We start from the raw sequence: 60,948 nt of genomic DNA on the forward strand, positions 1-60,948 counted from the left end.
TGTGTTCCATAACGAAGGAGCTCGATACGAGAAAGCCCTGCTGCCGGCAGCTTTCTTAACTCTGGGGACAGACAGGAGCTCTGCAGTCGTAGACCGTAGTGCCCGTGATGGGGCATATCGCGCAACTAGGTCAGACAAATATGAAGGTGCAAGCCCATTTAATGCCTTATAGGTCAATAGCAGCACCTTAAAGTCGGATCTGACATGAACCGGAAGCCAGTGGAGCGACGCAAGAACGGGGGTGATGTGGTCGTATTTTCTAGTTCTGGTCAAAAGCCTCGCCGCAGCATTTTGTACCTTTTGTAAGCTTCGAGTACTTGCCCTGGGCAACCCAGACAGTAGTACGTTACAATAGTCAAGCCGAGAAGATACGAAGGCGTGTATTAATATTTCCGCATCAGCCATGGACAGACTGGATCGTATTTTTGATATATTCCGTAAGTGAAAAAATGCAGTTTTGGTAATCTCTTTGACGTGTTGATCAAAGGACAGGTTGGAGTCGAACTTAACACCAAGATTTCTTGCTGTTAAGCTTTGAGAGATAACGCAATTGTCGGAATTAATTGTCAGTTGCTCAAGCTGATTTCTAACGTGTGCGGGACCGATTAATAACAATTCAGTTTTTTCTGAATTTAAGAGCAGAAAGTTTTGCGACATCCAGCTTTTAACAGCGTATAAGCAGGCCTCTAAATTAGCGATTTGAGTAACATCATTAACTTTGACCGGGACATAGAGCTGAGTATCATCCGCATAGCAGTGAAAATTGACCCCGAAGCTATGAATAATTTGACCAATCGGAGAAATATACAAAGAGAAAAGCAGAGGTCCAAGAACAGATCCTTGAGGTACTCCGTATTTCACGTCAGTGAATATGGATGTACTGTTGTTGTAGGAGACACACTGAGTTCTACCGGATAGGTATGATTTCAGCCAATCGTAGGCCGGCCCTGTAAAGCCAAACAGGTTTTCCAGCCGATCCAGGAGTATGTCATGGTCGATGGTGTCAAACGCTGCACTGAGGTCCAACAATAGAAGCACCGAGGCCGTATTGGAGTCCATCATCAACAGAGCATCATTAACTACTTTAGTGAGCGTGGTTTCAGTTGAGTGACGTGCCCTAAAGGCAGACTGAAACGGTTCAAAAAGTTGATTACTAGTCAAGTGATCAGAGAGCTGTTGCGCCACTACACGTTCTAGTATTTTGGATAAAAAAGGCAAATTTGACACTGGGCGATAATTCCTCAGATCATCAGGATCCAAATTGGGTTTCTTGAGAAGGGGTTTCACCACAGCAGCCTTAAAGGAAGTGGGAACAATACCAGTCATTAATGAAAGGTTGACAACATCATGTATTGTAGGACCCAGGGTTTGCCAGAGTTCTTTGAACAATTTGGCAGGCAAGGGATCAAGAAGGCAGGTTGTTGGTTTTGAGATTTTGACTATTTGAGTCAGTTCTTCATACGGAACAGGCTCAAAGTTATTAAGTAAACCGATATTACGCTTACACGCAGCTATCGTGCAATTCGTTGTACCAAACGAACTGATTTGGTTTCTAATATTGGTAATTTTACTATCAAAATAGTCAATAAAATTTTGCGCAGTGTGGATTGAGCGATTTGATGATTGCGGTTTTTTTGTAAGTTTGGCAACAGTGTCAAATAAATTTTTTGGATTACTCTTATTCCTATTAATAAGAGAAGAGTAATAGGCCTTTTTTGCTACATTTAGAGCACGCTTGTAGATTGAGACGCTATCTCTCCAAGGCCGGTAGGTGGACTCTTGTTTTGATTTTCTCCATCTTTGTTCGAATCTCCTGCAGTCCTTTTTCAGAGCTCGAGTGTGGTCAGTAAACCAGGGAGAAGCCCTCATCGTTCGTCTGGTTTTTGTAGAGAGAGGTGCCACAGAATCCAGGAGGGTAGAGAGGGTTGAGTTCAGCGCAGCTGTCAGGCTATCGACAGATTCGGTCACCGGTGCTAAGGAGGCCAGGACCGTGGGAAGTTGATCCAGTAAGGTTGTTACAGTTGACGTACCGATACGGCGAGTGGTTACCACTGCTCCATCGTCCTCGCTCGGGCAATCCAGGGCAACCTCGAAGGAAATAAGAAAATGGTCAGATACTACAGAAGTGACAGGAGAAACACTTAGGGCAGTCACAGAAATAATAGCTCATTACATTTCATCAACACTTAGTAGAAATGTGTTTATCTAGATTTCAGCATAAGTGAAGGCCTTTGGGAATAACAGGTGAGGTGATGATGAGAAAGGTGCCGTTTGTGGTGAAAAATTCACCATTTAGGCTGAACGAAAGCACAGAGAAGACAGTACTTAAGATGTTTTACAAGAAAATCTAAAAGTAGTGTGTGTAGACCTGGTGTGTCTAAATGTCAGCACCTTGTTGCTACACTGATGTCTCAAGGATCTAACTGAAAACTAAAGGACGCCCAGCTAATACGAATGAAGATATTTATGTCCATTCACTGTCCCTGTACTCCAATAGTCATCACTTCTTGCTTCATTTCTGATTAAGAGTCATTGGGTTTCTTAACCGTGATCCTCATCTGCTCCCTTCGTTGTCCTTTGTTATGTGTGGTAACTACGTTTTCTCAGTCAGTGGTATGTGAATGTGTGCTTTGTCTTCTTTCTTCCATCTTCGGTCGATCATTTTCATAGGAGTTGTTATTGACAGTTCACTATAGGCCCCAGCACTGTTGCTTCCTCTCTTGACTCCAAGGCCATTTTACCCCCAAGGTCTTGTCTTAGAATCACCTTCATTTTTACTTAGTCTTGTCTTATCTTGGGACAAAGAGAACTTGGATTTTATTTCACGACCTTGTGGACTTTTCAGATCAATTTGAAGAGTGCCTTTGATGCTTGTTCCACATTTTATCGTAAGTATGTATCATGCAGTTTGGGAGTAGTGTTGTTTTTGGCGGCCTGTTTTAAGTTTAGTTTTAGTCTAGTCTTTGTGTCAAACTGTCATTTTAGTTTGTATTAGTCTTAGGGTGTATTCACACATGCCGTGTTTAGTTCAGTTGAAACAAACTCAGATGCACTTCCGCCTTCGGTGCGCATCTTTCAGACAGGTGTGAATACAGCAATCGCACTCAGGGGCGGACCAAACAAACGCTCCGAGACCCAGCTGAAGAGGTGGTCTCGATGCGCTTCAAAACTTTTCTTTTTTAATAAATCGCTGTCAGCTTCACATTATAGGAAAGTGTTGTTGTCGCAATTGTTAGGAAGATTAGTTGTGGTTTGACCGGGAGCCACATTTGATTAGACAGGACGCGTAAACATGCTGATGTGTTCAGCGACCAGATGAAGGAGAGGGGAGCGTCTCCCGCACAGTGACAACAGGTTCACGCTGCGCTTTGTATGAATTGCGTGTTTTTATTTTGCATCCCATGTTACGGGACCGTCAATACTATCCCTGTGTCAGTTTGGAGCTGAGCCGCGCCAAACTCACACTCAGCTGACACACGGCTAAATAAGCTGTGTGTCAGCTTGAGCCTATTCCTCGCGAGCCGCGCGTCCAGCAGCAAAAATACAGTAAATATTATGTTTCACATCGTAGGCTACAAGCCACACATTGACACAGGCCTACATATTATAACCATATGAAACAACAATAATTTTATGTTTATTTTATTTTATTTATAGGCTAGATGTAGGCCTATTTATTTATTTATTATTTTTAACCCCATATCGTATCAGTTATATATTTCGCAGTTTTTACTTCGTTCTTCCTGCTTCTCTCCACCCCAGAATGTCTGTCCAATGAATGAATGACCTCAGATCACGTGTGGTTTTGCTTCGTAATGCTGGTTCACTTGCAAAAGGGGCAATATGAAAGTGGACCACACCAAACAAAATAAATCTAAACTCTATTTGGTCTGGACCAAAGCAAGTGAACTAGCGGACTTTCCCAGTGTGAATACACCCTAAGTCACGTTTAAACTCTTTTTAGTCTAGTCAAGTTTCAGTTGACTAAAAGTCTTGAACATTTTAGTCTTCTCTTAGTCAGAATTAGCTGGGACTATTTTTGTCTAGTCTTAGTCAACAAAAACTGATGACATTTAAGTCTAGTTTTAGTCAATGACTTTTGTATTTTAGTCTTTTTAGTAATGCAATTATATTTAACCCCGTTAATATAGTACAAGTACCTAGTATAGTACAGACAAAATCAAAATGTTCTTTAAGTCCCCCATTTCACAAGTCAAACAAGGTTATCTTATCTTATTATATTATTTTTACCTTGACTCAAGAATACATGCAATTCCAGACATGGAAGACGCATTGATTGAATTTACATCATATTTATTTGAGCTAAGCATGTAAGAATGCCGGATTCCACAACCTGAACAGCAGTCTGGTGGAACTCGGACAGCTTCTCTTTGTGTTTCAAAATCTCCTGTCTAATGACATACATTTATATAAAATAAATAGGCCTAAATAAAATAGCTTCAAATGACAATGCCAGAAAAAATTGACATTACATTCAAGTTTAATTAAGAGAAACAAGGTGCTTGAATGCTAGAGCTACAATAACATAATAACAAAGTGCAAATAGAATGTTTGTGTATGACTTGTATTACTTATAAACTGAAGTCAGATTTTGTATTAAAAGATATAACACAAATGGTTTGAACCATGTGATTGGAAGCACAGACTGCATACAGTGGAATTCGTTGACAAAACATAACAAACAGATAGGCTACTGATTTATGCCAACTACTGAACCAAATGCCAAGCAACAACTGTAAACTTCTAGATGTGTTATTTTAAGACTGGTTTCTTTATACAGTGCTGTGTGAAAGTTTGTGAACCCCTTGAACCTTTTGGAATTTTATTTATTTTTACCATTATTAATTCATTTTTATCAATACCAGTATTTTTTATATGAAATAACAGATGTTTGTTTATCAATTCAAATTTTTCTTTTCCATAAATCAATTGTTATAGACATGAAACAAATTATTTGCCAACTGTTGTATGTGCAAAAGTGTGTGAACCCTGAGCTGCATTGTTTAAATCGAGCAGGTTAACACAATCAGGTGGGCCAAATTGATTGATGAAATAGACCAACGTAATGAGAGATCTTTAGGGAAGAAATTGGGTGGCACTAGATAAAACAGAGATAAAACCAGGCCAGTTTAGGCTCACCAAAGTGAACCCATACAGGTCAGACATGCTATAAGGGAAAAACAATCTCAGAGGATCTCAGGAATAGAGTTTTGATGTTGCACATTTGTCTGGGGACAGCTATAAATTCATATAAAAACATTTGAGCTCCATTGGTCCACCGTGAGGCAAATCATCTACAAATGGAGAGCTTTAAGAGTGACTGAACATCTGCCTAGAAGTGGACTTCCTTCAAAAATATCCTCAAGCGCCACAAGAAAAGTATTTTTTCGGGTAAAAGCCAACCCAAACATTACATCTGGAGATTTATAAAAAAGTAAAAAAAATTCAATGTATATTTTGGGGATTTTTTTTTTTAATCAGCCGATTTAATCGTAATCGTAATTTTTCTCTGAAAATAATCGGCATCGGCTCTCCAAAATCAATATCGGTCGGGCCCTAATCTCAACCCCTCATAGTCTTTATAGTGATAACAGTGGCAGATTTACCACTCAGTAAATTTCAAAATGTTTGTTCTTCGATTTCTCACAGGATTTTCATTTTGAGCTAATGACCTGCTACTTTGCCATTGCCTGTAACTGTAGCTAGCTAGTTTCATAACGCTGAAAACTGACCTTTTAGCTGACTTGTTTTAAAATAACTACGCTGTTAAAATGTCTTATATATTTATATTTGATGGCTTCAAGTATAGGTTACAATGTGCTAAAAGATTGATGCTAAAGGTCAGGGGCCGGTTTCCCGAAGACTTCTTATAGCCTTCTTAATGCTACGTGATTCGTAGCACTTAGAGTTCCTACTTAACATTTTGCGTGCTTCCAGAAACGTTCTTTGCTACGTATCTCTCGTATGTCATACGTTGGTAAGGTTGCTCTGGAGCGCCCTCAGAGCCTTCTTAGCTCTACCGTAGTGATGTTTCAGCTCTCACTCGGATCAGTCGGATAGTTTTTATTAGTTTGATATTAAATACAGTCATCGCTGTGTCCCTTCGAAATGAAATACAGTCAGATTTATTAGTTTAATCATGACACAAGTGAGAGTCCCTGCGATCGCTGTGGCATCGCCAGAGATACAGACCCCCACTTATCCTTCCGTCAAACAGACACGAGTGACATCCCTGTTGCGCATGGAACTGCCACATTGCCAGTGTTGTGTTTCACCAATGGTTTAAAGTCATTCATGAAGAAAATAATTGCTGGAAACAATCTTAATATTAATCTCCTCCGCTGTTTCTATATTTTCTATATCTTTTTTTAAATCAGTAGCCTATAGGCTATGGTAGTATGTTCGACCATGGTTAACACTAGAACCTCCGCACTATGTTCCACACCGCGGCTCGTCCGGCTCAGCTGACAGCAGCCGGGCAGAGTGCGTCGGATCCTCCGCCTCAAAACATGTAAACGTGTGAAAAAATTTATGAATAATCAATTAGAGCTTACCTTTAAAATAAGTGTGCCATTTTACTGTTTATTGTATTAAGGATTTTAGCTCATTTGAACGCTGATTTTATTGATATAGGCTATTGGCGATATTATATCTACTTTTAGTTTCATTACTGACCCACCACAAAACGTGATTAGTGTTCTTAAAGCTCCCATATTGTGCAAATGCACTTTTCCGATGTTTTTGAACATAATTATGGGTCTACGGTGTGCCTACAAACTGCCAAAGTATCAAAAGAAAGAAAGCTCTCTCCTTTTCTCACTCTCCCCTTTTCTGAAACCCTCCACCTCTCCACCCAATATACTCCAGTCAGAATTCTCCCCGTTTCTGACGTCAAAAACTGGAAAGCCAGAAGCTTCCACTGTGCAGTCCACCCCCCCATTTCTTATTGGTCCACGGACCCGAGATCCTCTCGAAAAATATTCCTTCATCCCCTTGTTGTTTGCTTGTTGCTAAGCGACAAGATGCCTGTAGTACGGCAAAACATGATGAATGTTGCATAATCCACTAATTTATCTTAACCACAGCAGCCTCGTTTTTAATAACACAACGGATAGGAAGCTACTTGTGCTTTTTTCAAACAGTGAAACTGAAATAAATGTTTTTATTGGTATTTTTGCCTGACTGGTGTATAGCTATTAGCTTTGGGACAAGCATTCAGCTTTTGCTCATAAAAACATATTTCTATTCCCCACACCAGTCTGGAAATGCCTCGTTTTTAATAGGACAAAGGATTGGAAGGTATACTGAAGAAGTCTGACTTTGAAGATAATTTTTTCACTGATTTTAGTGGTATTGTTAGCAGCTAGCTCCCGAGCTAGCTTCGCAGTAGCCACCATCTTTTGCAGCATTTTTATTGTGAACATGCCGTTTCCATTAGCGTGTGGCTGTCAGTGCATCTGTATGAACATAGTCTTTCATGTAGACAAGGATAGGTCATGTCAAACTGTTCAAAGTGCGTTACTAGCACTAGACTTGGTTCTTCTCATGGGTAGGCTAAACCTAACTGTGCTAACAGGCTATACGTCATCATTGTTTACAAACAGACAGAGGGCGAGGCGTATCTGGCTTCGCTTCCGGACAGGGGGCGGGGGGAGCTCAAAGATTGTATATTTACGAGGGGAGCTGCAGCTCTTTTTAAAAAATAGGCCATTGTGAGATTAGCTGAACATCAGCATAGTACAATAAATTATCTGAAAGTTTTTTTCAGCAAACAATTGAAGAAAAACGTATTAGGGACCACTAAGACCATATAATATGGTGTATAATAGAACCGAAAAGTGTATAATATGGGAGCTTTAAAGATACTTAGATTATAAAACAAGAGGTCCAAAACACAGATGATGATTAAACAAACTAATGTATGACTTTATATTACACTAGAAATGCATGGGTAGATTTGATTATGCAGCATGCAGTATAAAGAGAACGCTGGCACTTCTAGTGTTAAATAAATGTTTCGGCCTAGAAGGATTTCTAGCAATCTTTTATTCGCAAAGAATGCAATACGTTTTATAATATAGTGTTGTCATGCAGCTGCGCATGAAATGAGCAGCAAATGGAAAATCGAACTCTGAGCAATCGATTTCAGCAGTGTACGAACGACGTAAGCAGTGTTTCTCCTAAAACACCGTTCGGGAACCACGACTACAGAGGTAAACAACTTTGGTAAGTCATAACGTAGGCGTCTTCGTAGCTCGCTAAGAGAGGACGTTATCGGGAAACCGGGCCCAGATCACTTGTAATTATCCATGTAGCGGAGATTTAAACAAACAGCTACAGTTTTATTCCATGACAGAGCTAGTTAGTCAGTATCGTATTGTTTCATTCCAAAACAACCCTGTTTTTGTGGAAGTTGCCGGTCTGTTTGTTTGAATCCAGTGATTATTTTAACGTTAATGCCGTATCATCTGAATATCCTGATCAAATATATGTTGTACCTTTTTAATCCAATCGAAGTTTGAATGCCACTCTGAAATATATTTGACTCTCTTTTTGTAAAAGCAGCTGTTGTCACATAGGAAAGTGTCAACCCTTGGCTTGGATCATCCCATCAGGCTCAGCTTGACCCAGCCCACCCCCTGGGGTCACTGCGGACTGCCCTCATTAGTAACAGGGGGTCTCCACCTTCACCCAGTCTATTTGTGTCTTCCCTTAATAGAGCCACAACGACCACACATGAGCCAAGGTTCCTACCACGGAGCGTAACCTATAACCTCGGGAACTTCACTTCGTTCTTCGCCTCCATTCAAACTCCATTCACTGGAATCTGCAATCCGTTTAGTCTGTGAAAAGGAGAAAGACACACATGCACTGAAGAGATCATTTCCTTGTCCTGACTTGGGCTCAAACCCAGGACGCCCACACATTCACACACACACATCCTTGTACTTCTATCATTGTGAGGACATTCATTGACACAATGCATTCCCTAGTGCCTTACCCTAACCTTAACCGTCACAACTAAATGCCAAACCTAAACCCCTCAGACTAATAAAACCAAGTCTTAACTATCAAACAGGCCTTTGAAGAAAAGAGGACTTTCCTCAAAAAGATTCCTGTACACACACACGCACACGCACACACACACACACACACACACACACTCACATCCTCATCCTCACATCCTCCAGTGTTCATGCAGTGTGTTTCCGGGCGAGACCACAAAACAGAGGGAGCTAGTGAGAGAGACAGAGCATGCAGGGACTTGGGATTAATGGGGAAGAGGAAGGGAGGAGGACTAACCTTCCAACCCCCCCACCCACACACCTCCCCTCACAGCTTTTCAACAGACGTGTGAACAAAAGCTTGGTCAAACTGTCGGGCCCGCAGCCCAGGGTGTTTACTGCTCTTGTATCTATAACCAACAAATCAAAGATCACCCCCCTCTTCGACACCACCACCTCCACAGCTTGGACTCCCCCTGCTGCCCCGTTTTCCCTTGAGCGGCTTGGCTTTATTGGGAACAGCAAATTAAGGAACTATCCATCTGGGTGTGATCACCAATTACGGAGGGAAGCTGTCAGCATGCATTAGGCCCTGCAGAGGAAGGCGGGCGTGTTAGGGCGGCTTTTATGAAGAGGGAGTTAAGAGAACTGAGTTAAGCATCGAGAAAGATATCTGATATGATTAAAAAATCTCTTGAAAATTACATGCACCATTTCTTTTTTTTGCAGTGTCACTGTTAACAGCCATAACTTCTTCTGGCCATCCTTCGATAACCTCATGTGTCCTGTGTTTTGTTTGTCTCAGCAAAACAAAGTCCGCTCATTATTTGCCGCTTCGCCCCTCCAAACAAATTTACATTGTTAGCAGAAGTGCGGATGAGTGAGTGCCATTTTTCCAGTGACCATGTAAGCGATATAAATATGGTAAAAAACTCAATGCAACAGCATATGGCCGGCCCCCTTTTGTCACTGCTCACTGGCACAGGCTGTGATTCCCTGTAACACTTCTCCTCCGGCCAGCTTTCTCACAACACAATAGGGCCGTCATTAACTTTTTGCTCCATCGGAATGCTGAAAGACCCCGTCGACCAAACGCACCCCTCTCCCCCTTCCCCTCCCCTCCCTATGCTCCACCATGCATCCCTGCTTTTCTCTCCGCTCGCTGCTTTTCCAGGGCCCTCATTTGCGACGACCAGGTGTGCGCGGACCCACAGTAAAGGGGGGAGGATGGGTGAAGGAAGGGGTGATTGTGGTGGGGAGAACCGGTGGAAGGCGAACAAAAGGGGGGTCCTTTTGCATCATTGCAAAAGTATTATCAGACATTTAGTTGTTTAAATGTGTTTCCTTGTGTTATTATTTTCAAGCTAAAACTATTCAATACCTTCACTCTTAAAGGTGAAGTAGGGGAGAACGGGGTAAGTAGGCACACTTTTTACTCTAGTGGGAATTGCTTATCACCTAAACATCTTTCAATAGTCATTCCTACATTAAATTGAAGCTTAAGGTGTTGGCTTGAAATGTGTACCCCTCACTTTTTCTATCTTATTGTATTAAAGAAGAAATTAATCATCAAAGACACCCTTACACATTGTGACAACCAACCCCATCAAGGGTTCAGTTGTCAAACACTATGGGGTTGTTTGTCACAATGTTAACTTAATGGGAATAATCTTAAAAAGAAGGCAAGAAAGTAGAACTAAATTTGAAAGTTTAATTGCATTGTCAAGTTGACAAATAGGCCTACATAACTTACTGTAGCCTTGGCAGCTGGTCTAGTTTGGGATGCACTGGGTTGTTTTGATTTTGTTGTCCTTTTTTCTTTTGCATGCTAGCTGCCTTTTCCTGCTCTATTCTTTCCTTCTCTGGGGTGTCAGTGAGGATACAGCTTGACAATTTATTTCGTTATTGGGTTCCTTTTCTGGCTGCAGCCTTGAGATAACATGTGACAACCAACCCCCCAAAAAATGTGACGACCAACCCCAACTTGAATTTCTTGCAAGCATCAAGGCCAACAACCATCTGACAACTAATTAGCTTTCTAACCACAATCTAAACTATAGTTTACCCTTCACACTTTGTATGGGTTACAAGTGTTTTGTTATAAACCCATTGTGTAAAAGCCTAGAAGAAAAATACAGAGGAGCTAAATATTTTCAATTTGACATGAAAAACACAAACAGTCGTCTCACCTCAAATTCAGCAGTCTAACTCCAAGGAAGACTATGTAGGTGACCTCTGATCCCAATTCTGGATATTTACATACCAAAATATCACAGACGGCACCTTCTGGTTCCGAGATATAACGATTGTGACAACCAACCCGTGTGACAAATTACCCCGTTCTCCCCTAAGCGGTTTATTTATGTTAATATAAGTGTAAAATCGCTCTTTATTCATACAGTGATCACTTACATAATGTGCGCGTTTCATAAAGCCGATCTCTCAGTCAGCTGCTTTGCATGTAATCGGCAAATAAACGTATTTGAGTATCCCAAAATGTTTATTCAATCAGAAGAGGGAACGCTACAAACCGTCACGTGTCTCACTCATAAATAGTATATACACTCCATGGTCTCACTGCCGGTGCACGCCAGAGCAACAGATGGGTGAATGTGTATGCGCCTACAATGGCGGAGCAGGTAAAAATCCTTCCCAATGTCTGTTTTGATGGTTTTTATCATGTTTTATCACACTTATGGATCTGAGATGATGCTAGATAACTTGCTGCTTGAAGACCGCAGTGCATTAATGTGGTGAAGTAGGGACAAGCGAGGGGACTGCTAACTGCAGTAACTGACAGGAAGTTAGCTAAAAGAACCATTCCGCTTACAGCACCTTTAAGTGCAGTGCAGTCAGGGCTGGACTGGCCATCGGGCGTACCGGGCAATGCCCGGTGGGCCGACAGGCATTTTGGGCCGGGCCCATAAAAAAAATATTTATTTTTATTTTTATTTTTTTCTAATGGACCCTCGGCTGTGTGACTCGGCCCGGCCAAGTCACACAGCGGAGGGCCGAGGTCCCTTCCCTCTCGGGAGTGCCGTGGACATATAAATGTGCTTGCAGGCTGTCAACTTCACCTGAAAGTTAAATAAAACTTTGTCCCAGGCCATTACTCATTATGATCGGTTCTAGGCTGGGCCTGGCCCAATCACACACACAGCAGAGGGCCGCCCATTCAGAGGCTGCATTGAATTGTATTATCACGCATTCAACTTCTACTCAGTAATTATGAGCATCTGACGATGGTCAGTTACGTTCAGGGCCGTCGGACTGCGGACAGGCTTGGGAGGGCCCCAGGCAGAGGGGGGCTGCACCCAAAAAAATAACGTATTTTTTTTTTTTTTTTTTTTACTGGGTCAATATAGGCCCCTGATCTTTGAAGGCCCAGAAAAATGTTATTTAGGGGAAAAAACAGATCAGGGGCCTTTCATTCGTCAGTACATTTGTTATTTTTTAAATAACATTGTTCGGGGCTACGAAGATCAGGGGCCTATATTGGGCCATTAAAAAATACAAACAAAGGGAAAAAATTCCCGAAGCTGACTGGATTTTTTAAAGATGTACATTTCTTCTTTCTGCTTTTTGGTCATTCGGTGTCTATAAATTATTCCAGAAAATAGTACTAAATAGCTTACATAGGAAACAGTTGATTTAGCCTTAGTTTTCTCCTCAAAGTGCACCTGATTGATGAATTTTACTTTAACATTTAAAAAAAATCTTCCGGGGGATTGCTCCCCCGGACACCCCTAGAAGGTCCAGGGTCCACGACACAGTCTCCCAAATACCTGTGCATGTGTGCATGGTTGTTAAGAGTCATTAGACCAGGGGTTGTGTTCAAGTACGCGTAATGTTTTGGTCATTCATCAATAGAAGCATTGTGTTGTTATCTGGCTCAGAGAGGGACCAGTCACTCATACATTTTGGACTATAGACAAACATATCTTTTACATGTTTGTATTATAAGACCGCCTCTCAGAGGGCCCATCAGGACTTCCTGTATAGGGGCCCAGAATGTGGTGCAATGCCCCTGCCTCCGCATATCGTATACATAATCATGGTGGGCTGCCATGGTCAAAAATGCCAGGGCCGATTTTTTGTCCCAGTCCAGCCCTGAGTGCAGTTATTTGTCGAACTTAGAGGACGTCTCTTTTCGGAATAAAATTTGGTTTTCGTCCATCATCTGCCTTACGACTATAGCAAAGATGCATCGATTGTGTTTTAATGTTTTGCTTATGAGTTATTGATCACGAGTTGGCATCTGTCAACATCCAACATTCCAACTTTACAGCAGTCTTCAACTCTCGATTTTATTCTCAACATTTGGACTTTATTCACAAAATTGTATTTCATATTTAGTCTTCATATTTTGACGTGCATAATCACTTTGAATATCTGGCTCTCAAGTTGCTTAACACTCCGCTACAGTGTGTAGCCTGGCACCACCCGGCTACATACTTCCGCTCAATTTTCATTTCCCTTCAGTAGTCAGTCTGGGTCCGCGGTATATTCTCCGGACATATTTTTGGCTGTCCAATCAACGAATATAGGGAGTGGCTCAGAAGCCGTTGCATGACATACGTCATGTCCAAACATTGTGCGATTGGTTGGCAGATCCAGAGTGGCACTGGGCAGATCCAATAGTTTTAAACTTCAACAGACACCCGCCTTTAAGTGAGTTAACGTTTGTTAATTGAGCAATTCCAGACCTTCTGTACAAATGAAATGAAGTACGATGGTCTGGTAGGACCAGGCTATAAGGTATGTTCACTAGCTAGTAGTTTCTAACTTTGTCCATCTGCTGCTCTCTCCTCAAAATAGCTTCCTTCAATGGCCAGAAACGATGCAAACGCAGTTAAGTTATGGGCCAGAACACCAAACAATGAGGTGAGAGATGCTAAAACGCTCCGTAGAGTTTAATTTAGTTTGTTTGTCTACTTAGTTCTGTTCAGATTGTGCATCGCTTTCATGTACATCCATCTGTGTTGCTCCAGAATTGGATCAGTGTGAGTTAATGTGCCGAAAACTGTGCTTTCTATGTGATGTGTCACTTTGAATATGTGCTCTGCCGGTGACTATGAGTATGAATGTGTGTGTGTGTGTGTGTGTGTGTGTGTGTGTGTGTGTGTGTGTGTGTGTGTGTGTGTGTGTGTGTGTGTGTGTGTGTGTGTGTGTGTGTGTGTGTGTGTGTGTGTGTGTGTGTGTGTGTGTGTGTGTGTGTGTGTGTGTGTGTGTGTGTGTGTGTGTGTGTGTGTGTGTGTGTGTGTGTGTGTGTGTGTGTGTGTTTGGGGGATGAAGAAGCGGGGGCCTTGCTAGCTACAAGTGGCTCAGAAGTTGCTGCCAGGTTTCTCGGGCCGCTTCACTTTTTTTTTTTTTTTTTTGAGCGCCCCAGCGGGTGGGTGAGGGAGGGCGGGCGAGGTGGGGAGGACCAGGACTAATTGCCACTAATTGAATTGGATGTGCTGATGAGATGGGAGGCTGTGGAAGTAATCTGAGTTGTCACAGCAGATAACGCTGGGCCGTCCCAGAGTGTCCGCCTCATGTGAAAGCCTGTAACATAGCCTGCGAGAGGGCACCGGCCCCCTTTGTCAACGCCACAAAAGGGGAGAGAAGTAAAGTTGCCGGTTACAGTGAGAAGCGGCAACAGAGAGAGAGAGAGATAAAAGGAGATCAGTATTTACCAATGAATGTCAGTTATGTTCAATACATCGCCAAATGTTGACAAAGATGTTCTACAACCTGGCAGAAAGTATAAAATACAATGTGCGATCAGAAATGCTTAACTCACGTAGATGCATGGACAGCTTTCTGGCAGGCTTTGCAAAATGTACACATTATATGTTAATATCGTGATAACATTTTCGATATATCGTTCAGCCCTAGAAGATACCGTGGAGGGAAATGTGTTTTCAATGTGGAAATCTGTCGAGTCTGCAGTTTTCATTCACAAACAGAGGGAGTTTGCTCTATATTAAATCCCCAGCGACGTCCTATTGAAAAGCACTTGAGATCATTATGGTTGTTAATTATCCGTCTATGAGATAAAATGACTGAATACAAACAGTGAAAGGCTGCATTTTTAGTGGTGGATGTCAGGATTCAGAGATTCACATGCAGAGAACAGTACAGTGACAATTTAACCTCCACTTTCTGTCGCTTTATTATTAGTAATATATTGAGATGATATCCACACCGAAAGCAACCTTACAGTAGTACTTAAAAACAGTTGTTAATAATGATTATCTATATACTGTATTATGGATGGATGGACGGACACAGAAAATATACATATAATTTAATAAATAAGAGTGACAATAAATAACTGAGCATGTGTGTAGCTAAATATAAACGCCTGTTTGCCGATGTTGTTAATGATAGATAATGATCAGTCATTTCACTCTGAGCCTTTTGCTTGTCTGTTTGTTTATTACATTTGAGTGGATTTCCAAAGAACACGGAGGCTCTTAACCGCACACTGCACTGTACAACCACATAATACAACTAGCACAGGCGTACGACGGAGAGGGAGAGAGTGTCTGCCGGTCTTTCCCGAGCCTGCAGCAGTCCAATTAAGCCGGGTTTCTCCCACTCTTCGTCTGACCCCCCCACCACCACACACACACACAGAAGCTGTGTAGTCAGTGGGTGCTTTTTTGAGGGAGGGATGAAGTCTTGTCAGCACGATGAAAACCGGCCACAGTTGTGTGTCTGTGAATTTGAGCGTACATGCATCTGCAAAAATTGTGTCACTATGACTAAATACCTTTTTAGGTGCGTGTGTGTGTGTGTGTGTAGGCCGAGTTATGCATGCAGTGGGCATCCCGGGGCACGCAGATGTGCGAGTGTGCTGGACTAAGCCCTGGCGAGGCCTGCTGCGAGGGGCCGCGACCTTTACAGAATCAGTGCCTCTGCATGTCACGACTAATGGAAGGGCCTCACCAGCTGCACACAGGAGGAGGAGGGAGAGGTAGGATGAAAGATGAATAGTGTGTGTGTGTGTGTGTGTGTGTGTGGGAAGGAGGTGGACGATGAAAGTATTTGTGATGAAAATGTCTTAAAGGTGGAGGCAGCGATTCTGGAGAACACTTGTCACAATCACTTTTTGTCACCCGCTACCTGTGTGCGCTGGAAAAGAAAAAGTTGGGATTAGTACACAGCCTAGGTTCTGTATTCGGGTATGTTAACAAAGGGTATGTACACAAATGGGGCCCAATGTAGCTAGCAACATTTCTGTTTACAGACCTAGGCTTTGTATTAAACCATATTTCTTTTATGCAAACACAGTACAAAGATAGTGAATCGTGAGATGATTTTTGACAAAAAAGGATTTGGACTACGAGCATCCTCCAGAATCACTGACTCCACATTTTTAAATGGGGAAGAATTTAGGATTTTAAAAACCGGAAACAGAGTCATATTGGACTAAAAAGGATGGGGAGAGGGAGAATGAGCCAAATAAGGTAAGGATGAAAAGGGCCATCAGATCAGGCAAGCTTCGACTTGGAGAATACAATTTTGAGACACGGGCATCTTAGAGGAGATATGGGAGGCGTGATGGTATGATGGGGAGAAATGGCTGTGTCCAAGGTGTGAGTCCTCCATCTGTTGTGTATGTTTTGGTCTTATTGCAGGGATTTTCGTTATATCGTCATAGCTTCAAGAATTATCTGAGTTGGATTGGGTGGCATGGAAAAAGAGCTTCTATTAAATGCAGGTTACCAGCTACTAACTAGTGCTTTATCATAATCAAATAATGTAACATTTCGATACAATACAATATCGTGACAGAGACAATTCTGCTAAATGAGTTATTTTAATAGTTTTTCTAAAGCCTACAGAAATACTACAGATAATACGGTATGTGAATAACTACATTTTAGTGCAATATTTTGTTTTTGAATTCGATTAAATTTTGTCTCCTGAACATTCTTCTTCTGCGTATTCTGTAATGGGCTCTGCTGAGGGTGTAGACTTGTTAAGACACACAGACACACACACACACAAACAAATGTGACCGGTTTCATCTCAGCAGAGAAAAACAAACAATTACTCGTGTTTTGATCGTCTATTTGTCCAACAAACCCCAGTTAAGGCTCTTATTTTCAGCCTGCGTATAGTATGTGCACGTTAATGTTATGTGGACAGCCTGGTCTTGCCCCTTTGAGGGTCTGCAGCTATACGTCTTAATTATAATCTGCTTACTGGTTGAACTCAAGTAAAACCTGTTTAATAATATCGCTGGGTGTGTTGATGTAAGACTAAAGTGTCTTGTGGCTTGTGTCTGTAACACTAGGATACACAATTTTACTTTAAATGAAATATGTTTATAAATAATATATTATCAAAAAACCAAGATGTAACAGAGTACTGGGCTAATAAATAGGTTTGACTCTTGGAGCTGGTGGAGAATTAATGACACGACACAGAATGTTGGTAACCGGTTTTGTATTTCACTTAAACAAATAATAATCACTTGAATCAATCAAGGAAATATAAATAAACATATAAATAGAAATTAGGCCTTCAATTCAATTATCTTAGATATTCACACTCAGTATGGGCACCTTTTACTCCATACATTTAAATCAACAGTTCCCAGTTCTATTCACACATTGTTCCAACTACATAAAACGATGCATCCCACACAAATCATTCACTGCAGGTTAGATGTGTTTGTGGGTGCAGAATGTTCAATGAGGTCAGTGTTTGTTTGGGTAGGGGAAATCCTACCACACTCCAGGCAGCCAGGCTTGAGGCCTGCCTTTTGAGGGAATTGGATTTGAGTTTGTTCTTCTCCTTTAGCTCGCCATCATCTTGCTCCGGCAATAGGGCCTGACCTGTTTAGGCAAACAGGTAAGAATTACAAGTCTGCTCAATTTGGGAGCAGCATTTTAATTAAGCTTTCCATTTTGGAGCTCTCACCAGTGTTCAGTGTTGAAAGAGTCCTCCTCATCAGCAGATCAGCTCCTCCATGTTTGCAGTCACAGTCCAGGTAAGTACATTTTGTTTCCAGAGTTGGTAAGTTTAGTTTTGTGTCTCTCCTGTGTTCCTTTGTTGTGTTTCTCCTCCAAAAGTTCTCATGGACTGGGGTTTTAACTGTGTCCTGCTGCCTGAATGCTTAATTGACTGATTCGGTTCACCTGGGGAATGGGGGTAGGTTCCATTGGCTCAGGGGATTTGATTGGCTCAGGGGATGTGATTGACAGTTTGCCAATTTCAGCAGTGTTACATGTCCATTTGTGAATAATCTGAGATGTTGTTATTCATGCAGGAATGGTAATTGTGTGATTGCCTTTAAAGCTGTTGCGTTTCCAGCAATCAGGTGAATTGATGAGAACAAACTGGCTCTGACGTTGACTGAGGAGAAAATGAGGCGACCATGATTTTAGAGTGATAGGTAACAAAAGATCTTATACTAATTCATGCTGTTAATTCCTATCCAGACGGAGGCCTCTATCAGTGTCAGTCTGACAGCTGCTGTACCAGCCAGGCCTGTGTGTGTGTGTGTGTGTGTGTGTGTGTGAGAGAGAATGTATCTATGTGTTCAGTGTTGAGCTGCAGACAGTGCCAGTGTGTGTGTGTGCCCACCATGAGCAGACACCGTGCTTCCTCTCCCGTTATGACCCTCGGAGACGGCCGATGGTCTGTGCCACTTTGCGCCAGGTTCAGCAGACGGCTTCCCCCTCTGACATCATCACTGTGAGACGTGATGTAGCTGCAGTTACGGGAGACGGAGGCAAAAGCCAATGATGCAAGACACTGACGGTGTGTCTGGTATTTTGTTACGGCATACAGTGGCTTATCCTTAGAGACTTAAGGGTTAAGTCCAGCAGAAGACCATTTTAATATCACAGAAAAACATCAAGAAAACATCATTCACGCTGCAGTTTTAAGCTTCAGAATAACATATAAATAATACATTAATTTAGTGGGAGCAAAGAATGCTATTTTGCCAAAAGAAGATAAAGACTCAAGTTCATACCCTAATGACTTTCACAAACTTACTTTATTTAGCTCAAACTGCTTTTCAAACTAACATTTTTACATATTTTTGTAGAAGTTTCTATTAACATTCCTCAGTTGATATGTCCTCCTCTTTTCAGTTGGAAGATTTTCAGCTCAGCACATAAGCATGGACCTGTGGAATAATTGTGGCAGAGCAACAGGTGGCAGATGGCAGAGTTAGAGCGACACCTACAGTACAAAAACAGGGTGAAAAAGAACAGACAAGCTCCACTTGGGCAATGTGTGAGGTTGCATGGATACATTGGCTTAAACAGTAACCTGTGTATAGGTTTGTTTGTACATTTCCTGTTGTAGGAAATTGCAGCAACTGAGTGTTCAATTTGGATCAATGATTTCTAATTTTTGTTCAGTAATCTATTTTAAATGAAATCCAACAGGGCTGAGTAACGTGGAAATTTTCATTACCAGGGTTGCAATAAAAATACTCAGACCAAATTTATTTCAATACCGCTCTTAAAGACTATGAACATGTTTTTCTACAAAACCTGTTTGCTTTTTAAGAAAACAAGAGAACATCCTTAAATAAATGTTGTCTTAACACAAGGCAGCCGTACAAGAATGTTGCCTAGGTAAAATTGATTCAAAAATTATTTAACTAATTTGCATTCACAAAAAACATGGCCTTTAACGGGATGCAATGAGTTAAAAAACTGGTTCAGATTGCAATAAATGTATAATTAAACTACATTTTTTCCCAAAGAAATGCCCATGATAACATATATTTCCTCTCTTCAGGACCTGACTTAGACTTATCATAACAGTTATTGAATAGTTATTTTCTTAAGTGAGAAATTCCAATTGTATACCCTTTTATAGTCTGCAGATCAACAGCATATATACAGTATAGCAGAATATATCTCTTTCTATTTTCCCTCAGTTCAGCGGATCAGTGTGTGGATTTGCCAGTTGAATGTGCGCTGGAACTAATCACTGGAGAATATTGTGATTTGCTCTCGCTCCAATAGACTGGGTCATCATGGAGATAACTCCCCCATAGGGAACTGACTCACGCGCCACTTCCCTCTGCTACATACAACTGGACTCAATTCATTTACACCTGCAGACATTTACGCATATAGTGGCAAAAGCATAAATTACAGTAACAAAACTTCCCTTTAATGATTTTGAATACATGTGTGTGTGTTATGTCAAGTGGTAAACAAGGCCTTTACATATTAAATATCCCTTCAAGCATTTATATAAGAAAAATAAAATCCTGCTGGCTCCTGCCACCAGATGGTTTCAAGTATAGTTTGGGGGTTACGGATAATGATATCCTTCTGTTTCAAAGGCAAACAGACTCACAGAAAAAGTGTATGTTTAGATAAGACGTGAATTGCCCCGGACATGTTCTTTTATGCTTGAGAGGGGAGGAAGTGTGAGAGTGTATGGAGACGTTTGCTTTGCGTTTGCAGCCATGAGGCCAGCAGTGTCTGCGAGGCTCTGCTGTCAAAACGTATCCGATCTCCCTTCTCCAAACACACTTCTTCATCCATCTCTTCTCTCCAGGTTCTCAGTATATTCTTGTCTGGATTCCCAGAAACACGGACGCTGTCTGCCACCATGCTAGGAAAAGAAAGAACACCTTCCTCCTATCACTTGTCTCTTAAAGGTGCACTATGCCGTTTCAGGTGAGGGGCATTTGTTCACATTCGCAGAGCCTTGCAGTTAGTTCATTAGTATTCAATAATTCTATCATCATACATGAAAACAAAATTATATTGAGGCAACTTGAACCAAACATAATATGGTTGAAAACAAAACTGTGGGCCCTGCACCTGTAAACAACTTCTTGTTTTCTTACAGGTGTCTTCCATTCCCCGCCCAAATAGGCCTTGTCTTATGCAGAGGTCACGACCCCCACTGACCACTCGTTGACCCCAGCTTGGCCTTTCACAGGTTGGCTTCTCTTGACGGCTGCAGCTGCAACATGCTAAAAGCTGCGGATAATCCAATCACACAGTCGTTAGTGCTGAGTATAGGGCCGGTGCAGGTGAGCCTGTGAGTCATAATCTCTCTATTTATTAAAAAAAAATTATTTTACACACAAACCCATGTAGATATGAAACAGAAGATAATCACTGCACATTAGATCAGTGACGTTGAAGCCCAACGATCCGTCGCCTGCGTCCAAATTCTGCTCCAAATGTGTTAAACAGCCAGATGCTGCTGCTGTAGAATGTCATGAACTAAAAACCTCCTGTTTTTTTTCATCATGTGTGAATGCAGATGGGTAAGGGAGAGAGAGGGATTGAGAGAGAGAGAGAGAGAGAGAGAGAGAGAGAGAGAGAGAGAGAGAGAGAGAGAGAGAGAGAGAGAGAGAGAGAGAGAGAGAGAGAGAGAGAGAGAGAGAGAGAGATGGGGGGGGGGGGAGTTGCCAAGAGTGAGATTTTTCTGGATGAAAGGCATGTGTGGTGTCCGAGCCAATCATGTCTCAGATTGTAGAGGAGACTGAAGACTAGCTGGAAGACTGGGGAGGTTTTTTTTAACCACAGGGTCTTTGGCACGCGAGCTGCTGCAGAGATTGGGTCAAAACCTTGACTGTTAATGATTGTAACGACCAATAAGAAATCAAATGAATACTTTTAATAAGATGGTGCCTATGCCTAATTTCTTCTTCTTTTTTGGGGGTCTTTCTATTATCCTCAAAATTACCAACATTGTTGAATTTACCAAAATTGTTGATTGTTTTACCTCCAGCAAATGATTAAAGGAGCTGTAAGCGGAATGGTTCTTTTAGCTAACTTCCTGTCAGTTACTGCAGTTAGCAGTCCCCTCGCTCGTCCCTTCTTCACCACATTAATGCACTGCGGTCTTCGAGCAGCAAGCTATCTAGCATCATCTCAGATCTATAAGTGTGATAAAACATGATAAAAACCATCAAAACAGACATTGGGAAGGATTTTTACCTACTCCGCCATTGTAGGCGCATAAACATTCACCCATGTATCGCTCTGGCGTGCACCGGCAGTGAGACCGGGTGTCGGTTTGTAGCGTTTTCTCTTGTGATTGGATAACATTTCGGGATACTACATAAAGTTCAATTGCTTATTACATGCAGAGCAGCTGACTAAGAGATTGGCTTTATGGAACGCGCACATTGTGTAAGTGATTACTGTATGAATAAAGAGTGATTTAACACTTAGGCTATATTAATATAAATAAACCGCTTACTTCACCTTTTAATATAAAAATATATATAGGCTATATGTATGTGTAAGGTACTATTTTCTTTTTGTTGACCACTAAATAGCATTTTAATTAAACATAACACCCAACCCAACTCCTGATACATATGGGATACCTATTGTGCAAATATGGAAAAATATACAAATCATCAAAAAAGTTCACGGATCGACCTGAAATTGGGATAGGCCCGCGTCCTACCCGCGGCCTCGTGGAGTTCCTCTTGTAGTTTCACTGACGGGATGTGAGGATATTTATTATTTAGTCATTTAAAAAAAATGTAATTATAAAAAACAACATGATACTTCAATAGGCCTATATGTTTTATTCAGCTAAAACTGACACTACTGCATAAATATGTGTAACATACAGAACATTGAGACGTTAAACATTGAACTGCTTCTAATTCACCAAAAGGATTTTAGGAGGTTAATTGTTGTTTCATGCTGTTCTGTCCCTTTTGATATTAGTGGAACTAATTTGATTAATCACAAATAAAAAACAGTAGCAGTCAGACCCCAATGACAAACTCTTTCCCAGAAGGTTTGTACTTCTGTTCCTGCACTTTAACTGCCCTGTGACTGTATTACTCTCTTGTTTATTCTACTTATGTTATCCTCACTATATTCTATCCATGTGTCTTTTTATATTGTGTTTCTCTATAGAGCGTAATTCCTATTCATCCCCCATATTAAGCCATTTGAATTGCCTTGTTGTTGAAAAGTGTCTTGCCTTTATAGGATTAAGTGAGGGCAGATTGTTGTTTCTTAAATAGAGTGTGAAGGTATTTGAAGGAGGCTTACGCATTTGAGAAGAATGGAAAATAGCTTTTGCCTTCAATAAAAGAAAATGTATTCAGTCATATTTCTGAGCACTTGATGGATACTTAAGCATCCATCTTGGACTCCCAACAGTCAAACACAAACACCCACAAATAAGATTTTTTTTATCTTTAAATTCTCTTCATGCTGAAGATGGTTAACGAATAACAAACGTGTGCTGTGTTCAAACCTCAAACTATTTCCTTTCAGGTTCTAGTAGAAACCCTTCAAAAGTTACCAAAGAGACCAAATATGACAACATTTTTAGATTTTTTTTTTTCGCAGCCATGAAAAAATCAAATGTGGTAGGCAGCCTATTTCACTCAGTGGAATCACCCTTGGATAAAATAATCATGATAAACTGAGCAGATATATTACAAAAAAAAAATAGACAGGCAGAATGGATTTAAATGGGGACTTTTACTGAGACTGGACGTTAAGGGGTTACAGTTTTACCGTGTTTGTCAACTTGCTCATGTTGGCAAATGATCATTAACTTAAACGTTTTGTCCCTTTATGGTGAGGTGTGAAATTATAATTGGAGACTTAAATAAGACGAGGGTTGGCTAAGTATGTTAAATGTAGCTTTCCAAAAAAAGCACAATACCGTTGTAAATTCGCAAACACAGTTTATTATTAGAAAAATATAACTCGTGATCGATCATGTTCACAAGTCAGGATGGCCGAGCGGTCTAAGGCGCCACGTTCAGGTCGTGGTCTCCCCTGGAGGCGTGGGTTCGAATCCCACTTCTGACATGAGTTTTTTAGCACCACCGCTTTGATAAACTCTCTGATATTGATAGAAAACTCATGTAAATCTACATGGTGTTCTCCAAGGCACGTTGTAAACACGAGCTTCTTCGCTACATCGTGTCTTCCTGCCATGTTTCCTGCGAGCATCTTCCGCATTTCAGTCAAATTTAGATATATATATTTTTTAAATTGTATCAGTTTTATTTTGAAAAAAGAAAAACCCGCACATGTTCTAGTGCCCTGTGCCACTATCCGTAACGTAGTAGTTGCAGTTTATAAATAGATATCTTTCCAGCTCAGGCATGTAGGCCTACAGCGTGCTGCTTCACACAGGCTGCAAAAAGTAGGCTACTGTTCTAATTCAGGTAGGCTACTGTAACTTGTTATTTATTTATAAAAGGCTATTATATTGTTAAACTATTGTTCCTCAGCAATAAATTAATGTCTTGGTGCTCCTAAAGTGCGAATGTCCTGATCAGATGTAGATATTGCATTTAATTTTTTTTTATATTATATAGGCCTACATTTAGTTTACTTCGTATGTTGTCTGTGAGTAAATGGGTATAACGTGTTGTAATGTATAGTTATATGCAGCTGTAACAACATTTGTACATGTTTATTAATGTAAATTTACTACAGTATAATTATCTATGCATGCACCAGACTCCACTTTACCCTCAGGAGGAGATATAGCTGGTGTCAAACACATAAATAAACTCTAACAACTACATTATAGTGTGTTACAAACTATTGTTTAAATGTTTCTAAATGCTAAAAAATGCTTAGGAAAAATGTGACAAAAAGTTTCTAACTGTAGGAAGTGAACTCTATATAATGATATTTCAGCTTTATTAATAAAAATAAATAATCGCCTGTTTGATTACAATGAGAACTCTGAATATATTGTTTACTTCATGGAGAAAATAACTACAGAAAATTGATTTCTGGATGTGAATAAAATCCAAATCTCATTGAGATTGTCTAACAGTCTTTCCCCATCATGTTCATACACCACATAAATTAATATCAGACATATTCAAGTAAATCAGCACCCATTCTCCCAATAAAACAAAACCTGGTGTCATATAAGGCCAAATCCCAGAGCGTGTCTTTGTGTTGTTTCAAAAAATAAATCCTGCTGGCTTTCTAATCTGTCTCCATTTAAGCAGAATTTAAAGGCCCCTGGTTTTTAATGAGGACCGAGCTTTTCTGACAATGTCTCCCACTGCAAGACACGCCAGACAACGGCTAATGTTAAGTGACAATTTCACCTTTATTAACATGGTGAAGAATCGTTAGTTAAAGGTCAGGGTGAGGGGCTAGGAAGGAGGGCTATGGTGCTCAGGTGGTGCCTGTGAAGAGAGCAACACACTGAGAGAGAAAAGACTCATTAAAATCACAAGGACGTCACTGCCACCAATCACACAGCTTTATATCGCTCAGCTGTGCAGACCACCCACGTGTGCGCTGAAGGTGATTTAAAAATGAGCTCCTTTGACTATGTCAGATTTCCTATTTTCACCAGGAGAAAAATAGTTGTATTGTCCCATCCCTGTGGGCCCAATGTCATCATGTAGAATGTTTCATTTTAGATTTACGAGGCAACCAATACAGATTGGCGTATACTTGAGGGACAAAGATGTGAATGTTTTACATTTTGTACATCTTTGTTATGTCGGAGGACTTTCAAATTGTCAAAGGGATAACCTTCCATCATTCCAAATAACTTTCCACTATGGGCTGAATATTTTTCTCAACTTTATGTTAGACGAAACCATGAAGTTTACAGAAATACAGTATTCAAAGGGGGTTTAAAGTTTTAATTAGTTTTGTTTTGTTTTGTCAATACCTGATAAAAGGCATTCCTCTGTGCTACATTGTTCAAAAACTAGGGAAAAAACTACTACCAAAAAACCTTAGAAATGACATTTACATACTGTACAATGAATGAACTATTACCATAAGGATTACATGTTCATTCATTACAATGAACTATAGTGTTGTTTATTTTGAGTACATTCTGCTGCTGTAAAAGCGTACCTATAGCGCCAAATCTGTATTAATCCACAGCTGAAAATAGTCCCCAAATGCAATTAACTATTTCCTCACGTTTGAGTTATGTTTGATTAAAAACCAGCCAACCACTGCAGTGCCTAGCTGTTTAGGGGAGATGACTATGCATGGTTTTAAAATAATTATATTTTGTGAGCTGTTTTTAAAGATTCACAACCTCAGTATAGGAACCACAGTGGGCCCGAGATCAGCCCCCGAGAGACAGACTTTTAAATGTGATGTGTTGACATAAACACACAGCATAACAAAAGCTTTATCCTTTAAAATACTACTCTTAATCTGACAGATCAAAGCTATCTAAATAAACCACATACAATTAAATGCAACTAAGTAATACTGAACCCTGACCGAACCCTGCACTGTGTGTGGTGTAGAAAATAAACTCCTGAAATAAATAAAACAGGAAAGAGGGATTAGAAGCTTTTTAATTATGCATGGCGTAGGAATGTGTGTCCTCAACCGTTGTCATCATCGCTGTCATCCATCCTCCTGAATTATCGCCCAGAATGTGGTTCCCATAGCAGCTCTGATATGTGTGTGTGTGTGAGGTCATGAACTCTGAGCACAGATGCTAATAGAGTGAAAAAAAGCAGCTTTGCCTTTGCCCCGGCCGCTTGAGTGACATTGATCTTGGAGTAGAGAGACAGTGTGGTCCCTTTGGAGAAGACGTATACGGACAGAGAGGTTGCATTTTAGTTCCTTTTGCTGTACGAAAAAAGGGGAAAAGTTCAAACACCTTGTCCTCTGAATTACTTGAAAACAGCAAAACATAAAAAATGCATCGTTTTCAGTGATCGTAAAAACATAAAATCTTTCAAACGGTGGAGTCTGCGATTCTGGAGAATGCTTTTTATCAAAGTAATTTTATGTTATAATCAGGGAATATCACATCATGATCCGCTACCTGTACGTGCTCTGGAAAAAGTCCAGTATTTATACCTAGCCTAGGCTCTGTAAACGGGCATATTGCTAGCTACAGTGGACCACCTTTGTTTACAATCCCCTTTGTTTACATACCAGTTTAGAGAGCTTATGATGTGTTTTAACATCAGATTTTTTTTCAGCGCACACATAGTACGAACAAGTCATTAATTGATTTTTCAGAAAAAGTTATTTTGACAACAAGCGTTCTCCAGAATCACTGACTGCACCTTTAAGATGGTCTGTTTGAAAAAGTTCCTCTTTTGAAATTGTGGAACTGGGGGAGGGTTTTAGAACAAAATTCCCACTTGTTTTCTACATGAGAATCCAGCCTCTCAGCAGACAGAAAGCAGGATTTATGTTTGTACAGGAATATCCAGCTTAATTTAAGTCTACTAAGGAGAAAACTGTTGTTGGCAGGATGTGGGTGCAAGAGGAGGACAGTACAGCGGCGGGTAAGACGTGATGATGATGATACTTGTTTTGGTCACATGACATTTGCAGTTTCAATATGATTTCTCAGTATTTAAATTTGAAAAGTTATGAATTTTGGACTTATGGAATAAGATAATCAAAATGTTTTAGTTCCGATTTTGGTTTTGACTTCAACAGGCCTATTTTTCTTGAATATTAAGGATTCATTGAATGAACAAAATTAAATACTCTATGACCATAAAATGACTCCATTTTGTGCAGTTGGCCATTCAATAAAAGCAGGTTTTATACGTTATTTAAATTCGGTCTCTTTCATTTCATTATGCCAACACACTCTTTGAATGGTGACATCTAAATTAGTTGAAGAAATCCAAAATGAGTGCTGGAATAAAACGTCAGGTGGAATAAATCAGAGCTTCATTACAGTACAAAGAAAAGTAAAAAACAGTTCACCAAGTTGTGGGTTAATATATTAATTCACTGTCCTGAATAGAGTAAGATAAGAATATTAATACCACTTTCACTTCTGCTGCAGCTAATAGCCAGCTACCTTAGCTTAGAATAAAGACAGGAGAGTTTCTGGGTTGGAATAATGTGACTTTCAAGAAATAGTCTCAAAAATAGTAGTTTTGATACTTAAGTTTTTGAATGGGGTTAAACAAATAATACAAAATGTGTTCATTGATGAGCTTTCTAAGTGCTGGAAGGTGGTCAGTGCCAGGCTTACCCCCAATGTATCAGTGTTCATGCTATGCTAGGCTTAATGTCTGCGAAAGCAATAGTTTGACACTTTGGGAAATAACTCCCTTTCTTACTTATAGTTTTCAGTAGATGAAAATATTGATTCCACTCTCATATCGCTATCATATAAATATGGAGCAACACAGCTAATGGCCAGTTAGCTTAGCTTAGTAACAGGGGTAAGCATTTAGCTATAAGCTCCGTGTTAAGGTATTTCTTTGAAACAGAAGTGTACAAACAACACATGTGGTTTTATTGGGGGGTTATGTTCCGGACTATTTCTTGGCTGGATATGTGAAGAACAGCATCAATGTTTTCCTCTTACTCACACCAGGAAAGCGAATTCAAGTAGCTAAACCTCTAGGCCCATTCCCCAAACATATCTTTAAGAGCTCAAACTCTCGGTCAGTTTGCTGGACAAAGTGAGAACTGCTGTGAGTCAGAAGCCTCCGAAAGTGAAACGTGTTATTTTGTAGCATCCTCCTGTGATTTCACTTCCTGTATTTCTCTGGCCCTCGTCTTACCCACGGCCTCGTTGAGTTCCTCTTGTAGTTTCACTGACGGGATGTGAGGATCTTTGATTACATCGCTTTCCAGTTCAGCTAGTATCTCACTGTTTTAAGATAACATTTGTTACTGTTGCTTCGGCCCTTAAAACTAATTTCTATCGCCTAGCCTTCATGCCTTTAAACAATGTGTCTTCAAGTAACTAGGAGGAACTTTAAAATATAACAGTCTCATGTTTCCCCTGATGATCATAAATTACATGTAACAGCTAACGAGACGATCCGTACAAAGAATGCTATTTTTATACAGTTTTCTTTATGCCTTTGTCATGGGTACGCTCACTCAGGAACAACAGCTGGCGTAGTAAAAACACTACCGCTTTTGTCCAAAGGGGGAGCTAGAGTGAACACACACGAAAAAGCTTCTCGAAGCACCTTTAACTATTAATAATTAATTATCGTTATTATTTTTCCATTATCATTGCTTCTGTTGTTGTTATTGTTGGTGCTTCTAATATTGCTGTTTTAATTTAATTTAAGTATTGTCTTTTATTTTATTAAATTATTTATTTTGCTTATATAGCTGTATATGTTCACATTGCTATATTTGTCTGTTGTACTAACTTACATTTGACAGTGCAGTGTGTTGTGTGTGTGTGTGTGTGTGTGTGTGTGATGATACAATTATTTTTGTTTCCCTACAGACTCTGACGGGGAGGAGAGTGGTTTATCTTCCGAAGATGAAGGAGACATTCAGGTACCAGTGTTAGTGACAGGAAGTCTATTACTGGTTCATTAATGCCACTTGCTAATGTGCATTAGTAGCAATTAACATGGGAGAAAATACTCAATATTCTGGATGTACTGTTACCATGCCAAAAATCAAATGACTTCACCAATGTGATAGTTCAAAAAAAAGACTGACCTTGGTTGAAAAATCCTTAATAAATATAGAAAAAAGATTAAAGGAAGAAATACAAATTGTAGAGTTGAAAAGCTTGAACAATGCAATAAATAAAATCAATGAAACCAATGTGTTGTTGCAACCCAGTCTCACTGGTTGTTCCGTGAATTTCCGTGATTTTATCTCTTTCTCCTGTTTTATTTGTTCTCTTTATTTTTTCAATTTTCTGTCTTGTTAACATTTGATTGTTAGTGTGAGATCCTGGAAAAGCAGAGGGATGAAGCCAATCAAAGACTGTCTGAATTGGAGGAAGGTGAGAACCTTTTATTCCTTTTCGTGATCTGATTCTCCCTTTTCAGGACCATAACTGGGATGGGGACTGTCCACTGATAAAATTACTTAAATTGACATAAAGTATTTGGGCTTTTAAGCCTTAAAATATTCTTACTGGGTTTAAGGCTCTACATTTTATATTAAATCCAAATATCTCTATTTATTTTTAGAGATATGACAATGCAATGAGTAACCACTCTGTTCCTTTCATGTCTAGTCTCCAATCAGCTCTTGAAGGAGATGAACGTTCTGGAGTTCCAGTTCCAGATTGAACGCTCCTGCAGGGAGAGTGCTGAGGCGCTGGCTGTCAAAGTATGTCTTCTACTGCAGGAGTGTACCTGCTGTCATTTTACTATGTCCTTTCGTTTCTTTGACCCTCAAATGAATTGTCAATTTCTGCAATATGTGCCAGACATACAGAGGAATCCAAAAAACGTTTCTCTCCAACCAACTGTATTTTGTTTTTTTATTTTTCATTTTTGCTTTAACTAGACAGTTTTGTAGAGACAGAGATAAAATGGGGTAGAGTGGGAAATAACATGCCAAGAACTCCCCGGGCCGGATTCGAACACGGGTCCCCTGCGACAAGGACTGAGCATATAAAGGCATAACTACATGTATGCAGATTAAATATAAATAGACAGATGTAAAAAAATAAACGTATTTAAGTGAAAATGTGTCCCTTTAATAAAGTGACAGGTGCTTTCCTTCCCTATGTCCTTTTCTCTCCTCTCCCGCCCTGACATGTCAAGTGATTTCAGTTTGAAGCGTCTATGTGTCATTTTGATCTTCATCCGAAAACAGCGACCTCCACTCTCCCCCTGTTGCCTAGGTGACCAAAGAGAACAAGGTGCTTAAGAGGAAGAGCCAGATGCTGATGCCGCTCATCCCCGAGCTGCCAGAAAACATGGCCGCCGCTGTGACCTTAAACCTGGAGAGCGACCCGGCAACAGTTATCCTCGGTGACCTGGTTGATCCCTGTGATGTGGTTGATGGCATGAATGAGGAGATGCTTCTACTGGAGAGTCAATCCAAGATCGCAGGTTAGACGCAGCTGCTTTACCAAAAACCAACAATAACTGTTGTGAATATAGGCTATGTAATAAGGAAGAGATGAGGCCGTAATAACCTTAAAAACAGAGGGCACTTTAACTACTGCTGTACCTAATAGGCTATATGAGATGTCACCACTTCACTGTAAGAATGAAGCTGAATAATTTATGTTTAATTCATGAATTTGTAATCAAAACGGTTCATGTTGACTTGTATAGCGTTATCACTGACCTCAGTTATCATACAAACATGATAATTCGGTCGCACTGTGTTCTCAATGCAAAACCTATAGAGGAAACATTTAACACACAATTTGTCTGAATCATTTTATTCTTCCAGCAAGACACTAGAAATCTATGTGATCTGCAAAATACTGTTGAAGATACAACCCAGTGTTCTGAAAGCACATATTAATCATGCATAATCAAATCTTCATCGCAAGTGACTTGGATTTTAGTAGTGGATTACTTTTTGGCCTGGTGTGTGTGTGTGTGTGTGTGTGTGTGTGTGTGTGTGTGTGTGTGTGTGTGTGTGTGTGTGTGTGTGTGTGTGTGTGTGTGTGTGTGTGTGTGCGCGTCTCAGAGCTGCAGGCGTTGGTGGACGGTCTGCTGGCTGAGAAGCTGCAGCTGGAGCAGCAAGTGGAGGATCTGACCAAAGAACAGGTCCAACTCAGAGAGCAGGTACGTCATCGTGTGTGTGTGTGTGTGTGTGTGTGTGTGTATGTCTATGTGTGTGCGTGTGCCAGTGCGCTTGCGTGTACGTGTGCCCATACCTTATCACATGCTTTTTTCTCAGCTATCTCTGGAGGTGGAGGAGAAAGAGGCCATGCTGAGGAGTTTAAGCAAACAAAGCAAGACCATGAATAAAATCAAACGAGGTGAGTCCTCAATACATTTTGGACTGCAGATCATAATATATTTGATTATTGTCCTATAAATACTATTGAATCTAGAAAACTTACCAAAAAATTATTAAAAATTGCCAAAACAAATTCCTTTCCTTGTTTCCACTTCGTCCAAGAAAAAAACGTGTGTGTGTGTGTGTGTGTGTGTGTGTGTGTGTGTGTGTGTGTGTGTGTGTGTGTGTGTGTGTGTGTGTGTGTGTGTGTGTGTGTGTGTGTGTGTGTGTGTGTGTGTGTGTGCGTGCGTGCGTGCGTGTGTGCAGTCTCCCAGCTTGTCACGGAAGAGTTCACAGAAATATCTCAGAAGTTGGAGCTGGAGCAGGGCCTCCGGCAGCACGCCGAAGTCTTCGCCCACCAGGTTTGAGCGTGTGTGTGGGTGTGTGTGGGTGTGTGTGGGTGTACGTGTGTGACTGTACGTGTGTGTATTCGTCCTGCACAACACAAAACATTTTGTCATACATTCACACCAATGGCTACTGAGGGTGACAGGTCGTGCCATGGGAAAGGGAGCAGGAGTGTTGGCGCTGACCTTCGGGGCGGCTACGGTGGACACTCAGACTGGAAGCACACACACACACACGCACGCACGCACGCACGCACGCACGCACGCACGCACACACACACACACACACACACACACACACAGACAGACAAACATTTGTTTGTTTTGTCAAAGTGCAGCTGATGTGGCGGGACAGGAGAAGAGGTCTCCATTCTTTGTTTTCACACCAATGACACAAATCCGGGGCTCTCTTCACACACAAGACAAAAGCACACGCACACTCGCACATACATGCAGAGGAAAAACACCAATTCACTTAAAATCCACATACCCAAACACACACACACACACACACACACACACACACACATACACACATCTTTTTGCTGCCCAGCTGCTCCTATAATGAAGCCCTTTTCTTTCAAAAAACACATCTCTGTTCCCTTGCCTTCCCACTCCGCCCCTCCCTCGCCCATAATTAGTGGTCATCACCGCCGCCGGAGGAGAATAGTGGTCTTTAAGCACAACCTGTCTTTGCCTGACACCTTTATGTTGCGCCGAGCATATAGCAATTGTCGCCTTTGTGCACAGTGTCCTCTATTTACCGGACAGGCGCACAATGGGCCGCCTAGCAGGGGTCCTTACCTGTGAAAAGGACCCCCTACCGTTCACACAATTCAGCCCCCTTTACTCTCAATTCATGGTAAAAGACCCCCCCTGCACTGAATGCCTCTTGTATGCACTACTATTTGTCTGTTTTCATGTGTTTTGAAAACACCAACCATTCACACCTCTCCTCTGTGATGCACAGTGGTATAATGATGCAGGGCCCCCAAACAGGAAACAATTTGAAGTTTTTTTTTCCTTTCCTTGTGTGTGTGTGTGTATGTGTGTGTGTGTGTGTGTGCGTGTCTTTGTCCTTTTGTGCGTCCGTGCGTGTTTGTATGTATAAAATAATTGTGCTAATTGCTGTGAGAAAATTGCTCTCTGCTTAACGGAGACCAGAGATTAGAGTGGTGTAATTTGCCTTGTGTCCGCGTGCGTCGATACGGAGCACGCCAAAACCCGCTGCTTTGGGTTGTCTGCACAGTCTAAACACTGAAATGAAAGCCATTTTTTTCTCTCACACACACACACACACGCACACGCACGCACACACACACACACACACACACACACACACACACACACATACACACACACACACACACACACACACACACACACACACACACACACACACACACACTTCCTGTTCTCGGATCACAGAGCCGCTGCTATCTTCTCACGAGGTCCATACATTCTGTCAGAGAGGCTTATGAATCCAGTTTGACCTGAATACACAGTGATCACATCCTTTTATTATTGTATTGTTTTTGCAAATTACTACAATGGCTCGTGACAGCGTTTTAAGGCTGATTTCCAATATTTACATTTTCAAAAATAAAGCCGGTTAAAAAGCTGTCGCCCTTTTTATTTGTCACATTTTCATGTGACCTTTTACTTATAAATAGTATTTATTTCAGTAAGCTTGAATTTTTTCACTTTCTTTTACTAGCCCTTACAGGGGAGCGAGATGAATTACGCTTTGTCTCTCTCGGCTAAATCGCCCTGTTTTGCCTTGTTTGCTATTCTTCAGTGTAGCCAATTGGTCTTTTCTAACAAGGCTTCCCAGTCATTGTGCAGTCAAACACTGGGTTTGCAAAACATTTCCTCTACATTGTGACAACCTCCTGTGGGGGCGGCCATTCAAATCTCACTTTATTTTCCCTTCTAATTGTGGTTCATTGTCATTGACGTAATTCTTCTCCCATTTCACTCCAAGCAGACAATCATTAAGATGTGTTCAAGATGAAGCTGAAGCTAGATTTTGTTGTGTGTGTTGTCAGATGTTGGTGCAGCAGACCGCGGCCCACAGACAGAGTGTGATGGTGATGCAGGGCTCGGAGACGGGCCTGCAGCTACAGCAGGCTCTGGATCAGATCCCCAACATCAGCAAAGCCCTGTGTGACATACAGAGCTACTACCAGGAACAGGTGTGCGCAGATGTGATGAGGGTCTTTAAGAAGTCTTACTAGGAGTGTCCCCGACTGATGATTCACATAGTCGAATCTTATTGGTCGAATCTTGCCTATAGTCGACTAATCTTCAAGTTTTCTTCTCATTAGCCTACATTCTTATTTGCGACATTGGCTTAATTTTTTCCAGACCAAACAAAGGGGCTGAAACACCCTTTAGCAGTTTGTCTCTTGGCATAAGAATTTATTTTATTGAGACTAAGTCTCCCATGTTGATTTATTCACGCACACCAAAGAGATTGATTAAAAGCTCATGAGTTATTTTTAATTTTTTTTTGTTAAAAGTATAATAGGCTTATATTTATACCACAACAGGTGATGCATCATGATTTATTGGGAGGAACCAAGCAATGCCATGTAAAATAGAATGATCCTTGTTTCAGAACCAAATTTTACGACTATTCGACTGAGATTGCCAGACAAATCGGGCTGCTTCGATCGAATGGTTGAATAGTCGACTAATAGTCTGTTTTCTTCCACATGTGTTTCCTGGTTCTCTAACCCCAGAGTCGGAGCGCTATGGAAGGCAGCAGCGTCACCTCTGAGATCCAGGAGCTCAGAGACCAGCTGGAGAAGAGTGAGGAGGAGAGGAAGGCTGTAGAAGCTCGGCTGTGTCAGGCTAACAGCACCGTCACACAGCTCCAGGAGAAAGGTACAGTAGCAGCAAGTGAGGGAATATTACAGGCTAAAAGGAATAGTTCAACATTTTAAATTTTTAGCTTTTTGCCTCATTCTCCGGCTCAAGAAAAGGCGACAGAAAACGTTCCTGTAACTGTGCTGGTATTTTTGATATAGAAACTGCAAAGGTCGTTCATCCAGGTTAGCTTATAGCTTAAACACTGGTAGTCAAGGGGAAAAGGTCTAAAGATAAACTTTAAGGCATCACTAAACGCTCTTATGTGCTTGTTGGGACTTATTTACCACGGTATGTTGCACACTATATTTACACGTTATGCCATTTCAGAACCAAATACTAACGTGACCATCACGGGCACTTCTTGGTTGCTTTCCAGAATGTTTTTTGATTCTATAATGACAATGTTATTTAATAACTGTTATAATATAGAGCTCAACACAACGTTGCAAGTGATGTTTTACTATTTTGTAGTGAAACAGTTGCAAGACACACTGCAGAAGGAGGATAATGTTACAGATGAACCAGAGGTGAAATCCACTCCACCACCGCCTCCCCCTCCCCCTCCCCCTCCTCCTCTTCCCCCTCCTTCTACTGCCACCAAGTAAGTTAAGTTTAACCAGAGCTTCCTCTCCCATTAAAACAATGGTGCACTTTCAGGGAACAGTTTCAGTACTAGTTTCACTTGTTTAAATACAGTTTCAGAGGCTCTTTTTACATCCAGAAGTACTGTGTGTATTTTAAGTTACTGCATGTCCTAACAGAGCACAGAACAGGTTAGAATCAATGCAAAACTCCAGCTCTCCGAGTATGACGGTTTGACCGTTGTGACCTCACTTTCTTTCTCTCTCTCTCTCTCTCTCTCTCTCTCTCTCTCTCTCTCTCTCTCTCTCTCTCTCTCTTTCCCCCTCTCTCTCTTTGCCAAGTTCCCTCATTCTCTTAAGGAGCAGGAGAAAAAATCGAGCCGCAAACGCTGATCAAAACGGTGAGTCGCACACTTTTCATCCCGAGGCAGAGGTTTATCCAAAAGGGGGATTCTTGGATTATTATTTATGACATTTTCTTTCTGGTTTCCCAAAACACAATTTGTCATGTTTGACTTAATTTACATTTAAATCAGACGCACTGCATACTCTGAAAATATTCTACAGTAACTTGAAGTTCTCTCAAGAATAAACTCTCAGCCTCAGTGGTTTGAAACTGTTTATTTCATCCATTCTCTAAACTTACACAACCAGCCCCTGCGACGGACATGAAGTCCAGAGCGGTGGATGAAATGATGGACAGAATAAAGAAAGGCATCGTCCTGAGGCCCACAAAGAAGATACAGGTGGGCAACTTGTATTCACATAAACATTTTATATCTGTACACATCATGCCCCATTGAATGTAGGGGAGAACGGGGTAAGTAGGCACACTTTTTACTCTAGTGAGAATTGCTCATCACCTTAACATCTTTCAATAGTCATTCCTACATTAAATTGAAGCTTAAGGTGTTGACTTGAAATGTGTACCCCTCACTTTTTCTGTCTTATTGTAATAAAGAAGAAATTAATCATCAAAGACACCCTTACACATTGTGACAACCAACCCCATCATGGGGTCGGTTGTCACACACTATGGGGTTGTTTGTCACAATGTTATCTTAATGGGAATAATCTTAAAAAGAAGGCAAGAAAGCAGAACTAAATTTGAAAGTTTAATTGCATTGTCAAGTTTACAAATAGGCCTATATAACTTACTGTAACCTTGGCAGCTGGTCTAGTTTGGGATGCACTGGGTTGTTTTGATTTTGTTGCCCTTTTTTCTTTTGCATGCTAGCTGCCTTTTCCTGCTCTATTCTCTCCTTCTCTGGGGTGTCAGTGAGGATACAGCTTGACAATTTATTTCGTTATTGGGTTCCTTTTCTGGCTGCAGCCTTTGGATAACATGTGACAACCAACCCCCCAAAAAATGTGACGACCAACCCCAACTTGAGTTTCTTGCTAGCATCAACGCCAACAACCATCTGACAACTAATTAGCTTGCTAACCACAATCTAAACTATAGTTTACCCTTCACACTTTTTATGGGTAACAAGTGTTTTGTTATAAACCCATTGTGTAAAAGCCTAGAAGAAAAAAACTGAGGAGCTAAATATTTTCAATTTGACATGAAAAACACAAACAGTCCTCTCACCTCAAATTCAGCAGTCTAACTCCAAGGAAGACTATGTAGGTGACCTCTGATCCCAATTCTGGATATTTACATACCAAAATTTCACAGACAGTGCCTTCTGGTTCCGAGATATAACAATTGTGACAACCAACCCGTGTGACATTTTACCCCGTTGTTACTAGAATTATTTCATCAAACTACCCAAGTGTTTGAATAATTGAAACTGAGTCAGGCCTTCTTGAAAGCAGGTGTTTACTTGCAAACAGCAAATGCAAGGGTCAAACAACATGTATCACAAGTGGGCTTACATGATTGAATACATCGAATGAACAGTGTACAGAGATTATATGTAGTGAAATGGTGTGTGCGAAAACACCAAGTTTGTGTGTCCAGCCCTTGTTTTGCTGGCGAAAGCAGAAATGTTTTAATTAGGCAGATATTCCCAGAAAGTCAGCTGGTGTTATTCTTCATATGTCTGATAACAGAATATGCGTCATACCTCTGTATGTGCCAGACTCTCCAGTAGGCAGTTTCTTCAAGGCTAAACAACAAGTTTGTCCTAAAGTGTAGCAAAAACCCTTTGGAGTTGTCAGGTTTACTGGGACAAAGTTCAATAGGCAGAAAGCATGTATTGAGCATTAAAATATTATACAATAGCAAATTAAATTCTGTTAACATTCCACCCTTTTTATAATATTTAATGCTATATTCAGGTAACACTTCAAAGCAAAAGGGCAAGGCATATGAGTAAATATATTTCAGTCAAGCAGAATAATATCAAGTACATCAACATTACAGTTGTGAAATTGCAAGTGTGTGTACTGGTGCAACATCGTCTATGTACAGTTTCAGAGAGGACAGTCTTTTGCAGAAGCCAGGGAACAGGAACCTAGGTCGTCTTGATGGTCAACAAGTCCTTTTGTGGCATTCTGACGCAAAGTGTCCTTCATATCACAGTCACTGGGGGAATGGTTAGGCATTACCATAACCTATTCAGATTGTTCCTCAGTGTCCAATTGTCCTTATTGAAGCATGGTCAGCTTGGTCTTCTTCTTGCATCTGAAACAGAATGAATTTGAGCAGTATCATGTTTTCCAAAACAAATGCTCATCATTCTGCCAGGGTTGTTTCTAAAATATCATCCTATCCATTTTGCTTGCTCTAGATGTCACAATTAACGCACAACAACATTTTAGGATAGGTTTGATTTCATTCTTCAGTTCACATTTTTTATCTGTGTTGGGTAGCATTCAAGCACACACAGGCAGTCAGGCCCTCCCTTTTCTGAATGGGACTGAATCACACACACACATTTTCCTTCAGATACTCCCATTTTTCACCTCATAGAGACTGCATCTCCCACACACATTTTTTACATGTGCTCTCTCCTTCTCTCTTTTCAAACATGCATTTCATCTATCACATAACACATTATGATCACATAGTTCAGCACACAAATCCCTTTTAACTTGTAGTTCAAATCAAAAGCATTGAATAATTCTTTTTAGTGAACATTTTCATAAAAAGAACACAAAAGGACGCTTTTTGTAAGTTTTGCTGGGACTTTAAATGATTGACTGCACCTTTAATCTTTAAGGTTCAATATGGGGCTTGGATTGGCAAGATATTTAGCTCTAAACTTTAAAGTGTTTAGCAATTTAGTCAGAACTCTGGTCATCTTTAGGAGACGAGCATTTCGTAACCCATCATAACAGCATAACAATTGTATGCACACTTACTAAAACCTTCTTATATCTCCCTTCCCCTACATACTTTTCCTTTCTTTATAACATAAACAATCAGTTCCAAACAATCTTTTTCCTCTTACACTTTCAACAACATTCTCTTATTCATCTCTTTGGCCACCACCTTTCTCTTTACTGTTCTTTATCTGATTCTCTGGACCTGCCAGCAGAAGAGCAGCTGAGGAGCCGGGGTTTTGGGTCTCAATGGAAAGAGACACAGGAAGGGGTAGAGGAGACTTTTCTTCACCAGTCTCCTTTTTTTTTCTAATGTCTATCTTATCATTATCCATATTATGTAATTAAATTTTTAAAATGTAAAATCTAATATCAAATTACCCAGTAATCTATTTAAACAGGGTGAACACCCCTATTCCCTCCAATTGATTAACAAAATTCACCAATTTAAAACTAGAACCCTCTATTTGATGCTTCCTAAACTGTTAGTAGTAAGACTAAATGAATAAGCTTTACTTATATACTTACTTACTTACTAAACACTTAGCAAACATCATGTGAAAAGTTTTTTTTTTCTTAGTGACCCCCCTTTAACACTAATCACAGCTTTTTGTCCTTCCTAAACAGTGAAACTTCATAAACACTCGTATGATGTCTAACAGTAGTTTTTTCAACCGCAACCAATTGTTTTCATAAGTTAAACTCTCAGTTTTATTCTAACTTCCTAGTGTCATGAAACAAAAGATAACTGCTAGACTTGGTTTTTTCAGACATCAACATCTGAATAAAAGGGAATGCGCCGAATCCCACACTAATGGCCATCTTTGAGACTTTATTTGTTGTGAGTGTATTTCCTCAAACACTACAGGTTGAGATATTTTTCTCTTTAGTGCATCTTCCCAAACACTACGATCAGTTATTCTCCCCTATGGTAAAACCATGAGAAATACTGCTTCATAAACTAGTTTATCTACCTAATACATAAAACAAAGGAATTCCTAATTCCTGGACAAAACAAAACAAAACAAAACAAAATCAGCTGTTTATATTCACCTGATTCGAAGAAAGCCTCGACTCGCTCAGTTTTGGCTCTGGATTCCGTCACCCCTCCTCCGTCCAAGTAGAGTCTGCAGACAGCCTCTTTTGTAGCTCTGTTTACTGGAGGTCTTTCGTCGAGAGATCTTGGACTCCCCCGTCTTCACGGTGCAGGCTCTTCTTGTTCAGAGAAGAGGATGTTGGATCCGGCTCGAAGGACCATTTGTTATTAGAATTATTAAAACCCCAAAGTGTTTGTAATAATTAGAACTGAGTCAGGCTTTTTCAAAAGCAGGCAAAGTTTACTTGCAAACAGCAAATGCAAGGGTCAAACAACATGTATCACAAGTGGGCTTACATGATTGAATACATCGAATGAACAGTGTACAGAGATTATATGTAGTGAAATGGTGTGTGCGAAAACACCAAGTTTGTGTGTCCAGCCCTTGTTTTGCTGGCGAAAGCAGAAATGTTTTAATTAGGCAGATATTCCCAGAAAGTCAGCTGGTGTTATTCTTCATATGTCTGATAACAGAATATGCGTCATACCTCTGTATGTGCCAGACTCTCCAGTAGGCAGTTTCTTCAAGGCTAAACAACAAGTTTGTCCTAAAGTGTAGCAAAAACCCTTTGGAGTTGTCAGGTTTACTGGGACAAAGTTCAATAGGCAGAAAGCATGTATTGAGCATTAAAATATTATACAATAGCAAATTAAATTCTGTTAACACCCGTTCTCCCCTAATATGAATTAAAATGTAAGTAATTAATATGATCATCTCATCCAGACATTTCAAAACATTTCTCTGATAACTAACATCTAATTTCTCCGCTTAAAGGATGACGACAGCTCATGGAAGGTCAGTTATCCTTCATATCTATTTGCTTCAGTTTAAACAGAGTTATACTATACATCTACAAAAATACATCTAAAATCATCTTACAGGACCAGAGGAGTGAAAACAGAAAATCCGCTGTCATGGAGTTGAAAGGAATGCTGGTGATGTACCTCAACTTACTTCCTAATATTTGTGTCATGAGGGCCTAACCTTGAGTGATGAATGGCAACTTAAGCCACTGTATTTTTTAAATGTACTTTACCATACTATATGCCAGGACAATATAAAGCGCCAGCCCCACCGCAGAGTGCCGTCCAGAAGGGGACTGGGCCGAAACGTTGGGGAAGCCGAGCTGCTGCAGGTACTCCAGAGGAGGAGGAGAGCCATGGGAGAGAACAGGGACCCTCAAGGTACGCTGTATTTTTGTCTTTTGTTAAATGGTTAATATTACAATCTAGTCTTGTTTGTGGACAAGACTATATAGATAATGCCTGATTGGAAAACAGATGAGAGTAATTTTTAAACTCAAAAACCAACGGTTGGATAGGAACCATTAAAATACTTTATAATAATGGTAGACTTTATTTATATTGCACTTTCCTGAGCCATTTTACAAAGTTTCAAATGTTGGGGTGTTCCTTGATGATGTAAAAGGCCTTCTATTTGTTTGTATTGATGCTTACTTATCTTATTCATATATTGTCATGCTGACATTTGCCTTTAATGAAATCAAAAGGGAAAAGATGAATATACATAACTTGAGAGTAACCATCACATCACTTCAGCTGTTTTTATACAGCCCGCTTTTTTTATCAACATTTTTGGGGATTTGTGTCTTAACGGCCTAACCTTCGGATGTTGTAATCTCTTGACCAGACCCCCAGCCAGCTCCACAGATTGCCCCAGCAGCAGGAGATGTTCCCTGGGCGGGTGAGAGCAGCGAAGTCCCCGTGCTCCGGAGGATTAAACAGAACAGAGAGAAGAGAGACTCTCGCATCAGAGCGTCAGCGCTTATGCACATCCAGGAAAACTGAGAGAAGTTAGAGGAAGAAACATGCTTTACAAACATCACAGTATTCTAATTGTCAATGCTGTTTTTTAGGATGATGTATTGAAGATGTGGTTGTTGAGTAAACCGGACCCGCAATACTTTAGTGTGTCAGTGATTTCCTAAATATCACTTTTACTTTTGCTTTTGCTTCAAAGTATTTGAATATGTGTTGGTTTTTAGACATTGATGTCTTTGCTTTTTGTGACCCTTTGTATAAACTGTCAGTTAATTTTCAGGGCTAAAGAAAAACAAAGAAAAGCTTTTTTGTATATAAATACCATTTTCTGCGTTCTGCTTCCAATGGCCTGTACTTGTTGCGTGTCAAAGGAGGGCTAACTCATTCAGCTGTGTTTAATGTCCAACATCTTTCTTTTTGGGGTTGCCTGGGTTTGAAATGACCTAAGTGCAAGTAACAGGATTTTTTATGCTGCTGAAATATAAAATATAGCCCTAACCATAAAAGTAACACCTAAATGAATTATATGAATTGGTTATACGAATGCCCTTTGGCCACTTCTATCTCGAGGTGTCTGTCTCATAAAGCTAGATCCAGTAGAAAGATGGAGGCAGCCATTTATTTAGGCACATTAAAGGCTCTCACGCCCGGCACCCAGAGGTGTTGTTGAGAAAAGAGCCTCAGGTGATCTGTGCGCCCTCCCTCTCAAAGTATCTTTAAATGCAGAAGGGTCGCCTTTTGTTTTCTCACCTCCGCACAGACGGCGTATATATGTGCACACGCATGCATGATTGAACACACACACGCACACCACACCCTGACACCCCGCTATCTATCCGTCTGCCTATCTGCCTTTGTTAAAAGCATTTGGAAAGGGGATGAGATTACTCTCCCCTTTGACTCCGACACCATTTTAGTGTCTTCACACTGTTTCACATTATATATTTACTTTATTTAGCTCTTTTTAATACAAGGTCCAGGCCCTCTTCACTCTCATGCATACATTTTTTATCGTTCTCCTCCTCAATCTCAGAAGGTGTTAGCTTTTTGGGACGCGGTAATGTATCCGGCCCCTCTCTATGTTATTGAATCAATTCACAGGGAAGCCTGTGTGTGTGTGTGTGTGTGTGTGTGTGTGTGTGTGTGTGTGTGTGTGTGTGTGTGTGTGTGTGTGTGTGTGTGTGTGTGTGTGTGTGTGTGTGTGTGTGTGTGTGTGTGTGTGTGTGTGTGTGCACACGTGTGAGAGAGAGACAGAGAGAGAGAGAGAGAGAGATGCAGACATGCAGATAATGAAAGAGACACAGGAGGTACTGAAACTGATACTCTTTATTCGAGACTACTGATACAAAGACGTGTTAACAAGGTACCATAATGTAATAATAAAAGTACTGAAATATGTAGGCCCATTTTTGAATTATTAAATATAAAAGGTTGATGAAAAATATGAATAATATAATAAGTCAAAATGACATTATTGGGGGCGCCTTTAGCTCAGTTGGTAAGGCGTCCCCCTCCCGGGCCGGGCCCAGCAGCAGACCCGGGGTCGATTCCCACCCGCTGTCGTTCTCTGCATGTCACTCCCCTCTCTGCCCCATTTCACCTCTGTCTCTCTGCACTGTCAATAAAAAGCATAAAAATGCCAAAAAAATATCTTTAAAAAAATTAAAAATAAATGACATTATTTCCGAGTCAACATTGAGTATGATAGTGTGATAGCAAGCTCCCATACAAAAACACTGAAATTAATCAGGTCAGTAGGTCGTCTTATTTCTCTGGGGGAGCGGTGGCCCAGGAGGGCAGAGCGGATCATCCAATCACAGGGTTGTACATGGGCCCTGAATGGCAAATACAATTTGATTAAATTCAGTTTAACTGTGTTTGCACAGATTACTGAGACAATGAAATACAGATTAGCATCTGGCTCGGAGTGCAAAAGCAAAGTTTGGTTCAGAGTAATGTAGCGTACAGGCCACAATAGACAGAAAGTGGTGGATATGAATACGCTAAGACAAATATATTTTATGAAGCCTATACACCAGACTGGATGGGTACAGTATGCAAAGTAAGTATGGATACATTATTGCCTATAGGTCACATATTATTAGGCCTGGACAGAAGTAGGCCTATTCTATAGACTTATTCAGACAGTATAGATTAAAGGCTAGTAGTATAAATACTAGCCTACTAGCCTTTAATTTATAGGCTACTGTAAATAGGTATAGGCCTACGTGAGAGAAAATATAGCGCCACAGGCAGAAGTGAAAGAGAATAAATGCAGCCATTTACCATGTATTGTGTATTTCACAGGGCAGATTTGAGTTAATTGTCAGACTACTTGAGTTCCCCTCCAGCCACAGGTGGCGCTGCGACAAAACTGCCCTTCTCCTCCGAGAGACGAGCCCCTCTTTTCCGCGTGCACTGACAACCCAGTGGGGAGGAACTTTGACCGGCGCTCCTCTGCTAGTTAGCAGCCAGCTAGCCGCCGTTCCTCTGTGTTATTTTCATATTTACATATATTCTGTGTGTCCTTTCACATGCAGCGAGATGTGGTTTATTTATTTACTCAGCTGGCTGTCGCTGGTCATCCAGATATCCTTCGTCACTCTCGCAATAGGTGAGTGCATCCTGAAGTATCCATTCAAGTGCTAGCTTCTATTAGCTTGATAATGCTAACGGAACCTGATTTTATTTCTTATTGAATGATACTTTTTTGAAGTTTTTAGACTGTGTCATTAAGTAAATTAATGCTTTATGGTTGCATCCTCTTAATGCGTCACTAGCGTGTGAGCTAATATTAAGTGGTTATGAATGTTGCTAATCTAATTAACAGTAGCTGAGGGCCATTTCCCTATTGTTTACATTAGATAGTAGAGTTTTGGTTATGTGGCACAGTGGCAGGCAGGCAGAAAGGCTACATAACAAGCCTTTCACTAACAGGACCGACATTATTTAGAGCCTGCTCCTAAACTTTTTAAGGAAACTTAGCTAGGAGATTGTCTGTCTGTTTTGTCCACGTAGACTGTTATTAGTTACCTGGCCACGTTAGCACCTGCTGCAGCTGACAGGTGTGGTCGCTCCCTGTCAAACTCCCGTCATATGTTTTCGGTTAGGTTCAGGGTTCAAAGTTTCATTTTTTGGGGTCTTTTTAGTTGTGTATTTTGAATGTTTTTAACTAAAATAATTACATTCTAAATAATAAAATACATTGTTCAACATTTAGTAGTTAGTAGATATTCTTATTGTTTTACTGTACCAAAGTCATGTTTGGCATCACTTATTTCCAACTTCCCAACCTTATTCTTTATTAATTCAGAGTGTATAATTGGTTTTATTGCAAGGTACAGTCACACATACAAGGAATTTGCTGTATGTGTGAACGTGTCCTAATTAATTATTAAGCTATTCTTCTTCATTTAGAATGAATGGCTTACAAAAGATCTGTAAATAATTATGAATTGTTTTATTAAGCATTACAAAAAAGATAAAGACATAGGTTACAGTCTACCAATCATTGTTATTTTAATTAATAAAGCTATTAGATACATTCTTAAACCCTTTGTAAGTGGTACACACAGTACAGAGATTATTAATAACCAATGACTTCCTTGCTTACTAGCAGCTTTCTTCTGGCTGTTTATCGCCTCATAAGCTGCTTTGTAACATTGCAACAGTGGAACACTGTAATCAGAACTAGGTGAAAGAGCATGTGTGACCCCATGAGCGTCTTCAGCCTTGCCTTACCGAAATCAAAGTAATTGTAGTGTCTCTCTCTCTTACTCACTTACTATACTCCTGAGGAGTACACGCTTCACCAGATTCTTAGTTTGTTTATTATGAGATATTGTGGGCTTTTAGTTATATTTTTGTTGCTGTGATAACATATTTCATTCAGGTAGTGTTATATCATCAGTGTAATTCCAGCAAGCAGCAATGATTTTTTTTAAATGGCCAATTTTCTTCTCCAAATGTTTCTTATTGTGTTGAGCTGTAGAAGCAACAGAGATTACGTCGATTGTCTGTCTGCTGGCAGTTCAAAAGAGCAAGGCTATTTGCCGTCACTATTCTTCTCTTTTCTTATTCCTCTCTTGTAATTTTGACTGCCCTTTGGAAAGTGTAGATTGTGTGTGTGTGTGTGTGTGTGTGTGTTTGTGTGTCTCTCTCTCTCCCTTGAGCCTCTCCTCATCACCCTCTCTCCTTCATTGGCCCTAAAATCAAAATGTTATGATTAGTTTAATCAACTATTTGTCTGTGTTTGTCCTTGAATCATGTTAAGTTACTGTACTGTTATGTTTCTCGCCTGAACTGATAGTAGTTCCAGTATTTGTGGCTTAGCCTCAGCTGTTGTCTGGAGGAACGTATTGAATCGCAATATACCTATTGCAGCCGCATTACCATCAACAATAGAAAACTGTCATGTACTGAACGTTTGCCTTGAATGTCTGGCCATATTATTTAAGAACTACCAATACATTTTCTGAAAAAGCATGTTAGTATTCCTAGTAAGATATTAAACAATCATTTTCTTTGTGTGGTAGTGGTACCAAAACTCTATTGTAACTAAGCTAGTTCAGCTAGCGTTGGAATTGTCCTTGAAATACATATTAAATCCACCGCAAACAATTATTTTTGAAATGTTCAATCTGTAAGTTTTCAAATATTTTTAACCTGTGTTTGTGTTGAAATCCAGATTTCTGTCTGTGTTTCTGTTGTTTATCACCATATCCTTGTCCTCCCCCAGCTGCCGGCCTGTACTACCTAGCAGAACTAATAGAAGAATACACAGTAGCCACCAGTCGAATAATAAAATACATGATACTGGTGAGTGAGTGGATATAACGTAGTGTTTTTTCTTTTAATAATATACTGTGGGGAAATCTTTACTTCTGTATGAAATAGTTGTTGTTTATTTGTGTGTGTGAATCTGTCCAGTTCTCGACAGGTGTGCTGGCGTCTCTCTATCTGTTTGAAGGCTTCCCCATGTTGATGGTGGGAGTCGGCCTCTTCACCAACCTGGTGTACTTTGGCCTCCTGCAGACGTTCCCCTACATCCTGCTCAGCTCCCCAAACTTCATCCTCTCCTGTGGTACATGTTTTAACACACTCTGGCTTTGAAATATTTGCCTATTTTAACGTTATTTCTTAAAACTACTGTCAGTGATACTTAATAAAGAACAGTAACAATAGATTATTTTATTGCATGTGTCAGGTCAATGCACATTATTGTCATGAATATTATTTATATATTTTCCCTGTCCTTTCGCTCTGCAGTGTTGGTGGTAGCGAACCATTATATGGCCTTCCAGTACTTTGCACAAGAGTATTATCCATTCTCGGAGGTAATTTCCATCTCACACTTTGATAAAGGGCTTTGAATGTCCTTGGAGAAATATTCTGCCATTACAATTTCTCCTATACTTAAAATCTTGCATTTGTTCCTGACTGGCTTGAAGGTGTTGGCGTACTTCACCATCTGCCTGTGGATCATCCCCTTCGCTTTCTTTGTGTCGCTGTCAGCGGGAGAAAATGTGCTACCGTCCACCATGCAACAAGGAGGTCAGCATTTTAAATTTTACTCCAATATGTATGTTGTTTTTGATTGGAGGGTTGGTAGCAGTTAAAGGTGGAATCCGCAATCTGCTTGACAAAATCAAGACAGCTTTGCGCCCCTTTTAATTTAATTTTCTCAACAGATTTTCAAATCTCTTATGCTTTTGAAAAAAATAAAAAATAAACTTATTTCATAATTTCAAAATTACTCATAAGTAAAAGTAACACACCTGGTTCAGTCGCGATGTGGGACCAGTAAAGTTTATTTTATCTTTAACACAAATTACATATCTTTTACACATTGGATGTATCGAATGTTTCCTACATTCTGGGTGTCAATGCAAAGACTAAAGCCCCCTGTAAATGTTAAAAGATTATGGATAATGGATGGTAACATGAACAATTTCCTTTTTATTTTTCTATAGATGACGTGGTGTCTAATTACTTCACCAAGGGCAAGAGGGGGAAGCGTTCTGGGATCCTCCTTATTTTCTCGTTCCTGAAGGAGGCAGTGCTGCCCAGCCGACAGAAAATGTACTAAGGGGCTTGGACCCGGGGTGCAGCCTCTGGGGGCCAGCGGGGGTTTGTGAGTGTGTACAGGAGGGGGGGGGGGGAGCAAGCTGGAAGGCAACTGTGGGAATGAGATTTTCTGGATGGGACTTAAACGGCCAAAGTAGAAGAAGAAGAAGAGGAAGGACCAATGAACAGAACAGAGCTTCCTGCTGGACGAGCCCCCCGAGTTTACACAAGCCACGATTGTCTATTTGTCTGTCTGTACTGACTGCCAACAACATCTACTAGACACCTCACCAAGGGGGATCTGGTCGCTAGCAAAATGCTTTCTTATCGTCATGTCGGGACTCAATTTTTTTTTTTTAGCTTTGGTATTAAAATAATGTGTGTGCGGGCATCAGAAATTAACAACCACCTGTATGTTTTCACTTTGGCTAATGATAAATCATTATAGATTTTTTCCTCTTGAGATAACATCTGCTGTCATTTGTGTGTAATAGGGCTCACGCTAAATCTGCTACTATACATGAAGTAGCATTGAAGACAGGTTAGGAGGAGACAAAATGTGACTTGTCAAAACTTTCTTAAGTCGTAAGAAATAACCTTCTGATCTATGGGGACATCTCGTTTCCTTTTTAAAGGGTGCGGCATGGTATAAATACTCTACCCCATCGCACCATAATGATGACACTTGGAAAAAGGATTCATTTTCGTCATTCAAACAGTCTTAAAATCAGAGCTTCAATTGATATTGATATCTCCTTCTCTGGATTCTTTAATTGTGGCAATGAAGACGATGCACTTTTCTTTTTGTACGTTTGTTTTTCTTGTCCACACATTCAGTAATCACCAGCGCTTTTGGACTATTTTTAAGAAATGACAGTAATGACAATTTTTTTTGGTACATTGACAGTTGAGTTGACCTAAAGTCAGAAGACAGATGAAAACCTTTCTGATGATCGAACCTTTGCAATGACTTTTGGAAGTTAACTGGTATCAAGGGACAAAAGTTACTCAAAGTGGTTTGATGAAAGTGCTATTAAAAAGGCCAAAAAATATTTTTACCAATTACTGAGCGCGATTCATTGTAGGCCGGTATGCACACAACTGTGTAATAAAATGAAAAAGATTTTGTTCAAATAACTTGAAGATTAAATGGTTTCTTTTCATCGTTCCGTGTTCAAGGAAATAAAGGCAGAAATAGTTGTACTGAACCTCGTAATTTCCAATTAATTTAAGGTTAATTCTCCCATTCAATGTTACATATTATTCAAATTAAGATGGATTGTCCCTGAACACTGCTCCTTCAAGAATGTGTTTGTGTGTGGCAGACTGTCTAGCAGGTTGGCGTTATGTTATCAAAGTCCCATGTGGTTCGGTCACAGTGGGTGCACCAGGTTGAGGCTGGTGTTCGCGTTGACCCCTGCTGAGGTGTGAAGTGAAGGAAAAAGACAAAACCGTGCCACACACACACACACACCTTGAGCTGACAGAACACAGCTCGCAGTTACACACACACTGTTGACAATCCCTCCTCACCTGGACCCTGAGTTAGTACCCTGGGGGGAGGTGGGGAGGAATCAGTGAAAGTGCAGCGCTGCATCTGTGACAGGTGTGACCCGGTTCACTGAGGTATTCCTCACCTTTCACTCACCCCTCCGTTCAACTCGCTACACCATCTGGAGTGTGAGCTCAGGATTTATTGCTTCTTTTTTTGTTGCCTGTTAATACACTTAAAGGTGCTCCGAGGAACTTTCTTTGTCTTTATTCTTGCACCCCCTTTGGACAAAAGCGGTTGTGTTTTTACGCCAGCTGTTGTTCCTGGGTGAGCATACCCATGACAAAGCCATTAAGAAAAAACTATATCAAAATAGCATTCTTTGCACTGATGGTCCAGTTTACTGTTACATCGTTGTCATTTATGATCTTCAGAGGAAAAATGAGACAGAAATATTTAAAAGTTCCTCGTAGCACCTTTTAATGTGAGATTATGGTATATTTCCATGTGATTTGATATTTATAAAAAAAAATATATAAAGACGTGTTAAATCTAAAAATGTCCTCTTGTTTTTTATATTTCTAGCAAAAAGCTTGAATGTAAAAACATATGATGCTTCAAAACCTGATGAGCTTTAATACTTTTCTTGAGCACTTCTACTAATTTCAGATTATGTGCGTCGATCAGTAGTGACCGGGCTTGAAAACCTCCACCAGGTGCATGGCCACCTCGGTCCAGGGGGACTTGCTCCGCTCCTGGGGAAACGCTAGGCGTTGGACCTCCTCTATGACCCGGGGCTCAAAGGAGCGAGGGGTGGCGATCCTGGAAGGAAAGGCCCGAGGGAACAACACCCTCTCTAAGACGTCTAGAGGCACGTCCGGGGCTTGGCGAAGCGAGCCGTCCCACTTGGTGGCTAACCAATGCGGCCGAGTGCTGATGCCGCCGCGATCCTTCCACACTGTGACACTGCCCTGCAGGTCCGGCTGCATGAGGGCGGGTCTCTCTGGCTGGAGGCCCATGTAGACAGTCCAGGGACTAGGCACTGGGGCTGGAGGAGTCAGTTTAGTGGAGGTGCTCTTGTCCTCCTGAAGGCCTTCTCCTGGTTGGTGCAGCAATGGGAGCTTGGCTTGTTTTGGATGGGATCTTTCCTGATCTGTTGAGAGGCACTGAGTGTGGTATCGGCTCACCAGTGCTTTGGGGGAGAAATCCTTTATGGGGGTAAAACCTTTCTTTTTGGTCCACTCTGCCACCTTCTCATCGATCAGTGGCTGAAAATGGATACAGAAACAGTGTGATTAGTTTGCTTGAAATGTTAGAAATATGGTGGAAATGTTATAAGAGCATGAGAAGAATGAATTGAAATAACTGTTTAATCTTTAACTATTCGAGAAGACATTTGATAGTTAATTAAATCATTAATTAATTTTCAAAACATACAAAACGCACAGTACCTTTTTACTGAGACTGTTCAGTTTAACCACATCCACTAGATCAGTGTATAAAGCTTGAACCAGCTTCCTTTCGTGCATTTCTTTGCTCTTATCTTTCTGCCACATACAGGTCTTCAGATACCTACAAAAATACAAACACAAGAAGCCTGTTTAATCATTTAAAAATGTAAACGGTTTGACCGTGACGGTTTCAATTTAATTTTATGTTTTCACTTACCTTGCTATCTTCCTGTGGCACAAGATGCGGGCCTTATCCAGTGGAGTGTGTCCTGCGTTGTCCAGGGCCAACACGTCCGCTCCGGCTTGCACCAGGGTCAAAGTGCAGTCCAGGAAGCCTTCAGAGGCGGCCAGGTGCAATGGGGTCATCCCTGTGTCTGTGTTACTGGTAATAATAGGAACAAAAAAAGGCTTCAACTTTCACCATCATCTCATTGTAATCCTAATTTAACTTTGCATCTGCAGAATAATTTAAAGGTGCAGTCAGCGATTTTGGAGAACACTTGTTGAAAAGATCAGTTTTTGTCAAAGTCAGTAAATATCTCCAAACTATCTGCTACCTGTCCATACTGTGTGTGCACTGAAAAAAAAATGCAGTGTTAATACACAGCCTGGGCTCTGTAAACGGGCATGTTGCAAGCTACGGTGGCCACCCTTTGTTTACGTCCAAGCAGTGCATTAACACATAAACAGTTTTTTTTCCCCAGCGCACACACAGTACGGACAGGTCATGAGGAGATATTCACTGATTTAGACAAAAAGTGCTTTCGTCAACAAGCCTTCTCCAGAATCGCTGGCACCACCTTTAAGCTTTCTGTTCTAATCTTCTATTACTTTGGTGATAGGAGTTTGAATAAGCAAGCAACAGCTGAGAGAAGTTATTAAATAACCTCTAACCCCCAATAGAAAATAATCCTAAACCAAAACCTGCATTAAACAATTATTCACAAACGGTTTGTTGCCTACACGTTGACGTCGGCCCCGCTCTCCAGGAGGTATTTGAGGCAGGCGAAGGTGTTTGGGTGGCTCCGGGAAGACAGGATCAGGTGGATGGGCCGACGACCCTCTTTATCGCTGGCGTAAATGCACCCGATCCCGGACTCCAACAGCAGCTGAATAGAAGCCAGCTGGCCGTGAAGGCAGGCCATGTCCAGCGCTGTCTGGAGGGTGAAACACACACACACACACACACACACACACAGACAAGCAGACAAGACAAGCTTAAAATGTCCACTCAATGCTGTGTTCTTCAGTGAATCATCATCTGTCCAAGTACCAGTAAAAGCACAGCATTTGGTTACATAAAGTATAACTGGATTCATTAAGGTGTAGGCCTAGGCCTAGATATGCACGATTTCTCACTGGCATGGCTTAAATAGAGTTGAGCCTTCAATAATGTTATTTCCTACACCTTTGTCTTTCCTTTGATGCTGTGTGGAAGTGAAGTAGCAATTTGCTGTTCTAAAGTTATTTTTAAATATAGCCTAAGCTACCGACATTTTTTTTCATAAGTGTGCTTTTTAGTTACATTTATTTTTGATGGAAAGATTGATAGGTCAACCATTTCTTTGAACTTAGCAGTTACTTTAATTTAATAGCTTTTTATTTTTTTACTTCTCCATCCACAGCAGTCAAATTCTAGCCTCTAACTAGCCTACAGGATAACAACACACCAAGGTTCCCTGCTATTCAGCGAGTATTTTTTTCCACTTTATAATCAACTTTAGCCGTTTTTACCTTGCTATTGGTGTAATATTGAAGTGGAGGTAGGCTATTAGTTCTTATCTTGTACTCGTTTTATTACAGGAGTGGACAACCAAACGTACAGTGTATTCTTCTTCACATTGTGTGGACCGGGAGGGCCAACTGTCTGTAGACGGCGACTCTGACGTCCAGGTTCTCTTGACTAACGACATCTTGATCTCTGTGGGTAGGAGCCCTTCGAATAAAACCACACAAAAATGCGGTTAAATACGCCTGGTAGATACTATTACGCACTAGGATGATAACGTTTTACTTGAAATCATTTTTTAATTATTTCAATTTAAGTAATAAAAGGTGATTTTAGACTGTTTTGCCAATTCAGGAAGTTTGATGACGGTGATTTTCGTCGAGTGAATAGCCATAACGTAACGTTCAAAACGCCTCGTAAGACACATTAGAGCGCTGAAAGCAGCTAGTTGGATTATTGCATACACGAAATATTACAAATTAGCTTTAAAATTGTTAACGTTATTTACTTATTTTTACGTCTCCCAGGTCTCCCCTTTCCGGATTTGTTGACAGGTTCCATGGTTGCCTTGGAAACGTGTTAACCAGGCAACAAACCTTGATTTACGGCATGTAAAAGGTAAAGTAGCCTAACAAATTGCAGTAGGCCTATATTTATGATATTATATATAGCCTATATATATATATATATATATATATATATATATATATATATATATATATATATATATATATATATATATATATATATAATGATAAATAATAATAACCAATGTCATAAACATATATAATATTGATATAGTGCAGGCTAATGACATCATAGCCATAGGCCTATTACTAGGCTAAGTAGGCTATGGCATAGCCTATCTATAATGTTACACAATTTGAGGCTCTCCTCTAGACCCCAACACTAGGCCTACTTATATTTTCTGCCTTTAATTTTTTGTTTTGACCATACGTTTGTTGAAAATAACTGAGCAAACATGGAATAGCAGTGAGATGCTAATATCAGAAAAATGTGGAACAGGCACACAGACTGCAGGCAATGCCACTTTAGGCCTATAATAGAATATGAATAATTTAATTTTGGTTTGTTACACTAAGCATGTTTTCATATAGCCTATACAGCCTTCACCAATGTGTTATTACTTGCAGTTCTTCCATCTCTTGAATGCAACTTAAAAAGAAAGCCCCCTTCCTTATACAGAATGTAATCCTATAATAACACGTGTTATGTCTGGCTCAATGTGATCGACGCGGGCAAATGAGTGGCTGCAGGCATGGCAGAAATGGATACTTCCACCCTCCACAGCTCTCTCCTCGTACATGGTGTGTTTGTATTGACGGCATATTAGGATTGGCAGCACATACTTGACCCGGGTAAAGCAGATCAGTCAGAGAGCCCGTTAGTTCCACTGCACCCCTGTTCCTGCTGCCAATACGTGAGGCTGAAATGAATTGGAACAGTTATGTTCTTTATGTATCTGTGGGGTCGATAGGCTCATTGAGCTGGAGGCCTCTTTGATCACTGCTATTGACCGCTTGACCCCTGACTGTTCTCACTGTGGATACATGTGCAGTATACTACAGCTTTAAGCATGAAAATTATGTTGCCCAAATTCATATTCTCTTAACTGACCCCATGTTTGCACTTTCTCTAATACTTTCCACTGAAAAATACCTTTTTGAATGTCAAGAGCGTTACAGTTAACGTCCACTTGGTAGATCTTTCTAAAGATTCGACCACATCTCAAGCTGCTGTCAAAAGCTCAGGGGAAAGGTAGTAAGAGAAAGTTGAGTTAAGATTTTGTCCAAAAGTTTTGAAAGTCAAGAATAAACTCTGGCTCTCAATTTGTTTTTAATCTTGCTTTTTTACAGCTTTATATTATTTTAATTCAGTTCTTTAATATGTGACTTCTGCTTTTATACTCAGTCTCCCAAAGCTGTCAGTGTCCGGTGGAGGGTCAAGGACGGGGCACGGACCCCTGGCTTTCTGCTCCCAGCCCCAACCCCCCGGAGCCCTTCGACTTTAACACAACACAGCCACGCTGCTACTTCTTTGGTGACACATGCATTTGCAAGGGTGAGTTCATGTTTGTGTGTGCGTGTGCTTATGTGCAGGTCAATGTGCACATAGTGTTTGTGTGTGTATAAGTGAGTACATATGGTTTAATAGCAAGGGAAGAGCGCGGCCCCTTTAGAGGCCTCAGCGGCTTCCTTTGACCTCGGCCACATGTCATGGAGGTTGTTCTTTCATTGTAGAGCTCTTTCGTGTTTGACTTTCAGCACTGGTCCCTGGACAGTTACACTCAACATGACCTCTTTTTTTCCTGACAGTTGTGTGTGTACGGTGTGTGTGTGTACGGTGTGTCTTTGTGTGTGTGTATGATTGTCCCTGTACTGTCAAATTCAGTCCGTGTGAGAGTGTACGCCCCTAAGTGCACCAAAACCTTAAAAAACTTTCTGTCATATCAGGTCTATTGCTTCAGTAGCAAGAGATGTAGTTGTTTATATGAGTGTTTTGACTCCTAAGATGCACCTTCTAAAATTCTCTTTACTACCCTTGACATTTTTAGGGCAGTTACAAAAAGTGTGTGTGTGTGTGTGTGTGTGTGTGTGTGTGTGTGTGTGTGTGTGTGTGTGTGTGTGTGTGTGTGTGTGTGTGTGTGTGTGTGTGTGTGTGTGTGTGTGTGTGTGTGTGTGTGTGTGTGTGTGTGTGTGTGTGTGTGTGTGTTTGTGCGCGCGTGCAGCCAGCGTGAGTGCATGCATTTAGCTACTACACAGCCAGCTGGTGCAGAGCGTATTAGCAGCGGTCCGATCAGAGCTGTGTAAACCTGCTTAGGGCGAGGATGAAAACGAGATCATGTCTCGGCTGCCTCGCGGCGGGCTATCCCATTGGCCCTTTTCGCTGTCCAATCACGTCCAGTTTGTTTCTGCTGGTTGCGCAACAGAGGCTTTTAATTGGCTAGTGGCACCTGATCAATTGTGCACATGGGATGAAAATACAGTGCTGTGTGTTTTATTTACCTTTTTTCTAATGTATAAAATCTCTTTCCTCCACTCTTTGGGACTTTTTTCTATTTATTAAGAATAAATAATACAGGCTGAAATCAAGGGAAGATAGTAAGCTGAGTGAGAACTAAGCTAAGGGCATGCCAAACAGATTGTTGGCCAGAATCAAACCAGGGACATTAAGTATTTTTGGACACAGAAAACTGGTGTAGCCTAAAACATGGAAGGAGAAATATTTGAGTGCAAAGGTTATGAGTAAGTGAGAGTTTAAAGAAGAGAAAGAAGTGATGGAGAATAAAGTGAGACTGTGGCAAAGAGCGAAGGAGAAGATGATGAGTAGATAGCAGAGTGAACACACGGCCTTGATACGCATTCATATTTGATGAGCAACCTTACAAGGACCCTGCGCCCCTGGGGCTTCTGAACTTGGCTTGTGTAAGTGCGCTGATGCTCTCACTATCCTCTCTCTCTCTCTCTCTCTCTCCTCTTGCCCTCCTTTCGTTTCTTCCTCTCTCTTCTGCTTCCCCATCTCCTTTTTCCCTCCATTAAAGGTGGAGTCATTGATTTTGGAGAATGCTTGCAGTCAAAATCAATTTTTGTCAAAATCTTTGTATTTCTCCTCACGATCCGCTACCTGTCCGTACTGTGTGCACTCTGAAATCCAGTGTTAATACAAGTTTCTAGCTACGGTGGACCCTATTGTTTACATACCCTTTTTTATACTGAGCCTAGGCTGTGTATTGACACTGGATTTGTTTCCAGTGCATGCACACAGTATGGACGGGTAGTGGATAATAGGGAGATATTCACTGATTTAGAAAAAAAAGTGATTTTTACGGCAAGCGTCCTCCAGAATCGCAGACTCCCCCTTTAACTCCTCCTTCTCTCCTCTCTCTCTCTCCTCCTTCTCCTCTCTCTCTCTCTCTCTCTCTCTCTCTCTCTCTCTCTCTCTCTCTCTCTGTGAGCCCGATGCTCACCCAGGCGGCAGTGCGCTAATGCACCATGGCACATTCTGCAGCTCCGAGTCACAATGCGACCAGGCTTTGCGCAGTGACCGCACGGCGACCTCCCTCAGTATATCGCTGCTGCGCTGCACCAAGGCCTGTTTGTGTTTGGAGGGGAAGATGGAGGCGATGGGTGGAGTGTGGTAGAGCAGAGGACAAGCCTGCGTTCCGCACGCTGACGGGTGTGATCAGATCAAATGACAGTGAGATAAAGGAAAATGCGAGAAAATGAGTTCCACGTCCAAAAAATATTCCTATGTGTGAATTGTCCCGGGTGTACATGCTTACGTGTGCAGTAAGTTGCAGCACCAAATGGAGGGGCACGCAACACGACCAAGGCCCAAATGTGGCTTCCTCTTCTTCTCACACGACAGAGAGGTTTATATCTTTGCACCAGCATCTGAGCCACCGCTGCGTCTAGCTTTATCGCAACAGTTATCGAAGGAGAAAACACATTCAGAGATGAGAGGAAAGCGGTTACTCCAACTGTTTCTGTTAAAGCTGTAGGGGTCTTAAATGTCTTTTCCCCTTATGCCAAGCCACACTCTCTCATCCCCGAGGTCCTGGCAGACATCACACCTTCCCATGATCCCAAGGTTTTTTTTTGCTTTTTTCCACATCCCACGGACACGTTTTTCATTTTTCTCAATCCTCACAGTTGAGCAGAAAACGACCGGAGGGAAAGAGAAAGAGAGAAAATGACAGAGATAGTGAGAAAAGGAGGGAGAGGCCCTTAAAGGTCAATGTTACAATGATAGAGGGAGGAGAGGAAGAGGAGACATTCAGAGCGTGTGGGTATACTTTGCCTCATGCATGGGATGAGATGGTAAAGCTCCTCAAACTAGCTCATGGCAGACCTGTCCACTTTTATTTGTGGCTCGTGATTCCTCTGAAGAAGGCAGCGCCGCGCCACCCTCCATTATACCTGAATGGATTCTGTTCATATGTTGGTTGTCACACCTGCAATAGACTGTATACTGGCATTAGCAAAATTGTTTAAGATTTATAAACCTTTCATTTGAAAGTGGTAGCCTACACAGCAGGTAAAAAAAAAGAGGCAAATCCAGGCTCAGATATTCAAAACGTTGTTGAATTTTTGAAACAGTTTGGAGATGTGATGACAAATATATTTGTAAGATGATAGGGACACTTCCCCAATGTACAACCTTTAATACAATTACATTCAGCTAACAGTTTTCCAGCCATTGAATTTGGTAGACTTTTATTTTATTTTATTATTTAGTTTTTTCTGGGCATTTTTGCCTTTATTTGTCTAGTAGAGAGAAGTAAGAGGAAGAAGGGGAATGATAGGTTACGGGCCAAAATAATAGGGATGTTCCAATCACAGAACATGTCAGAATCAGATTTAAAAGCTTTTTATTATTCCTCTGTCAAAATAAAAGGACTCTGAGTGTATATATTTTCTTCTTTTACCCAACATGAACCGAAGACTTTTCTGTGACCTCAGAGTTGACTGGTTCATCCCCTGTGTGAATTCACACTCTGCTTGTGTGTTAAGCTGCAAAGATCAGCGGCAAACGCCATTAACAAGGTCAAATTTACATGCTTTTCATCACATCTGTTTTCTTTCAGTACTTGCTGCACTATTCACCTGCACATGAACACGAAGCTTTGAGAGACTAGCTGAAACGCAAGCGCCATGACACACGCTATAGCTGCCGTGTAAAAATGTATACAGTGTGTGTGTGTGTGTGTGTGTTTGTGTGTGAGTGAGTGCTTTACGCCTTCACACGCATGCGTGTTGCCTTTGACACCGTGACCCTTTTCTAATATGGCATTTGTTTTCCCTTTATAAATCCAGGTCACAGAGCATAGGCCTGGTCCAGGGTCATCAACAGGGCACGGCATTGTTCTCGTGACACGCATCACGATTATCTTAAAACGTTGGTGTCGGTAGAGGTAACACAAACGTTAAAATGCAAATGCCATCGGGACAGCGATACAACAACAACAGCTCCGGGACTGGCAGCCACTTTATAATGTATACACACAAGCTCTGACTAGGGAAACATGATGCGAAAGGAAGTGAAAGAAACACACAAAGGCAAGGCACACAGTGTAAATGGTATTTTTTGCCTGAGGTTTTTATTTCATTGTATCCATTCAGTTAAAAGGTATTTTGCTCATTTTACGTAGCCCGGGCTTATGAAATGAGGCCAAAAGAAGCTGCGGGGTAGTTGGGTGAGTGGCGGTGGCTAGGCCTTTCGAACAACAGATGTGAATGGACAGCTGATCTGATGATCCTCCTCCCGAAAAAAACGACAAGTGTGCCGACAGTTAGAGTAGTTCTCCCTCCAGAGATTCACAGCAGCCACAATCACCTAATTACCGCCTTAAATAATTCAGCAGCTACAGCTACACGCAGACACATTGAGTTCCATTTGGACCGACAAAGCTAAAAGGACGCAGCCTCATAGCCTGTGTACGACACATAGATCGCTCTATTATTGATGCTGAGTGTTTTATCAAGCTCAACTGAAGCTGAAATAGACCTAAACTTAACCCCGAAGACTTTTAAATTTCTCAATATGCATATAAATGCAAAATGCAAGACATTATTGAAATAATATGGATGATTTATGCATATGAAAAGTGCTTTTAATGAACACATGAAAATCATTGTAATATTCCTTTGTGAATTCCACTTATCTATTCATTATCAATAATCAGTAAGGCACGTGTGTTGGTAAACATGTCCATTTCTTGATTTGTCCATCAGACCTACTGGTGTAAGACTAGTTAGGTAAAGACCATTGAGTCAAAGTTTTGCACATTATCCGTCTGATAATGAAAAGGGTTCAAAAGTTCAAGAGATTGGAGAAGAATTCCCCTCTGAGCAGATGTCAGAAAGCTAATCCCCAGTCTTGGAGTTAAACTGATGTTCAAGTTTCAGGCTGCCAAAGAACAAGGACACAAAGTTCAAATGAAGTTCCCCCATTTGAAAAAGAATACACCACTTAAGTGAAAGAAAATCAAGACATAACATACTTTCTCAGATGGAGCAAGAAGAACCACTCTTATTTGTTATTTCCTTCATTGAGTCGCACATAGTGTGTGTGTGTGTGTGTGTGTGTGTGTGTGTGTGTGTGTGTGTGTGTGTGTGTGTGTGTGTGAGAGAGATCCTCACCTCCCCTGGCAACCCCCACAGTGGCGACACTATGGTCTGCCACCCCTTCTTCTTCCCGGGGGTCGCATTGTCTGATCCCACCTGGCATGTTTGGGCTCTCTCTGCATTTTCAGTCAGTTCCCGCATGCAAACACCTACTGTGCTGCGTGTATAGGTCATGTGTGTGTGTGTGTGTGTGTGTGTGTGTGTGTGTGTGTGTGTGTGTGTGTGTGTGTGTGTGTGTGTGTGTTTATATCTGTTGCAATGCAAGATGTTTTTTTTTAACAAATTCTCAAAGCTTCATGTGTCACCCACGCACTGTATCTACATTGGCATCAGTTGCAAGACTTGGCATTTGGCCATTTGACTCAGATTATCTGTCAGATGTACTGTTGATCACTAGCTGTGTGTGTTTGTGTGTGTGTTTGTGTTTGCGCCCCTTATACGATCTTATTTGATCTAATTTGAAAGTGTGTGGATTGCGATACAAGTTGTGCCTCCATTCGTTCACATCTGTCCGTCTTCATTGTATGTTAGCGTTGGAACTTGTCACCTTCCATGTGCATTATTACTTGGCTGTCCATGCACCCTTTAGGGAAGGATATAAGACCCATAACGCCAGGTTGCAGGCGTCGAGTGAGGTTATCTCTGGATGCTTGACCCCGGGGTCGCCTTCACAATGGTGAGATAGAAGTGTGAAAAGTAGTCCCAGGCATGAGAAAATGGGGGTTAAATCACACCCCGCACCATAGTCTGGCTACTCTGATTCTCAGGTGTCCTTACACCTCGGATAAAGCTAATGTGTGTAGAAGAGAATGGACTTGAAAGGTTTCTGAGAGGCTGGTTTTATATATATAAAGGCAAAGGACAAAGACAGGGTGTTACGGGGGGCGCCATTGTTTTCTTTATTCTCTATGATCTCAAACACTGTTGTTGAGAGTTATTTAAAAGCAGTGGGAAAAAATTCCCCCCTGCAGACACGCAGAAGAAAACACCTACATTGATGCAAATATGAATACGAATTGAGTTTGACATACTGCCCAACAACACGGATGTGGAAGCGAAAACTGTAATGCACGAATACACACACACACACGCACACATCCACGCGCACACACACACACACACGCACACACACACACACACACCTATAAATATATGTTCTGTAGGAGGTCACGGTGTGAGTCATGCTGGCAGACATTTGCTTTAAGGCACGAGAAAGCAAATTCTCCGACTTGTTATAATATGTATATAATCTTTTCCACACATATAGTGGTTGGGGCCTCCCTATGGGGTCGGAAGATCTATTTTAGGGGTCATAAAATGATTTACATGAAAGAAAAGGAGGTAAAAGCACTTATTCCAACAAAAATGTTTTTGCTCTTTCACTTGTGAATGACTTGATACCTCTCAAAATGACTCTAGTTAAAACCAGAGGGAAGA

The 60,948-nt window shown here is 40.9% G+C and overlaps 3 protein-coding genes across 3 annotated transcripts; 2 read left to right on the forward strand and 1 right to left on the reverse strand.

The window, feature by feature from the left end:
• The first annotated feature begins 27,208 nt into the window (after positions 1-27,208).
• Positions 27,209-41,958, forward strand: shtn2 (shootin 2). Its single transcript, XM_080051918.1, has 17 exons — positions 27,209-27,258; positions 29,190-29,242; positions 29,642-29,702; positions 29,940-30,034; positions 30,555-30,765; positions 31,358-31,455; positions 31,571-31,652; positions 31,940-32,034; positions 34,068-34,214; positions 34,764-34,908; positions 35,365-35,494; positions 35,817-35,875; positions 36,129-36,220; positions 40,619-40,639; positions 40,726-40,779; positions 40,896-41,028; positions 41,495-41,958. The coding sequence occupies exons 1-17, from the start codon at positions 27,225-27,227 to the stop codon at positions 41,650-41,652; spliced, it is 1,668 nt and encodes a 555-aa protein (XP_079908044.1). The 5' UTR covers positions 27,209-27,224; the 3' UTR covers positions 41,653-41,958.
• A 2,106-nt stretch (positions 41,959-44,064) lies between these two features.
• tex261 (testis expressed 261) lies at positions 44,065-47,737 on the forward strand. Its single transcript, XM_080051628.1, has 6 exons — positions 44,065-44,239; positions 46,364-46,443; positions 46,555-46,708; positions 46,894-46,961; positions 47,076-47,178; positions 47,598-47,737. Exons 1-6 carry the CDS (start codon positions 44,170-44,172, stop codon positions 47,711-47,713), a joined length of 591 nt encoding a protein of 196 aa, XP_079907754.1. The 5' UTR covers positions 44,065-44,169; the 3' UTR covers positions 47,714-47,737.
• A 2,129-nt stretch (positions 47,738-49,866) lies between these two features.
• ankrd53 (ankyrin repeat domain 53) lies at positions 49,867-56,965 on the reverse strand (the record flags this gene model as incomplete). The annotated part of the gene is made up of 8 exons (XM_080052487.1): positions 49,867-50,451; positions 50,635-50,755; positions 50,852-51,016; positions 51,598-51,791; positions 52,486-52,570; positions 56,352-56,553; positions 56,667-56,799; positions 56,924-56,965. 8 exons carry the CDS (start codon positions 56,963-56,965, stop codon positions 49,867-49,869), a joined length of 1,527 nt encoding a protein of 508 aa, XP_079908613.1.
• Between the last annotated feature and the right edge of the window lie 3,983 nt (positions 56,966-60,948).

Source organism: Ammodytes marinus (genome assembly GCF_949987685.1).
Source record: "Ammodytes marinus genome assembly, chromosome: 23".
Lineage (NCBI taxonomy): Eukaryota > Metazoa > Chordata > Actinopteri > Uranoscopiformes > Ammodytidae > Ammodytes > Ammodytes marinus.

Bases quoted from the DNA above. Each gene is read 5' to 3' on its own strand.
- shtn2 (XM_080051918.1), top strand. From the start codon at position 27,225: ATGTGGGTGCAAGAGGAGGACAGTACAGCGGCGG. The intron at 40,780-40,895 runs GTGATGTACCTC...ACTATATGCCAG, and splicing joins TGGAGTTGAAAGGAATGCTG to GACAATATAAAGCGCCAGCC. The intron at 41,029-41,494 runs GTACGCTGTATT...TCTCTTGACCAG, and splicing joins AGAGAACAGGGACCCTCAAG to ACCCCCAGCCAGCTCCACAG.
- tex261 (XM_080051628.1), top strand. From the start codon at position 44,170: ATGTGGTTTATTTATTTACTCAGCTGGCTGTCGCTGGTCATCCAGATA. The intron at 46,962-47,075 runs GTAATTTCCATC...ACTGGCTTGAAG, and splicing joins AGTATTATCCATTCTCGGAG to GTGTTGGCGTACTTCACCAT. The intron at 47,179-47,597 runs GTCAGCATTTTA...ATTTTTCTATAG, and splicing joins GTCCACCATGCAACAAGGAG to ATGACGTGGTGTCTAATTAC.